The sequence below is a fragment of the Podarcis tiliguerta genome (assembly GCF_965153285.1).
Source record: "Podarcis tiliguerta genome assembly, chromosome: 1".
Lineage (NCBI taxonomy): Eukaryota > Metazoa > Chordata > Lepidosauria > Squamata > Lacertidae > Podarcis > Podarcis tiliguerta.
In genome coordinates, this window is record NC_139534.1 from 97,682,181 (window position 1) to 97,754,269 (window position 72,089).

A 72,089-nucleotide genomic window follows, 5' to 3' on the forward strand; every position below is an offset into this window, starting at 1 on the left:
TGCATCCCTTGCCCCATTCCATCCTGACTCGTCAGCTGTGTGTTCTTGGGTCAAGGTGAGGGATTATCAGCTTGCTTGCTGTAGCAAAAGTGACACATTCTCTTTCCCCAACACTCATTCCCATGCCAACACTTGATCACAGAGGTTCATGAAACTGCTGACAAAAGAAGACACAAAAATGCCATGCTTCCCTTTATCCATTCCCAATATTTAAGAACCTTTTTTTTGGGGGGGGGGGATAAGTAAATTAAAAACAATAATAAAATATTTGTTGTTGTTTAGTCGTGTCTGACTCTTTATGACCCCATGGACCAGAGCACGCCAGGCACTCCTGTCTTCCACTGCCTCCCACAGTTTGGTCAAACTCATGCTGGTAGCTTCGAGAACACTGTCCAACCATCTCGTCCTCTGTCATCCCCTTCTCCTTGTGCCCTCCATCTTTCCCAGCATCAGGGTCTTTTCCAGGGAGTCTTCTCTTCTCATGAGGTATTGGAGCCTCAGCTTCACGATCTGTACTTCCAGTGAGCACTCAGGGCTGATTTCCTTCAGAATGGATAGGTCTGATCTTCTTGCAGTCCATGAGACTCTCAGGAGTCTCCTCCAGCACCATAATTCAAAAGCATCAATTCTTCAGCAATCAGCCTTCTTTACGGTCCAGCTCTCACTTTAATAAAATATAGAAACTGCATAAAAACAGAGACAAAATAGATGGCAATACACGTTGAAATGATATTAAGAATGGCATCGTGCAAGCCTGTCTGCTGAAGGCATTCCACAGCCTTGATCCCACTTATTTCCCCCCCCCCCAACATTTTATTCATTTTCCAACAATAACAAAAAATAAAGCAAACAACAGTAATAAAAACAAAAACAAAGTAAAACAGATTGACTTCCCCTATCCCTTCCTTGGTTCCAGTGTATATCAATGTGCTACATGTCCATTATAAAGTTTTAACCATTTAAATTACTTATTGTCCATTCATAATAAAATTACAAGTAGTCTTAAAACCCTGCCAATGTATTGACCTGTGTACATTGCTTCTGTATATATGCAATAAAGTCCTTCCATTCTTCCTTAAATTTGTTGTCGCCTCTTCCTCTTAATTTCATTGTCAATTTTGCTATTTCAGCATATTCCGTTAGTTTTACTTGCCAATCTTCTTTAGCTGGGACACATTCTTCTTTCCAATGTTATGCTAATAATGTTCATGCAGCCGTAGTTGCATATATAAACAAGTTCTTTTGTGATCTTGGTAAATTCATTCCTGTCTGGTTTTTTAACAAAAGTTATTTTAAACAACTTCTTCATTTCATTGTAAATCATTTCCCAATATTTCTTAACAATTTTGCAATCCCACCCCATATGAAAAAAATGTTCCTTCTGTTGTTTTACATTTCTAGCACTTACTTTTTTTTGATTCATACATTTTTGCTAATTTTACAGGACACAATATTTAGATGGAAGAATGGGAAACACTGCAAGAAAGAGATAAAATTTACAGCATATGTAGCAACATATACAATAGCTATATTGTAATAACCTGCAGTTTTATAAGAGTATATATTTAAAGATGAATAAATGAGCGAATTAAGTTAATTTGGATATGCAGAAGATATTAAAAACTAATTTAAGGAACTGCAGAAAGTGGGGGAAGGAAGTAAAGTTCTGAAACGTTAAAATACATTAGTGCAATGTATAAACCTAAAAAGCTTTTTTTTTTTTTTTTAAAAAAGACATGCATTTAGAAGATATATTATTATGTTGGTTTGGAGTCTTCACTAGAAGCCATCCCACCCCAATTACACACTTGGAGTGCCAACCTAACATTTTGGGTTTGTAGCACAAAAAAGCCCAAAACTTTGGTGTTGTTTTTTAGTGGATACAAAAACATTAAGTTTGAGGTAGTCGCTAGAGCTCCCTCTGCCTGTGATGTTCAAGGCATGGCACAAAACACCACAAAACTAGCACACAGCTTTGACCCAGATTTGGAAGGAATATAAAAATGTTTGGGGTTGTGGAGGGGCACTTAACTAGGAAACCTGTCAGTATACGCTTCTGAGTGGCAGCACAAAACTTTAAGTTTAGGGCACAGAGCAAATTTTTTGGGTGTAGATTTTGAAGGCATATCAGATTAGGGGGCTCATAGTTAACATAGCTATGGCCCCAAGCCCTGAAGAGCTTTAAAGGTAAAAAATAAGTATTTTGGAGTGGGCCCAGAAAATTATAGTCGTGACCTGCAGCATTCCCTAAATATCTATTATATTCTTTTTCTAGTCTGTCACTGAATTGAGCGGTATGTTTGCAAAGCTAACCAAGGCAGCACAATTCAGTGGCTGCCTTTTCTATTCTGTTCCATGCATGCAAAGACCTATACGCTGTGATTAGAGAGAAAAATAATCTCTAGAGCCAATTAAACAAGCAATTTGCCAAATAAACTCATGTATTTTCTTGTTCTGATACTGCACCAGTGGCCCTGATGATTAAATATTAATCGAGAATTATATTTGTTGCTTGGCTATGCTTTTTAAATTTAGCACATAATGGATGAAACCTTCTGGTTTTTCCACACTAAATAGCTGGAAGCATTAAAAAAAAAGAGATTTTATCAATATTTTTTCCACAGGCCGTGCTGCTCTAAGCTTCAAATATTTAATACCCTCTTTCACATGCAAAGTATTGTTTAAATCATTTTGATTTAAATTTTCCAGATACCAATTTCATTTCTCACTGCAGGAATATCTGTGTGAATTCACATATCAACCATTTACTTCTGAAATATTGACAATGCCAATGCTTTATCTGTTGACCCTTTAATGAATGGAAATCTATTCCTAGGCAATAAATATTCTTAGATTATTTTAAGGCTGAGCCCAAAATGTGCAGACAGTCATTAGCTGACAATTTTTTGAAAATGTTTTTCAAGCTCCTGCTAAACTGTTGGACAATTGTAGTATTCCCCTGGAGAAAATTTGGAAAAATGGCCTCCCCAGATTTATCCATTCATAAATTTTGAGTGCAGCTGTGGATCCAGTCTGCTGGCCCTGATGTTTCTCCTCTTTGCTGTTGCTGCTGGTTCACACTTGCCTTCTCCAAGTAAGCCAGGAGGGAGCAAGGAGGTGAAACACACCTTGCCCTCATTCTTTGAGGGGAGGTAGGAAATGGAGGAGGGGGAGGAGGACACAAGGAGAAGGGGACGACAGAGGATGAGATGGTTGGACAGTGTTCTCAAAGCTACCAGCATGAGTTTGACCAGACTGCGGGAGGCAGTGGAAGACAGGAGTGCCTGGCGTGCTCTGGTCCATGGGGTCACGAAGAGTTGGACACGACTAACGACTAAACAACAACAGGAAATGGGGCTGGAGGGAGAGGCAACAGTGGCAACGAGGTAGGGTTATCATATTTCTAAAAGTGAAAAGTGTTGAGCCCTTCTTCTTCTTCTTCTTCTTCTTCTTCTTCTTCTTCTTCTTCTGTTTTCTAGATTTTTGGGGGTCCAATGTTGTTGAGCTATTTTTAAGGGAGTCTGCCAGAATGTTGACTTCCAACACTGGTTGCCAAATGTCGGGATTTTCCCAGTCATTTCACCAGTTTCTGCTCAGATACTGCTTCCGACTACAGCCTTCTGGGAAATTCTGGACGTATGGCAACCCTAAATGAGGAGGAGATGAGCCTACTCAGGGAGGGAAAGCCAGTGAAAGTACGTTTTTGGTTGTTCTGCCAAAATCAGGAACCAGCACTGATTTTACCCCCACCCCCCTTTTTAATGTTTACCAAAGTAGCAATTCACAATCATGAGCCTAAGCAGCAATGAGGGATGTGGCACATTAGCTAATTGTCACATGAGCTTTCGTAGGCCAACACACAGTTTGTCAGACAAATGAAGTGTTATGTTTAATTGGTATTCATCTATCTATTATACACAGCTCACACAGAGATGGGGCACGAGGAGGGTGGCGGAGAGATGTCATTATGAAGTGATGCCAGAAAGCCTTGCAATGCAATAAGTACAACCCATTAATTTTCAGATTCAAATGCAAACCCACCCCAGTGGAAAAAGTTAAAGATCAAACCAGGATGAGTGTGATCCACTCTCAACTGGTGACAACACAATTGGCAACACAAAATGGATAGTCAACATGTGCAGATGGACAATTATTTTCTGTTATCACTTCCAGGTTGCCTATATTTTACAAATTCTGTATCACTCAAACCAGAAAATGTATGACAACTGACCTAGTGGTCAAAGAATCCATCTTAATGTATATTGGGTAGGTTCATAGCAACCTTGACTGCCTTTGTGGTTTCTTTTATTGAAGTGGGAGATTGGAACCATATTACAACTTTCTTAATGTGTCCTTATGTGAACTGAGTGGAGCCAGCTCCTCACAGATCTTGGCTGCATTTAGAGTATATAGATTTTAATACATAATTACATTACATAATTACATTCTGCTTTGTGGTATAGCAGCACATCCAATAGATAAACCAAAAATAACTGCAGATAATTTGTTCATTTATTAGATTTTTTTTTTTAAAATGGACAGCCTGATTTTTCACATATATCTATATTTTCACTTTTGACTCCTATCATAATTACAATGAATGGCTTAACAGCAACTCTTGCTGGTGCTTTGGGGAAAAGGGACACTCTTGTAACTAATAATGGTGAAATAATGACTTCAATGAGAAAAATTCAAAAACGAGTAATTACAAATCACCCCTTTCCAAATAGCTTTATAGTGGGAATTTCACATTTATTGTTGATTAGTCGTTCAGTCGTGTCCGACTCTTCGTGACCCCATGGACCAGACCACGCCAGGCCCTCCTGTCTTCCACTGCCACCCGCAGTTTGGTCAGATTCATGTTTGTAGCTTCGAGAACACTGTCTAACCATCTCGTCCTCTGTCGTCCCCTTCTCCTTGTGCCCTCCATCTTTCCCAACATCAGGGTCTTTTCCAGTGAGTCTTCTCTTCTCATGAGGTGGCCAAAGTATTGGAGCCTCAGCTTCACGATCTGTCCTTCCAGTGAGCACTCAGGGCTGATTTCCTTAAGAATGGATGTGTTTGATCTTCTTGCAGTCCATGGGACTCTCAAGAGTCTCCTCCAGCACCATAATTCAAAAGCGTCAATTCTTCGGCGATCAGCCTTCTTTATGGTCCAGCTCTCACTTCCATACATCACTACTTCACATTTATTAGGAAATGTAAATAAGGAATTAACCATATTTGATGCCATGGCAAAGCAATATAAGAGGACAAAAGAGTATATCCCTAAATATTGATATTCTTGGGTATAGAAAATGGAGCATTCATTTTGGATCAAACCAGGATGAGTGTGATCCACTTTTTGTGGGTGTATTTTTACTTCTTGAAATATGGCAACCCTAATTTTTGATTGGATTATGTTTGCAACCCACCCTGAGACCTTCTGAGGAATGGCGGGCTCTAAGTGCGAATAACCAACCAACCAACCAACCAACCAATAAAAGGGTTTAAACAGACAGGGTTGAATCCAGCAGAAGTTGCAACCATTGAAAGAGGAGGGAATTGGGGACAGCTCTCTGTTCCCCCTGCAGTCCTGCAAATATGCTGCTGAGGGCAAGGCCCCCCTCAGATCAGCACAGAAGGTGCCGTGGTGGTGGTGGTGTTGGGGCTACAGAGAGATGGGGCAATTGGCAAAATTTGCCTCCTTCTCTCTCTCTCTCTCTCTCCCTTTCTCTCTCTCTCTCTTTTGCAGATGTGATACAACTTTTTACTTTGAAGTTGTCCCAGTGAAAAGCTGTTGGCTAGGGGTAAGAGATTCTGATATATCTATTCTGCTTCCCTTCTCCATGAAATATTTATACAAGCACTGTGAGCATTAAATAGCTCTTTGTGAAGTATTTTAATTTTAAAGTCAAATGCAACAAAGCTTTCTGTGTTGTTTTAATGAGCTAGATAAATCTATAAAAGGAATGCAATCTTTAAATTCCACAAGGAACATCTAGGCTACAGCCACTTCATCATTCCCCAGCAGATGTGACACCTGTTTTGCACTGGCCTAGTACCAGTCTATTATATCACCCACCTGTCAGCAACTTACTACAGAAAAACTGAGAAGAAAATTCTGCCCACAGATCCCAATGCCTGAGACCACCAGCCTTTATTTAAGCATGCAGCTCAGTAAAATGAGACTAATGTATAGCGACCCTTTTTCCTAATTAGCATTTTTAGTGCACTAAAATGCTAAAATGTTTTGCCCATTGGAGCATGGCAAAACTGCTGGAGCGAGACAAAATACAAATGAGTGCAGAATACAAGTGCAATTATTAAGTTAAAAGCACACACGCCCAGACCCACACACCAGCAATGGAGTGAATATCCATCACTTTAAAGATCAGTGGCTTCTGAAGTTGGGACAATAAAAATTATAAGGTAGAGATGCAGACATAATGTCATATGAATAACCATAAGCCTGCAACTTATGTGCATTTCACTTGTGCACATTCAGCCTCACATGCTTGGAAAATAAATAAATATTAAATAAATAAAAAGGGGATGGAAAGAGCGTGGGCGTCTGGGAAAAAAAGACTTTGGCAATCCCACCCACCATTGAACACAATGTGTTTTGACTATACACCATTTTGGCTTTAGACGTGATCCCTAGAATGTAACTCCTGGGTAAGTTGCTGGCTTACTGCATTACTTTTCCTATTAATTACTATACAATTATTTTTTAAAAAAATGATGTTTATAATTATTTCCAACTTTAGAGAGTGTTAGTCTAAATTTAATTGTTGCATGTCAAAAAGAGAACTAGAATATGTCTATCCAAATTAATAGTGCATTCCTTTACAGTGAAGTCAAGTCCCATTGAGTTCAATGGAGATTACTCCTAGGTAAATAGCTATAGGTTTACAGCCTTAATAGTGTAAGGTAGGCAGAATAATGCTTGTAGGTACTGACACAGTGACCCTGCTGTGGTATGAATTTCTCCTTGTGCACTTAATGGAAGATATCTGTGAAAATTATTTTCCAATTCCCAGGAAAGACATTTAGACAGGATGAGCAAATGAAAAAGAAAACGTTCTTCTGTTCCATTGATTTTATATGGAACCATTAAAACTTGCCTGAGAAAATGATAGGAAGCCGTTTTTCATTGCCAGGATTTTAAGCAGATTTGATAGTATTGATTTTTGGTGCCTCTACCTGGTCTGTATCACAAGGTTATCACAAAGCCCACTTTGCCTCAGAAAAGTCATTATTTGTCTGGTGTTGCATGTACTCATCTTTGAAGTTATTCCTGAAGATACTATGCCTTTCTTTTTTCGTTATTAGAATTATTAGTGGGATAGGCAGCCCAGGAATCTAGTGTCCATTATTTGGTTTTTTCCCCCTCCCAAACTTTGGACACCAAACTAACCAGCAGCAATCTCTAGAATGTGAAAAAAACATGGACCGGAATCATTAATCTATTAAAGCATTTTATTCCCCTATTCTGCCAAAAAGTCTCCCAAAGAGAGTGACTTACAAATTTCAGCATTCAGGTGGTCTCTGTCTTCAGACTTGTAAGGCACCATCCAACAGCCTTTGGGACTCCACTCTGCATTTGTGTAGGATTGACTCCTTATCCTCTTTTTCTCCTGAAGATATACCGCAAGGCAGCGGAGGTTTAGGATCAGAGGTTAACTCCTAGTTGGGCTACCTTCCCAGGTAGATGAGCCCCATTTGCTCCTCACTTCCCTCTACAGCAGATGTAGAAACCGCTTTCTTGACCCACTATTGGCCTCGTCTTTTCAATTTGCCAAAACCTGTCTCCACATGCTGGGGAAGTCCCCAACTCACCAAGGGTTTGAGACCCATCGGCTACCCTCACCTGGTTTAGTCGGCCAGTCAAAGCTGTTCCAGGGATGTGGCCACTGCCAGATGCTGGCAGCTTTTAGGAGCCACAGGTGAGAGCTGAGTGCCGGGTGGGGACCAAAGGTGGACCAACTACCCCAGAAGGAGCACAATGTGTCCCCCACCAGAAGTTCTACCCCTCCCTAAATAACTGTATGCTAGAATACTGTCTCAAGGTTTTTCACATGGTGTCATCCATGAAAGCCATGGGGAAATTATAGAACAAAGTTCCCACCATTTTCTGAGCCAACAGGATTGCAAACAGATTCCCCCCCCCCTGGAAGTAATGGAGCTTACTTCTGAGTAGCTCCAGTGGTAGGAAAGCAGTAGAGATGAAAAACTCATTGTGTTACAGGCAACTGTAGACTGGGAGATGCACAAGTTTCCCACCCAACCCCACCCATTCAATCACCTGTTCTACACTCCAAGAGCATCTTACTCTAAAGTATACACTCTTACCCCCACCTCTAGTAGGGTGAATTTTACAGACTCATAGACAGCCAGTCTTCTGACTTTTGATCACCAGTCAAGTGGGCAGTAGTTTGTACAGTGAAGATTTTAATAAACATGGCTGAACAACATCCACGGAGAAAGGGAAGCACCCAAAAGTTCTGAACGGTTGGCTGAAGGTGCATGCATAGGAAGGAATCATGTGACTTCAACCCTGTTGCCACTGAAACTGTTCCTTGAATGCTTCAAAGGCATGTGCCACGGAGACTACTCTGGCAGTGGTCCTGCGCTGTTCACCTTTCAAAAGCCGCATCTCTCTGCGCATGACCCGCAGTTCTCTCATGATGCCGTCCTCTGCCAAGAAGACAGGGCATTGCACAGTCAGTTATATTCCTTCAGCAAATAAGCCTGTGATTCGATCAAATAGCCAAGCCCAGTAGAAGCAGAAATGGTGCACCAAACTCCTTAAACTCATCCCTCCCACAGCAAGGTACGAAGGAGATCCACTAGTTAGATCCCCCCCCCCCCAGTAAGGTATGAAGGTTAGCTGCCCCACCAGATAACACAGGCTTCTTGGTATTACATATGTAACCCCTTTTTGTGTTTCAAATGACCATGTGTGAGAATGGACTATATTAATAGTCTAACAGGCTAACAGATTGAGGTTGAATCCTGACAAGGCAGAAGTACTATTTTTACGGGACAGGAGGTGGGCAGGTGTGGAGGACTCCCTGGTCCTGAATGGGGTAACTGTGCCCCTGAAGGAGCAGGTGCACAGCATGGGAGTCATTTTGGACTTGCAGCTGTCCATGGAGGCACAGGTCAATTCTGTGTCCAGTGCAGCTGTCTACCAGCTCCATTTGGTACGCAGGCTGAGACCCTATCTGCCTGCGGACTGCCTCGCCAAAGTGATGCATGCTTTGGTTATCTCCCGCTTAGGACTTCTGCAATGTGCTCTACAAAGAGCTACCTTTGAAGGTGACCTGGAAACTACAACTAATCCAGAATGCAGCAGCTAGACTGGTGACTGGGAGCGGCTACCGAGACCACATAACACCAGTCTTGAAAGACCTACATTGGCTCCCAGTATGTTTCCGAGCACAATTCAAAGTGTTGGTGCTGACCTTTAAAACCCTAAATGGCCTCCGTCCTGTATACTTGAAGAAGCGTCTCCAACCCCATCATTCTGCCTGGACTGAGGTTCAACACCGAGGGCCTTCTGGTGGTTCCCTCACTGAGAGAAGCAAAGTTACAGCGAACCAGGCAGAGGGCCTTCTCGGTAGTGGCACCCACCCTGTGGAACGCCCTCCCACTAGACGTCAAAGAGAAAAACAACTACCAAACTTTCAGAAGACATATGAAGGCAGCCCTGTTTAGGGAAGCCCTGTTTAGGGAAGCTTTTAATATCTGAAGGACTATTGTATTTTAATATTTTGCTGGAAGCCGCCCAGAGTGGCTGGGGAAACCCAGCCAGATGGGCGGAGTATAAATAATAAATTGTTGTTGTTGTTGTTGTTGTTATTTAAGACCCTGATGCACTTTGTGAAATCCAGAGGAACCTCTTAAGGAGCATCAATGGAAACTGGCAGAATGTTCTAGAACTTTTCCAGGGCTATGTGAGATGTGTCTCTGATTGAAACCAGACCAAAAGCCCCTTTGGATTTGGAGGAGGCAAGCAAATGAAATGCTGTTGTATCTAAACAAAGCACTTCGTACTCACGCTGATCAGTGATTTGTCCAAGGAGACCAACAATGTGCTGACATGTTGCCAGTGTCGAATCCTGAATGGGTGGGGGAAGATGTATAGCTGGTTCTCCTCTCGCAGAGCATTGCGCTCGCTCCCCAGTAAGATTCTCGCCTACAGGAACCTGGGGTAGCAATGGGGAATCCATGGCTGGGTGTTCGGCAGCAGTTCTCCGGCTGCCAGAAGGATGAGTAGACTGCCCTTCCTGTGTTGTTACTATGTGTACATTCTGGATAGTTTGGGGCTGCTCAACTGAGTTTCTAGCGCCGTCACCCTCTTCCATTTGCCGACTGTAGATTCCTTATCTGTGGATCATCCTGTATACTCCTTCAAGTAAGCAAAAGTGTTACAAGTAGTGGAAGCCACATGGAAGCAGGATGAACATGGTAGTAAGGAATTTACCCAATTTAATTCTGGTTTTGAAGAATCTACCTGATGTGCTGTTAGCTGGGCATTGTTGCATGGTACAGTATTTATGGTCTAGTTTGTTTGGTTTTTTTACTTTATATTAAGACACATCAAGGCATTTTGCTGAACATGATGAATTTTCATATGCTTATGCAGAGAACTCAGACTGGTTTCCACAAGACTTTTGTATCCTTTTTTTAAAAAACATGTATTTAAAAACAGATGTTTTTAAGGAGGTATGTGCTTTAAGGAGGTATGGCAACCATAATACATGGGCAACATCTGTCTTGCTGTTTTTGCATTTTGTAGTTCAATGAGCCTTGCAGCAAGCGGTTTAATAATAATAATAATAATAATAATAATAATAATAATAATAATACAGTTGTACTTTGGAAGTCAAACAGCCTAGTTTTCCAACATTTTGGCTTCTGAACAATCAAACCCCATAAGTGACTGTCCCCATAAGTGACTGTTTTTTAACATTCTTTTGGAAGCTGAGCATCTGACGGAGCTTCTGTGGCTTCCGATTGGCTGCAGGAGCTTCCTGCAGCCAATCAGAAGCTGTGCTTTGATTTTTGAACGTTTTGGAAGTTTAACGGATTTCCGGAATGGATTCCATTCGACTTCCAAGGTACGACTGTAATAAATTTGTATCCTGCCCATCTAGCTGGGCTGCCCCTGCCACTCTGGGTGGCTTCCAACATATATAAAATAATAATAAAATAGTTAACAGTTTCTGTGCTGTTGAGCAACCCAGCACACACACACACAGGCTGTCACCCAGACCAGCTATTCCATCAGGCTGAAGTACAGATGGGAAGGAGGGATCTTCCATTGATTCTGCAAAGAGAGCCCTTCCATGTGGCTCCTTCTTCAACATCCCATCCGGCTGCAGCAGAGGGAAGAGATGGGGCTATAGAGCTCTGCTGAGACACCATCTCTATTTATTTGGCTCCTCCTCTCCCTGAACTGTTTTCATGAGTAACATAGGAAGCTGCGTTATATTGAGACAGACCCTTGGTCCATGCAGCTCAGAACTGTCTACACTGACTGGCAGCAGCTCTCAAGAGTTTTGGGCAGGGGGCAATTCCAACCCCACCTGGACGTGCTGGTTATCAAAACTTCTGCATGCAAAGGAGATGCTCTAACACTGAGCCATAGCCCTTTGCTACTGGTCAATGTATAAAACTGTACATTGGTAATTAGGAGAGCTTTTCTTTCTTTTTGTGTTGTGTCTTCTACATTATAGTTCAGGGGCTGTCTGAGGTCAGGGATGCTCTTTCTTTAATTCATCTGGTGCTCTGGGAGCCTTTCCAGCTGAAGATCATGGTAGGAATGCTTTAAAAAAATAAAAATAAAAATATGCATTGTTGCTAGCACTTTCTGAAAACCTCTAAAACAATTCCCTGCCTGAAGTGCTTAACAGCAGAACCTAGAATAGAGTGGACTGAATGTTGATAGATGTAGTTTTTAGAGAGAGAGAGGCAAGACAATTAGAGAAAAACCACCTTAAAGCCCTTTCCTAATAAAGTGTATCCCCTCAAGCTCTGGCTGAACACCATTATTTTACTCGTCTTAAAAAGAAGACAGTCTGGGAAGACAGCTCTGCCTGAACTGACATCTTGTTTTTCACTCAGGATAATTCATTTCAGGAGAAAAACAAACCTGTAAGACTTTTAAGGTTTTGTGGTGGTGGTGTTCTTTTTTAAAAAATCTAGGCCTTAAGTTTCCTTTGTGGTGGAAACTTTACAAGGCTGCTGTGATGATTACAAGTTAGGAACCTAAGAAGCTACCATATAACAGATCAGACCATTGGCCCACCGGACTCAGTTTGGTCTGCACATTGACTGACAGCAAGGCTCCTGGGCAGAAGTAGTCAATGTGGTGGTGACTTTTGGATGCTATTTGACTCCAACTCCCATGAGCTCCAGCAAGCATGGCAATGGTGTGGGGTGATGGAAGCTGTAGTCTGGCAACATTAGGAGAGCATCATATGGGCTACCCTTGCTGCAGGGTTTCAGAGTAGAGTCTTTCCCACCCTTGCCTGGAGATGACAGATAAGAAACCCGAGACTTTCTGAATCCTAACCAGAAGTGCTACCAATGAGGCAAGGGCCTTTCTGAATTACAATGTAATGTATGTGAAACACTTTGAATATTCGAAACACAGGTATCATAATAAAAAGCTCACACACTGTCCCATTACCACTTTGTGAATGTACAATATGTTAGGATATTTCCGTTCCACCTTAAAAGGGAGCAGGATGTTTGTGTCACAGCCTGCGCATTTCCTGTTTCACAGGATGTTTCTGTTGTGTCTTTGCTTTCATTCTCTCTCTCGCTGCTGGAAACACTGAAGCAGGCAGTCATGTTTTTCTTTGTTCTGAGCAACGCTGAATAAACTTGTAAATAATGGTCTCCTGGCTGCATCTTTCGCTGTGCATTATCTGCTGATAGAGCGTGCACGGCTCTGGAATGTGGCAAGCTATTTCTGGAGCTCGTGTCGCTAATTGCTGATACTGCGTGTCTACGGGAGATCGATGGACGTCCGGAGACGATGTGGAGTCATGATGGACTTTCTCTCCCTGGCAGTATCCCAACACAATATATCCACTCCACCAAGAGCAGCTTCTTCCCATGCCAACAACTTGGGAGCGAGTGTGGTGTAGTGGTTAGAGTGTTGGACTAGGACCTGGCAGACCCAGGTTCAAATCCCCCCTCAGCCGTGAAGCTTACTGGGTGATTGTGGGCCAGTCACTGACTCTCAGTCTAATCTACCTCATGGGGTTGTTGTGGGAACTAAATGAGGAAGGGGAAGGAAAAGAGAATATATGCATTATTATTATTATTATTTCATCAGGACTGTGGCCTGGGGTTAAGGTCTCTCCTTGCACGCTGCAGACCCTATGCTGATCATCTGCATAGACCCCCCCCCGCCGCCCCGCCTGCTATTACAAGCTTTAAATAGATTGATCATGCACCATCAAATGACACATAACGTTACCTCTGATGTGGGATTCACATTTTGTGGTGACTGCAGAACCCCCACTTCCTCTCAGCTTGGGCCATGGGCTGACAACATTATCTAGTAAATGAGTTGTGTCAGTATACTGGGTTGCTCAGTTAGAACTGGGGTGCTTTGTGACATCAGCAGTATCTCCACCAATCACATCTTCCTGTTTCTTCCACCTGCTTTGCATATCTGTAGTGTTTGGGCTGGAAGTATTCTATGTGCTTGATCAAATGGAAAACAATATTTTGCTTTCTTTGAAAAAGAAACTTGACGTAGCCCGTTAGTTATTTATTAGAAGGACTGAATAACCCAATATTCAGTCCAAAGGCTCCCAGAGCAGCTCAAACAATTTAAAACAACAATAGCAATAAAACTGAGAATTATTAAAAGCCAAAGGACAGCAGACTCAGCATAAAAACAGAGCAGAGAGGCTAAAAGATCTACAAGGTAGGTTCTAAATGATATAGATGTGATAGGCCATTTAAAATAAGACTTTAAGTTTTATGCTTTGTGCAGAAAGTCAATAAGGAATGGAGAGCACATAAAAAGGCTTTTTGAATCAGGTTAATAAATGAAAATAGCTCCCTAACTAATACCTCTCATTCTTTCCCAAATGATATATCCCATTGCTCATGGTAAACTGATTCTCACATTTAAAACAAACCAAGAAAGCTGAAAAGCATGAGAGAACCTTTCTTTGAGTCCTCTGGTGTCTGTCAGATGTATGTAGTGCCCATCATTCTCAAAAGTAAGCTTGGCAAACAGGAGGATTGCAGTACTACACATTCTGTACTCAGACGTAAGTCCCATTATTTGTAAGGGGGTGCATTACCCTAATGGAAAACTGACCCTAAAGTGGGAAAGACCAGGCATGCACACAATTGCACACCCTTAACATAAACACACACATACACACCCTTAACACATACAGACACAAAGGGCCCTTCCGACAACCTTTTTATGGTGCACTGGTGATCATAGAATCATAGAATCATAGAATTAGAAAGTTGGAAGGGACCCCAAGGGTAATGTAGTCCACCCCTCTGCAAAGTTGGAATCTCAGCTAAAGCATCCGTGACAAATGGCCATCCAACCTCTGCTTAAAAACCTCCAAGGAAGGAGAGTCCACCACCTCCTGAGGGATTCCATTCCACTAACAGCTCTTACCATCAGAAAGTTCTTCCTGATGGTTAGTTGGAATCTTCTTTCTTGTGGCTTGAATGCATTTGTTCAGGACTTACCTTCCAGAGCAGGAGAAAACAATCTTGTTCTCTCTTCCCTGTATGTGACAGTCCTTGAGATATTTGAAGGTGGCTATCATATCTCCTCTCAGTCCTCTCTCTTTTCCAGGCTAAACATACCCAGTTCCTTCAACTGTTCCTCATAAGGCTTTGTTTCCAGACCCTTGATCATCTTGGTTGCCCTCCTCAGCACACATTCCAGCATTCCAGCCTCAGGAAGGAGCTCACCCCATCGCCGGGATTTGAACCGCCAACCTTCCAATCGGCAAGCCCTAGGCTCAGTGGTTTAGACCACAGCTTAAATTTCTCTTGATTAGTGTGTGAAGATCTGTTTGATGTAGTCACTCAACTGATGCTCAGTGCAGTCAGTCCTGACAATATAGATCATTTGTTGGAGGCAGCAAAAAAGAAACCATCACAGTTTCCTCACCTGCCCCCAGTTCATCAGCATTTGAAATCTACGGCTCTGGCAATCTGATCAGAACTACATATCAATCCAGTCTCGTAACAATGTGTATATTGCAAGGCTGGGGGAGAATATGGGAAATCAGGCTCTGGAAGAACAGGTGACCACCAGTATGTAGCTCCTGGTCCACAAGCTGAGATCTGAACGAGAGTGTGCTTCTTTCTGTCTGTGGATTGTTTATGTATGAAGAAATAGAATGCTGTATTGAACCAAGTTGCTTCCATCTGATAAATACTCATACTCTGGTGAACAATGGATGCCATGGAAAAATGCAAATACAAGTCAGCATGAAATCTGATGACCACAAGATGCAACAGTATAGCAGATCTTAAATGGAGACGATTTCACAAGATGCTTGATTTAAATTCAAATTTGCTGCCAAGGAGTGTAGTGGAGTCTCCTTCTTTGGAGGTCTTTAAGCAGAGGCTTGACAACCATATGTCAGGAGTGCTCTGATGGTGTTTCCTGCTTGGCAGGGGGTTGGACTCGGTGGCCCTTGTGGTCTCTTCCAACTCTATGATTCTATGATTCTATAAATGAATACCAGTTAGCCAGAGCACAGGGAAAGACCACGGCAACCTATTAATCTCAACGTCCAGGTTCACAATTCTATCTTGAAGAACACCCTGTTCCAGATTATTAAGTGGAATTATCAGGCCTTTGACTAAAATTAATGAGCACAATGTGGGATGTAGCGTGGAAAAAAGAGATTATCACAGCCCTTCATTAGCCGTCTCATTGTTATGACCTTGATCTGAGCTGGATTTGATTATATCACTGTCGTAAAAGGTCTGTCACCATTTAAAATAGAAAATTTCAGGATAAGGATAGAAATGTATCACTATTTTAGCAGAAACTAGCTGAGACATGGAAAGAAATGAGTATACTGCATAAAATTATATTTAATGACTATGTAAAAAAAGAAAGAAGAAAGAAAAATCCCAGAGGAGAACGCCTATGATTCAAATCTTGGTTAGGCAGTATAATTCAAATGCAGTGGGTGCCACAAATCTCCTCCTCCCTCATTTATTTAAATATATTAGCTGGAGATTTTAATGTCATCCAGTAACAATACTAAATGTTAGGCTATAAAATCAACAAATTGCAAAAATATAGAGAAGGCAATAAATATCTATACTAAATAATAAAAGCAACAATTAAAGATGATGGATTCAAGATGTTTGCAAGGTAATAAAATTGATGCGAGGAATAAATCTTCTAAGTTCATCTAAAAATGAATGTTTTGTAATCATAAAAAGATCATGCACACAAGTACAGGCATTAATATGTGAAAAAAATAATGATTGGGTATTTAAATTCACTGTATGCAATGAGTGGCAATGTTTTCAAAATCTCAGTAGAAAATAGATGTGTGCACCATGAAGCATACAGCAGCTCATAAAAAGGCAACATCTCTCAACTCCTCAAAACCATTTCTCAAAATATGAGCTCAGAAACATAAGTTGCACTGATATTAACACTAAAATATGCTTTCCAGCAATTTTACTGTAGAATTTACCGGTGAATTGCAAGAAACTGCCAATGAGTGTTAAATATAATGGTTTAATTGTACATGGAAATGGAAAATGGCTCTTCATGTGTATTGCAAAAGGGAACATGAAAAATCCCACTGAAGCTAAGAGAGGCTCTCTGAGTGCCTGACAGGTTGAAAATTAACTAAGAATGTGCCTCTGCTAGCTCTCATGTGGTATTTACAGTAACCTTAGATAACATGAGTAAGATATTCAGTTGCAAAGCGCCATTTTGTGTGAGCTAGTCTTTGTTCTCAAGCCACTTGAGAGAAAGTGTGCTAATGATCTCTCTCCTGGAAAGAACACAGCCTCAGGAAGGTAATGGTGTCTGTGTGGAGAGAAAGAGTTTTGATTTCAGTTCTCTTTGAAGTAATTTCATTTTTTAAAGATGCTGAACCTGTGCTTGGACAAGCACACAGTATTTTATGTAACTATCTGCATGTATCATTATTGTTGTAAGTCTATTTTGCAACAAGTTCTGTTAGTAAAGCTTTGGAACCTTATTTTTGGTCTGGACAATTTTTATTACAAGAAGAATCAGTTTTTTTATTCATCCCATTGCTTCTGAAAGCAGAATATTAATAACCACAATAATTAGAAACTGCCAAAGAGAGAAACTCAGCTACAGCATCAAACAAAACTGGGAACTTTCCTCGAAGATTTTCTTAACATGGAAATACAAACTTCTAAAAAAATTAAATCACAGCTTGCTTCACACTCAGAGTATGCATCTGCAATAAATTGCTTTTAGAATAGCAACCCTAGCTGAACTGTGTTGTCATCTGAGAAATAGCAGCATCCTCCCAAAAAATGGGGGCTGGGGAAGGAAGGGAATAAAAGCGTAAGCAGCAGGAACGGGATGTAAATACTGTGATAGAGTTTTACACCGTCAGTTTCTTGTATCTAATGTTCCATAACAGGGAAAAAGATTTCATTAGTATTGCATTGTCGAATAAGCACAGCAGGAAGAAGATACAGAAAATCCTTACAACTGCAAGGTTGTCATAATTAACAGAGAATGATGTATGATGATAACTGGAGACTTTACAAAAGACAGTTCCATTCTCATTAATCCCAGTATAGCAATAAACTTTGTAGACAAGAGACCTAGTCCTGATCTGGAGCAGTAAATGAAGATTTACCAATTCACTTCAACAACAACAACAACAATTTCTGAAGCATCTTGATCAGCAAATGAGGTCAGTTTCAGAGTTAACTTAGTGCATAGCTATTCACTCTGGGACTATAAATTAAACAAATCTCTAGGAACTGATAACATTTCCTCACTGGCTAGTTGAAAGTCTACCTTACCCTGTACCAGCCTTCCTGCGCTGTAAAATCAGCTGTCCATGTATACCTGCCAGTAGATTGGTGGGCATGGGAGGGAGGGAGAGATTTTCAACAATGGTCCCATTACTATGTGTGCAAGTGGCTCCTACTTTGCAGGCTGTTAAGTAGGCACTAGGGACGCGGGTGGCGCTGTGGGTTAAAGCCTCAGCGCCTAGGGCTTGCCGATCGCAAGGTCGGCGGTTCGAATCCCCGCGGCGGGGTGCGCTCCCGCTGTTCGGTCCCAGCGCCTGCCAACCTAGCAGTTCGAAAGCACCCCCGGGTGCAAGTAGATAAATAGGGACCGCTTACTAGCGGGAAGGTAAACGGCGTTCCGTGTGCTGCACTGGCTCACCAGATGCAGCTTGTCATGCTGGCCACATGACCCGGAAGTGTCTCCGGACAGCGCTGGCTCCCGACCTTTAGAGTGAGATGAGCGCACAACCCTAGAGTCTGGCAAGACTGGCCCGTACGGCCAGGGGTACCTTTACCTTTACCTTAAGTGGGCACTAATGACTTACCTATTCCAGATGGCTTTTCTGTAAAATATGCCAAGATGCCATAATATTTCAATCGGCTATAAGGACTTTAAGATGTAGTTCTTTTTATTTATCTATTTTTTTAATTTTGTACAATGGTTTTTAATAAACTTTGCTGTTCCTTGTTCTTTTTCTAACTTTCAATATTGTAAGGATAATTAGCCCCCCAAACAGCTTATAAATCTGTGTGTGTGTGTGTGCGCACACCATTCCTGGAGGCATTGCAATACTAGGTTGATGCATGGAGTGGATGGAGCAAGCCCCTATTCCATCTCCCAGCTCCAACAAATCCATTTAATATATAGTCCTCAACAGAAGACATACTACACTTGATCTTAGCCAAAAGGCTGAGAAGTGATGGGGCAGCTTATAAATCCTATAAAACATAAGCAACAAGAAAACAAAAACTCAAATAATTCCAACTCCAAATAACTTTGGATTTCTTGACAACACCCAGTTATCCATCACTAGTTGCTTAGTGTTCTGGCCTTAGGAAATGTCGCCTGAGTCAAGAAGACACAGCTCATGCACATTGGTGGTCAACGGAGACACATTGCTTCCTTGTTTATTAATTGGGCTGTTTTAATAATTGCTATATTTTTTTGCATTATGGTATTTTGTGCATTGTTGGAAACTGCCTTGGGAGCAAATTGGCCTGATGAAAGATAGTCTTACAAACTGTAGCAATAAATAATTATTCTGACCTTCCTGTCAGCTTCCTGTCAGCACGTCCATCCAACAATTCAACTCCAACTGACTTGTGCTTAGATCCACATGCTTACATAACTCTACCTTTTCATGCATATCTACTTATTTATCTTTTTTTCTGCTTACATATCAACTGCTGTGAACATATTATCTTTTAAGCCGAACAGTTTTTTCTCTGCTCTCGTGGAGGATATTTCCAAAATCTCATTAATTCCAGTAATGACATCAAGAATCCATACAGCTATCTGCTCATCTATTTGATATATTTAATCTCAAGTATGAAGTTAGAGGCCATATGGGTATTTGATGAAAATAATCTGAAATGTATGAAATCTCTGGCAGTTAAGCTTTTAATAGATGTGGAAGAATGCCAAGTGGTGTAACATGTGGGAGGTGAAGGGTGATAGAAATTTAGAAAATGCTTACACTAAGGGTGATGATATACGATAGCAGACATGATAGGAATGTCACCCCACCCAGCTTGATTCTCAGAGTCTCCATAAATTACGTCATTCATGAGATAACTGCAGCTATTTCTTGATAAGCTAAATATGCCAAACTATTGCTGTTACGATCTGTCACCATTGTCTCTTATAGAGTAAGACAATCACCGAGAAAAAGGAGCCAAGCTGGAAATAATGTGCCCTCTGCATGCTGATGACACAACAGAGTGCCATTGTTAGTCAATTGCCTTTTGTGATTAAGAGACAAAAACATGCCTTGGTAACTGAGAATGACTTCAGATGCTATGCAGAGGCACAGACAGGCACTCAGTCTGCTGATAGGAGTCACATGCTCGGTATATAATTTAATATTTGCGATTATTCCATGGAAAACATTGTATGTGAACTTCCTCTATGAACATCTGTAAACAATTGGCTGCCTGTTGTGGAGTTACACAGTATAGTGCAAGTCAAATGCATGTGCCTTAGATTACTATTGATGTGCAAAACCTGCATCGTATTGGCTCAGGTCACATGTCCAATGCCTCACCAGATCCTAAGGAGCGATTATTCTCAGCCCTACAGCTTGAGATTATTTAACTGGAGAACCAAGACTGAGCCTGGAGCCTTTTGCATACAGTCTGCCACTGAGTGATGCAGTGCTGAACAGAGAAAATGGGGCTTTGCGAGCAATTTGCAGCTGTCTGATCTTGCCTGTGGGTGAAGAGATCGCTTACCCTTCCCATATGTTACAAATGCTACCACTGCGATTCAGCTTCCATGTTTTTCTATTCTGTATTTTTGTGAGGAATGACGATGGTCAAGATTTCAAGGAAATATGCAATACTCTATAGATGCCACATTCATTGTTATGCTCAGAAGGGTTTAGCAACTTGATGGTTATTAAGCACACCATTGTTGCATTACAGAACCCAACCCTAACGAAAGGCCATTGTCCAAGGCTGGCTAGTCTCAAAGTTGGGAAAGACAACAGTGATAGCAGTAGACAAGAAATGAGAAATATATTTCTTCACATTATATATACGGTGGTACCTCGGGTTAAGTACTTAATTCGTTCCGGAGGTCTGTTCTTAACCTGAAACTGTTCTTAACCTGAAGCACCACTTTAGCTAAAGGGGCCTCCTGCTGCTGCCTTGTCGCCGCTGCACGATTTCTGTTCTCATCCTGAAGCAAGGTTCTTAACCCGAGGTACTATTTCTGGGTTAGCGGAGTCTTTCACCTGAAGCGTATGTAACCTGAAGCGTACGTAACCTGAGGTACCACTGTATGTATTCTGTCAGTCCCCTGCTAAACTGTTATTCATTGCCTTTCAGTTAATGTAAGAGGACTGTAGAGGTCTTTCCAAAAGATCAGAGATTTCTGTCAAAATAATATCCTACTATAATAGTGCACTGCAAACTTTGTTCAGTTAATGTGCTGAAAATAGGGTGGTGAACCTGTGGTTTTTGAGATGTTGTGGGACTATGACTCCCATCATCCCTGACATTTTTTGTGAGAGCTAAGGCTGATGGGAGTTGGAGTCCAGAACATCTGGAGGGACACAGGTCTCCCATCCATGGGATAATGGATCACAAAGAGTAAAATAGCTTTTATAGGACTTTATAAATCTATCCTCTGAAACCTTGACTAAGTCTTAATATAGATTATCTCCAGCGCATCACAGGAGCCTCTCTGATTTTCCCCACCGCCCACTACTGTATACAAAATGACATTGACTTCCACATTTTTATCTTAATCTGACAAAATGTGTGCATGTGTATCTGTCTGTCTGTCAAAATTAATTCTTCCTGGAAACATCCAGAGGATTCGACTACAAAATTGAGCTCTGGGGTCTACATAAAGTAGACAGAACAATATGTAATGGACCCAGGGATTGATCTACTGACATATTTATATACTTCTCAGCTATATAAGCTCATTGCTTTATTTGAAAATGGAGTGGTATAAAAGGCTTCCTTAGGCAGTTGGGTGCTAAATCTTCATTCAAATCTATGGTTTTAATTGCACACTGCACTTACTATAATTGTTATATTCTTGCGACCCACCCTGGGGCCATTTGGTGAAGGGTTGAATAAGTTCAAATAATAATTAGATGAAAGTAATAACTTCAGAAGGGTCCTGATGGATTGTACCAAATATATCTATAGTTCAGCAAGATTGCTTTCCACAGTGCCTGCCATTGGCTTCACTTACTGTTGGTCTCTATGCCTTCCACCCTATCATCTCCAATGAGCACCAGCCACCTTTGCTTATAGCCATCATTGCTAATGATAAAAAAACCCTCCCCAAATATGTCTGATCTCATTTGCAGTTGGTCCTACAGCCAAACAATCAAAAGCATCCCCTGATCGGCAAACCAGTCTTCGTATACAAAATTTTGACAAGAATGAATCATTCTTTATCTATGTTAGCATTTACTTCAACATTTAAACCAAAGTCAAACACATTAAAATGAATTCTACAAGGCCCAACAGCTGGCTCGCTATGACATATTGCCTTGCTTTACTGAAAATAATATCTTCATTTAACAGCTCTGAAGGCAGGCTTGACACTGCTCTGCACTTTTTCAGTTACAGAAATGCCACCCCCCTCCCTTGAAAATCCCATTTTCTGAATGCTCTGTAGAACTGGCACAAAAGTTCAGGTGGTCTTGATTGTTGAGTTTTTAATTTGCAGCATCTCTTTATCCTTCTTTACTTCAGATATGACTCACCCACTTTTTAAAATCACTGGTGGAGGGGGAAAAAGCTATTTCTAGAAATTCTTGCTTTATATTAGGGAAGAGGGCAAAGCAAAAACCTTTCAAAAATGAGATTGAAATATATATTTGGGTAGCTTTTGTATGGGTGAAGACAGGGTGTTATCCTGTGATGGCACATTGGCGCCATAAAATTGATTTCCATTTGCAGAAGAGAGTCCATGCGTTGCAGTTGTGATGTGGGGGCTTGCGTGTATTGGGTGTGCATGGTGTCACAAGTAAACCTGTCATTTTTAGTGTCTTAACTCAAGATTGCTTTCAGATCAATATGCTTAAATTAGATTCCTGTCTCATTACATATGCTAACCATCTGCATACTATCCCTTGCTTTTTCCTGTAGGACTAATTGCAGTCATTTACAGTCATCAACAGGTTTACCATACCCATTGAGTCAATCACCCATCTCCTACTACCCTCCTGAGAAAAAAAACCCCCACCCCACCCTCCCACTATATATAAGGGTCTGGTGACTTCTGTTTCAGTGTATCTGAAGAAGTGTGCATGCACACGAAAGCTTATACAGTGGTACCTCGGGTTACATACGCTTCAGGTTACAGACTCCGCTAACCCAGAAATATTACCTCGGGTTAAGAACTTTGCTTCAGGATGAGAACAGAAATCGTGCAGTGGCGGTGCAGTGGCAGCAGGAGGCCCCATTAGCTAAAGTGGTGCTTCAGGTTAAGAACAGTTTCAGGTTAAGAACGGACCTCCAGAATGAATTAAGTTCTTAACCCAAGGTACCACTGTACCAAGAACAAACTTAGTTGGTCTCTAAGGTGCTACTGGACATTTTTTAATTTTTTTTATATATTTCGAATGCTTAAATTAGGATATTGAAGAGTTTGCAAAAGATATAGAATATATCGATAGTGTCATATGAAGCAGAGCAGGTGCTTAGAAGAAGCTGGAAAGAGGCTAGAATATTAAAACCAGGGGCAAAGCCCTAGAGCAACAACACTGGGCATAATACACAGGAAGACGTAGGAAAGAAATCTGCCCCCAACCAGGTAAAACAAGATTCTTTCAGATAACTGAAGGTTTAGCACCTGTATTGCATGTATATTTTACTGTACAATATGAAAAACAACAGTGAAAAACTGAGAATCCTTGTTTGCCTGAGTTAGCAGTTGTAGATGGCAGTGAACAGGGCCAGTGCTATCATTAGGCAGAGTGAAGCAGTCACCTCAGGCATCAAATGCTGAGGGGCTTGAGGCAGATGGAATTGTGTGTGTCACATGGCCTATCCTTTGTTTCCTCAGCTGCACTCCCTATAATCTGCATTGAGGTAATGTTTAACCTCAGCCTTGTTGGCTTCTGTACATGGGATCGAGCATCATCTTGTCCTTTGCCTCAGGCAGCATATTGTCTTGGGCTCACCCTTGTGGTGAAAATCAATGGGGGAAAAATAGATTCTTTCAGGTACAATCAATAAAAAGATAAGCTGAAATGAAGACTATGAGCACAGTCCGTGCCAATTTGCATGTTGCACGAAGTGCATAATTTTACTTTCACTATATAAAAAAAGATTATTATGCCATCTGAAATTTAAAAAGTTGATCTATACTGGCATGAGAGCAGGTCTGTCTGATAGTCATTGTAATAAAACTAGTGAGCTATCCAACAACTGAAGTGAATGTCCATGGAGACATGCCATAGGTCTGTGAGCACCGGTGACCCTTCTCACAGCCAAATTTGCCCCACATTTATTTCCCTTTTGCTCTGCTTTCCCTTCTTTCTTTCTTTTAGCTCCTTTGCACCCATCTGTTGTGTCAAGCACCCACCTCCCCTCTTAGGCACCCTTGCCTCTAATGTCCCTCTTGCTTGGGCTTCCTTTTCTTAAGGCTTTTCATACTTGGTCCTGCTCTACGTTCTCCATATTTCCTCATTCCCTCTTTCTTCCCTTAGCTCCCTGTTTCTACCTGCCACTCTTTTGGCTCTCTTCCACTTATGCTCTGCATGCAGAAGGTCTAGCTACAGATAGTTAAAAACAGACAAAAACAGGACAGATGCTGCCAGGTGGTACAGACAATACTGGGCTAGATGGACTAACGGTCTGACTCCGCATCAGGCAGCTTCTTTTTCCTGGTTAAATGTCTACATGCCATCCTTCCCCCAACTCAGTGCCCTCTAGATGCTCTGGACTACAACTCCCATCATCCCTGATCATTTTCTGTGCTGCAGGTCTGATGGTAACTGTAGTCCTGGGAGGGCCATGTTGAGGAAGGCTGCTATACACATTTCTACTGGTGTAGCATAGGAGATTCCTTGCAGAATGAGCATTTTTGGTGTTCTGAAGAAGAAGAAGAGGAGGAGAAGGAGGAGCAGTTTGGACTTGATATCCCGTCTTTTCACTCCCCTTAAGGAGTCTCTAAGCGGCTAACATTTTCCTTTCCCTTCCTCCCCCACAACAGACACCCTGTGAGGTGGGTGGGGCTGAGAGACTTCAGAGAAACAGCTGCATGTGGAGGAGAGGGGAAGCGAACCCGGTTCACCAGATTACGAGTCCACTGCTCTTAACCACTACATCATGCTGGTATATGTGTGTGTGTGTGTGTGTGTGTGTGTGTGAGAGAGAGAGAGAGAGAGAGAGAGAGAGAGAGAGAGAGAGAGAGAGTTTTGCTTGTTTCTAAGCCCTGCCATTATTCCTTCCTCCCATATCTGGCAAGCTTGGCCATCATTACTTGCTGCCCAGGTCATCCAGACATGTTTGTTGTTCTTCTACGACTGGTCGTGACTGGTGGGTGTGACCTTGTCACCAGAAAGCTTCAGGTGGAAGTCTGGATTTACATCCCCTTTATCTTTCCATTTCAGACAACTCTCAAATGCCTCTTCAACCTCATATTGGTGAATAGACTCTGCTGGTTGCTAAGCAACCTCTTGATTTGGCAGTTTTGGAATATTTACCATTGCTGGAAGATAGAATGATAAAAATAGCCGTGAAAAGAGGGGTGGGATTGCCTGAGGATGTCACAAAGGCGCAGAAGCACAAACATCCTCCCAGTCATTTTTTAAAAAACTAAAACTAGTATTGTAAGTCTCATGAGGAGAGATCATGGGGAGGGATTTCATGGATGGACCAAGCCTAGCCTTTTATTGCCCCCTTCCTCTGAGCTTTCTAAAAGTATCTCCCCCAATCGGGAGAACAAAATAGCTCAGGAGAAAATGATGAATAGACTTGATGTCACTAAGCATGCAGAACAAAATGTAGTTAGAATGATTTTCTCCTTCTTCCTGCCAAAAGATGCTCCCGCCTACACGAAAGCATCATAATGTAAGACATCTGCTTGCATAGATCTAAAAACCATTTCTGGGTAAATTTGGAAGGTAATTTATTAAATATCCTGCTTGATGGAGCTATCCTTATTTCCTCAAAAGAAAATGTAACCCAGATATGCACATCATAACTGCAGCATTTCCCCTACATGTTCAAAGTACTTGGCATAAGTCATCTTAACGGCAATCTTGTAAAATAAGCCAGTATTATTATTCCTGGGAAAGATGTATTTTTAATCTTTTGTTGGAAGCTGCCCAGAGTCGCTGGGGAAACCCAGCCAGATGGGCGGGGTATAAATAATAATAATAATAATAATAATAATAATAATAATAATAATAATAATTTATTATTCTTAGGTCCAGGGGTTGGAGGTGGGAATATCAGCTGCTGGAAACTGCAAGTGGGGAGAATGTTCTGGTGCTCAAGTCCTGCCTCCAGGTTCCTCACAGGCATCTGCTTGTCCACTGTGTGAACAGGATGCTGAACAAGATGGACCATTGGCCTGATCCAGCAGACTCCATGCACCTTAATAATTTTGCTAACGTTGAATTTCTGTTAAAGTCATTTAATAATTTTGTTGTTGTTGTTGTTTAGTCGTTCAGTCGTGTCCGACTCTTCGTGACCCCATGGACCAGAGCATGCCAGGCACTCCTGTCTTCCACTGCCTCCCGCAGCTTGGTCAAACTCATGCTGGTAGCTTCGAGAACACTCTCTAACCATCTCGTCCTCTGTCCTCCCCTTCTCCTTGTGCCTTCCATCTTTCCCAACATCAGGGTCTTTTCCAGTGAGTCTTCTCTTCTCGTGAGGTGGCCAAAGTATTGGAGCCTCAGCTTCACGATCTGCCCTTCCAGTGAGCACTCAGGGCTGATTTCCTTAAGAATGGATGTGTTTGATCTTCTTGCAGTCCATGGGACTCTCAAGAGTTTCCTCCAGCACCAGAATTCAAAAGCGTCAATTCTTCGGCGATCACCCTTCTTTATGGTCCAGCTCTCACTTCCATACATCACTACAGGGAAAACCATAGCTTTTACTATACGGACCTTTGTTGGCAAGGTGATGTCTCTACTAATAATTTTATATGGAGTAGGAAAACATGCTACTAATGCTTGACAACATACTCCCCAAGTGTCCCTAATTTCCAGGGACAGTCCCAGAATTACAGAATGTCCTTGTTTTCCTGGTATTCCCTTCTTCCTCCACATCTTGCAGAACAATTAAAAGTGTTTTGCAGGCGCATGTGTGTAGGTGCAAAAACAGAGTCCTTTTTATGCTGAAAATGAAATTTCTGCACCAAATGAAGGAAATGCCGAAGCTGGCGTACAAAGCCCTTCCTATAATTTAGAAGGAAAATGTTACCAATCCACTTTGAATTCTTTAAATGCAATGCTTCAGCAGGCAGCCATTTTTATTTTATTTTTGAAACACGTGGAGCATTCATTTCTTAATTGTAAATGGAACCTAACACTGTCTGTTGAGAAGTCCCACTGTATTCAATGGAGCTTACTCCCAGGTAACTGGGCAAAGGCTGTGCAGCCTTACACTGAAATCCTAAGCATTTTTACTCAGAGCTATCGTATTTTTCTGTGTATAACAAGTCCCCATGTATAAGATGCCTCCTATTTTGGGGGATTACAAATGAAGAAAATGGGGAGAGATTGCCCAGGGTTGTTGAGCCTTTTCTTTTGGAGAGGATTGCACAGAGTTGTTGAGCTTTTTTTAGGGGGAATAGCAGAAAATTGCTATTGCCACTTACTGTCTGTCCCCTCTCTGGGAGAAGACACCAACCGCCTGCCCAATTGACGCAGCAACAGCCAATCAACAGCAGCCCTTACCGCAGCCACCAATAGCACACCCAATATCCACTGACAATCTCCGACTTGCAGCAGCGGCCAATCACCCCCCCCATGCACTATCCGTGAATAGGATGACCCCAAAATTTTAACCTGATTTTTTAGTAAAAAAACAACCCTCCTCTAATATAAGGAAAAGTACAGAAAGTCCCACAGAGTTCCATAGAATTTACTCTCTGGTATGTTCCTGATCATTCTCAAAGACAATTTTGCAGGGTATGTGACAGTTCTTATAAACCCTTATTGGGTAGCACCCAAGCTCTGTCTTCAAAGAGCTCAGAATGGCTTAGGCATGGCAGGTTCAGCAGCAAGCTAGCACCATATATCTCCAACCCCTTCTCAGATCTACTTGTGTACACAGTACAGTGGTACCTCGGTTTCAAATGTCTCCGTTGACTAATGTTTCAAAACGCCAAAAACCTGGAAGTAAATGCTTCCGTTTTCAAATGTGCCTCAGAAATCAAACGGCTTCTGCTGAGGTACCGCTGTATTAAATTTGCAGACCGCCCTTTAAGCCTCGGTTTTCGAATGTTTTGGAACTCGAACGGTCTTCTGGTCTTCCGGTTTGAAAACTGATGTACTGCTGTAATTCTATTTCCCTCATGGGTCACTCCATTTTCTCCCACATATTCTGCAGCACAAGTAACGTTTGAACCATGTTTGCAGGTTTTTTTTGGGGGGGGGGGGTAAAAAGTGGTATATAATTTATTAAACAAATTACCATTTTAACTTGCTTTATTAACAATAATCACAGCAATCTGCAAATAAAAAATGGTGTCTCTTTTTGTTAACACAGTACAGACTGGATTAAATGAACTGTGGTGACTTGCATAGCTGGGGACTTTTTATTAGCTTTTAAAATGGACTTGCCAGCCACATTTCTATGCTTTTTGTGCCATTTCCCCTTCCCCCTCAAAAAACAAAAAAGAGGGGGAAGGAAAAAGGAAGCAGGCGCAGCTGAGGCTATTTTTAGAACTGGTGTAGGCCTCGTTTTAAGTGATAATACACTAAAGCACCACAGACTGTCACCTACTGAAGAATAATTACAATCAACCTCATGAAACTTTAACACAGAAACTGCTGCATTATTTAGAACATTAATGCGGTTTCAGGAAAAGTAATTACTGGTTATCTATTGCCAGAGACATCGGTTGCTGTCTAACTGCAGGGGTGCTGTCTGAGCAGGGATCAAGGCAGAATGTACTGAATATCTGAAGCAGGGCTACAATCAATGCCTTTCTGGGGCTGTTTCCTTGCTGTATAATGAACCTAATCTATGCTTTAAAAGAAGGGAAACAGGGTTGAGGGAAGCTAGGGCAACCACAAAAACCAGCTGCTCGCACAGTGTTCCTTGACCTTGCATAGAGGGGAGAAAGGTAGCAGAAGGGGGGGGGGGGAATCACTGCAATGTCACTTTCCTTCTATACAACGCATGAACCTTTTATTTTGGTCACATAGTCTGGCAGACATTACTGGATCTGCCTCATTATCCAAAGTTCCTTGACAGCCGTGTGTGTGAGCTGTTCGGGCAGTTCAAAATGATTGTCAGTTCGATCACGAGCTAAACTGGCTCAGTCCGGATTCACACACAATGCTTCCTCCTTTAGGAAGCTCCATTGCATAGAGTCAAGGCAATGGTCCAGCAGCTGCATCTGAAGTCTACGTACCTCAGAGGTAGTCAATGTGGGGATTTCTGAACATTTTGGACTACAACCCCGTCATCCCTGGCTATTGATTAACCATGATGACTAAGGTGGGTGGGAGTTGTGGTCCATAATTCTGGATGGCACCATGCTGGCTATTCCTGATCTACTTTGTACATAATACACTTAGGCTGACAATTGCTCATGAATAACATAGCATCTTGGGACGCGGGTGGCACTGTGGGTTAAACCACAGAGCCTAGGACTTGCCGATCAGAATTAGTGGTTCGAATCCCCGCAATGGGGTGAGCTCCCGTTGCTCGGTCCCTGCTCCTGCCAACCTAGCAGTTTGAAAGCGCATCAAAGTGCAAGTAGATAAATAAGTACCACTCTGGCGGGAAGGTAAACGGCGTTTTCGTGTGCTGCTCTGGTTTGCCAAAGCGGCTTGGTCATGCTGGCCACATGACCCGGAAGCTGTACGCCGGCTCCCTTGGCCAATAAAGCGAGATGAGCGCCGCAACCTCAGAGTCGGTCACGACTAGACCTAATGGTCAGGGCTCCCTTTACCTTTACCTTTAACATAGCACCTTAGAGGGTCAGTTAGAGGGGAAGAAAGGACAAAGGAATGTTCATGACATTCCATTTTTAAGAGTTATTGACTTAAGTGGGCTCTGATTGACAGGTGGGCTTGCACAGCGAATATTGGGAGTTGCATGCAGCCTGGAATGTAAGTGTCACATCTTTTATACCCTGTTGTTATTGTTTTTGAAAATAAATTCCATTCACTTTCACTGCTGGGGAATGTCTAAAGATATCTGCATCATGAGTGTGTGATTTCACATGAAAGATGCCTGCAATTTGCCTCTTCCATGGGAGTAAGTGTCATAAAACCAGTAGAGCTAACTGTTGGAGAAAGTGTATCTGTTTTTGATGTGCAAATAAAAGGGCAATTAATAATTGACATTTGTATAGTGCTTCCATGAATGACCTCATTGCAAACCTTCTTCTTATTTACACTAAATCCCCTTTGGAAGATTAGGAACAGGTTGGCTTCTTATTATAATTTACATTCTGGAAGCATCTAAATGGGTAGACGTTTTCTGTCCTGCTGTCTGCTTTCTGTGTATAATGGCGTTATGCAACTTCATTGTGATGTAAAAAGCTGCATAATTCCTCATTTAAATGGAAACCTTGCTGCATAAAATGAGCTGTAAGCTTTTGTTTAGGAAAGTAATAAATCAACCCTTGTGGGTAAAAATAAATTTCAATGTGTGAACCAGATGTAATTAAAGCTATATTGTCTTATCTGAGTCTGCTGGTGAACAAACGAATACTGTAAAACTTGTAGTTAACTAATGGCTGTGATGGCTATAATGATGCATTTCACTGTTTTATCTTTTGGGCAGGAAGTTAGCGGAGTGAGTATGAAATGTATGTTATTCCTACAGTGCTGGAAAGAAGGGGAGAAATGGCTTGGTATACTGGGAGATCAATTCACTTACCTTGACTGTAAACCTAAGTACACTCTCCTGGGAAGAAGATTGATTCAGTGATTTAGTGAAGCTTACATCTCAGCAGAGATGACTCTCCAGCATTCTGAAGCATGCAGTGAACTTCCACAAACACAGGAGACACCCTGCTTCAAGCTGACACCCTTCCACTTGTCCTTCATTGCAATCTGCAAATGAAAGAGAGTCCCATTTCAGTAACAAGATTTGAGAACCTTGTGCTTGATTGAAGTGTTGCTGGCGGATCTCAGAGGGAAAATGGAGGTGTGGCATTTGCCCATTCTTTTTAAAATGTCTGTACAGGGGGAGAGAAAGGGTTAAGAGGTAGACCAATAGAAAAGCCCAGAGGCGGAGCCTATCTGGTTTTAAAAAGGCTTAGCCAGAGGTTTAGACAGTTGGGAAAAAGCAGTTGGAAGACAGATGGAAATAGAGAGACAGTTAGTGCAGTTGGTTCTTGTGTGAGGGGAGGTAGGAGAGTTAGAGACAGGATAAAATAAAGGGTAACAGCTTTTTGAATGCATTTAAAGTTTATTTGTGTTTGCAATAAACTACAATCTTCATTGTTAACTTGAGAACCCAACTGAGACTAAGTGTTTTACCTGGGAGAACCTGGTTGGTGGCAGCAGATTAGTGGTGTACGGGTCAATAGTCCATGAAACGACCGGGGGCTCCGTACGAATGCCACAGGAGGTGATGCAAACAAGAAGGGTTGACTTCACTTTATGTTGGGTGGGTGGGCAGGATACTCTTGGAAGTTCTCTCTCCCTGAATGCCTTCCCACCTGCCATCCTCCTCACTGCTGCCTCACTGCTTGCTCTGTAGGCCCGATCTGTATCATTACCAAGAAGGAGAGGGCAAGGCCAAGGGAGGATGTGGCTCCTTCTCTTTGCCCTGCTTACTTGGAGAGGTAAAGGAGGACCAGGACCAGGGAGATGTCGGGGTCCCCTCCTAGGACACGGGCTAAAGTCAGAGGTGGATTTAGGGCAGTGTGACTGGTTATGCCGCACTGGGTGCCAAGCCTAGGAGGCACCATAGGGTGTCACAATGATGACATAATGAATTTAGAAGAACAGAAGGCAAGAGGTGGGGGTGGATGCTGAATTTTGGCTTTGCACAGGGCACCACTGAAATTTGAAAGATCCAAGTCTGCCCTGGCTGCAGCAGGTGCCCAATGGGGCTGATCCCTAATGCCATCCTGGCCACTGAAGGTTAGCAATGCCTTCTTTCTTTGATGCTCCTTCTGAAGCACCTGGTTGTGTAAGCTTTGGCTGGAGAACACAGGGCAGGTGCAGCTCTAAAATCTGTTCCAAGGCTCTGTGAAAGGCCACGGCAGCAACTGAAATACAAACACACAACATAACTATAGTCCGATAACTTGGCCAGCTTCTTTACTCTGTGAGCACTGGAGATTTAAAAATAAACGAAACCAGTGGGGGGAGTGGGTGTAAATCTTGGTGGTCTGAATGAAGGTGGTGTTTAAACAGAAAATGCAAATGTACAACATTGAGCTAAACTCAGCTTTATTCATGGCTTCCAACCAAGAACATCGATGAGAACATAAACCTCTGACACTGCCATTCATCAGCATAGTCTGGTGCTAATGTGTGCAATTGTAAATAAATGTATAGAAAAGATGGAGAAGCTGTGGCCCTCCAGGAGCTATTTGATTGCAAATTTCACCACCCCAGACCACTGGCTATGTTGGCTGGGGCAGATGGGAGCTGGAGACCAGTAACATATTGAGGGCCACAGGTTCCTCATCTCCACATTATAGACACTAGCTGCAGCACATTAGGTAAGGCAATAGCATTAGACTTCATGTTGAATCCAATCATTCCTTCCACCCATAAAACATGAACTGGCTTTTTGAATACTTTGAGTGGAGTAATAAATAGCAACTGCTACAGAAAGGATGTTTCAGGAGGTCTAAGCATTTCAAAATATATTTGCACATTGTGCAGTTTATTTTTAAAAATACTTCTGAAACCTGAAGTTGATACATGTTCTCTGTATGCCCTTTAACCACTTGCCAGAAGGGAATTATATTTGCGGAGGAGAAAATTTTGTCAGCACTTGAAGAATGGATCTTTCAACATCACACTCAGATCTCTCGTATTCCCGACGGAAGAATGTTTCCTTCATCCATCCATTTTGCTATATGAAAGGTTGCTTCTCGTGACCCAGATGGGTCATTATGTTTTACTTTCCTGGCACATGAAAGAGGAGAATTGAAACAAGAAAGTCTCCCAGGAAGGATGACAGGTCCTTTTCTACTGTTACTTTGAAAATGTGCCTTTAATTAAGACATGTCCGGGACCTAATTCCTATATCAGTTTCTGGTACTGCAAGGGTTGTCTGCTGTGAGGCCAGACAAGTGGGAAATGGTTAAGGAAATATTCTCTGGCTCAGATTGTAACCCCAGCTGGAGAAGAATTCTAGAGAGTGCATTTGTGACACACCCAGGCATTATAAGCTGGGCAAATTTGTATCCTGAGCCATGCCCCCACCCAGCGCAAATTAAGCAGCATCGCTAGTGGCTTCAGACTTGAAGAGGAACAGAGGAAGTTGCTTTATAGTGGGTCCATTGGTGCCAACTTTTGCTGTGGGAGACCGGCCTCCACCCGCCACCTGCTGCCTTACCTCCCGTTCTCTGGCATCACGGCGACTACTGGACCAAGGCCTCCGCCTCCATCATGGGGCCTCTGTTGGAGCCCACTGTGGACATGCACCCATGCTCTGCTGCTCCACCCCCACTGCCTCCACGGAAGCATGGAAGTGGCACCTCTGAATGGGTCAGACCATTGGTAGTCTTAGTTCAGTGTTCTCTACTCTCCAGGGATGCCATGAATTATCCTCAGGACCTTCTGTACACAAAGCTGATGCTCTACCACTGAGCTACAGTCCTTCCTCAAAGGGAAAGGAAGGGCAAGAGTCTCCATATGCCCCACTGCAAATGATGTGGTACTTTTATTTCAGACAAGGTGCATTCTTGCTCCCTTTACTGGACAACTTACTCAAAGCTAGCTTCCCTCTTTCTCACACACACTATGCCTTCCACTGATCTCTTACCAAACATGTGCCCTCACCCCACAGAGTTGCAGCAGGGTAAGTATTTGTTTTGAACTGCCACACACATATTGCTTAGGATCAAAATGTCAAGGTGGTACTTCAACATTTTAGGAGCATTTATATGCAGGTTTCATTCTCAGAACGGTGAGTTGATAATTACAGCTACTCTAAATGTAAATCCTCATTAACGGCAGTTTCAAGGTTTTGTTTTCCGCAAATTAAAATTAATAAACGACATTTTCTATAGCTAGAGAAAGCACAGGCTTTATACAATTATGTGATTATGATATGATGACATATATTCCATCAACATATTCTGATTCGCCCATCCCTTTTGTGCACTGGATCCCAAATTAAAGAAGGATTACTATATAACAATGCAGCAAAGTACTCGTGTTTTCTCTTTCATGCCTTCAGGTTTTTTTATCTCCATCTTTCAGGTCCTCTTCAGGGCTGTGCAGACAGTAAATGTGTAGACACTGAAGCATTGAAAGAAAGTAGGATCAGGTCTGCTGCCCTAAATGCATTCAGCACAACTTATGAGAGAGTCTGTGTGCATACAAACTGTATATGGGACTGGGAACCCTGGCAGAAAAAATAAAAAAAAGGATTGCTGATTGCATACTCATGGTATGCAACATACATACAAGTGAAGGTAAAGTAAGGTATGATGTGTTAGATATGTTAGGTGTTATTTATATGCCATTTTAAACGTTTAATAACACAATACATATAAAGTTGGGGTGTGTGTGTGTAAGTGGGTGTGCATTGGCTCTGTATGTACCCAAATAACAAAGTGAATTTGGGTGAGATGGGTCAGGATATTATTTATTTCTTGCTTTTACAGTCCCCCCTTTCTCTAAGGAGCTCAAAGTGTCATACATGGTACTCCCCCTCCTCATTTCATCCACACAACAACCCTGTGAGGTGGGTTAGATGGAGAGGCAGTGACTGTTCCAAGGTCACTCAGTGAGCTTCATGGCTGAGTGGGTATTTGAACCCTGGTCTCCCATATCCTAATCTGACACTCTAACCACCATGTCACACTATACCACTGTACTACACTGGCTCACATTCTTGAGTCAGGTCAGGCCCTTAAGAAGGCAGATCAGGGACTCCCTAAGTTTCCCTAGGTTTTTCTAAAAAGTTAAATGCATGTCCTTTTTACCACCACAGTTTCTTTTCTGAGAAAAATGTTTAAAAGTACTTTCCCAAAATAACCAGAGTCCTTTCTGTTGTGGATAATTCAGAATGAAATCCCCAGGTGTCACAAAAGGTTATTTGTGTGTGCAACAACTGTGACCCATGTTTTGAAAGCCCCAAAATGGAAAACGAGTGAGGTCCCAACCAAAGAACAATGCTTTGAAAGAATATGCACAACTTGCAGACTTAACATATAGAATAAGAGAACAAGAAGAGCGTACGTTTAAAGCAGATTGGAAAACGTTTACTGAATATATGGAAAATAATTGTGTACAGCTGAAAACGCTGGCAGCATTAAGATATATTTAACAGTGTAAATAAGTTTTGATGGATGGAATAACGGAATACTGATTGGTATAGTTTTGTAAACTATGCAGGGATTTAAGATATGTAAAATGAACTATGGAAAAGGGAGAAGGGAAGTCACTGATATCGTAAGGAGGTAAAATTAGTATTTGAAATTTTAAAACAGAAAAATAAATAAAAATGAGAGAGAGAGAGAGAATGAATATTGAAGCTTTGGGGTTTTTTTGCCAAAGCAGATTCGAATTCAGATGCAGAACCAAACGCTGAATGATGCTCTCTCCTGCTTAGCAAAGGAGCAATTGTAATCGTACACTGTGGATCACACACATTCTCTCAAGAAAATCAATTTTGGCCTGTTTTTTAAAAATCTGTCATAAACAGCGGGAAGAACTTTCGGACAGTAAGAGCTGTTCTACAGTGGAATGGACTTCCTTGGGAGGGTGTGGACTCTCCTTCCTTGGAGGTTTTTAAGCAGCGATTGGATGACCATCTATCATGGGTGCTTTAGTTGAGATTCCTGCATTGCAGGGGCTGAACTAGATAATCCTTGCAATCCCTTCCAACTCTACAATTCTCTGATTCTAAACTTTAAAAAAATGCAAGCCCCCATCCACCTTTGCAGGATAATAAAGCACAGCCACTTTAAATGAAGTAAGCATGACAATTGTTGTTTAGATTCACAGTCCATCTTTCAATGATCAGTTCTGTTTTGACCATTAATATGCCAACATCTGCTTAACAGTGCAATTCCATACTTGTCCAATCAGAAGTAAGTCCTATTGACTTCAGTGGGACCTATTCCCTGGAAACTGGGCAAAGGATTGCAAGCTTAATATCTCTTTCAGGATTTAATGGTGTTTAATTTTCGTCGGACCAATATCCAAGATTAAGGTTCTTCATAGCTTAAAACTGAATGGATGGAATGAGTCCTGCACTCTGATTCTAGGCAGTGCTTGACCACCTGAACTCATAAACTTATGGCATTAGGAAAATAGGTTCTGTTGATGTCTGTACACCTTGCATCCCTGTAGACATGCATAAGTTTGGGCAGTGAATGAGAATGATCATGCAAAGGCAATTAGAAGCACCTCCAGCAGGTGTATACAGAAAATACTGATCTAGAAATTCAGTCACTTTCAACACTCATAAAACTTTTTTTATGAACTGTGAATCTCCAATTTTATTAAATGAAAAATAATGATCCTGCAAGGGCTTCTCGGGAATTATTTTCAAATCCTGTGTTGATCCTGGGTGTAGAAAGTTGGGTCTTTTTGCAGTTTTAGCAAATTGCACTAGCAGAGAATTGTTACAGAGCTTTCAAGCAAGAGTCAGCCCTTAAATTGTTCAAGAAAGTGCTGCAAGCAAAATTGCCACGGAGTAGACTTCTTTTGCTATGCATTACTTCAGCCACAATTCAGATGCATTTTATTATAGTTTCCTGCAGAGTCTGAAAGCACAAAATGAACTCTTTTAAAACTGATATTGTAATACAGCTCAGTTTTTCATTTCACTGAACAGGATGTCAACTTTGCAAGGTTATTGAGAGCTTCCTGAAATCAACATCTCCTGGCTCTGCAAATTTGTATGGGGGAAAATATATATGCAATATCACATCCACCTTTCCTTGCAGTAAAGAAAATTTATTCCTGCACAAGAGTCCAGATTTGAGATTTCCATTGTCTGACTGTGTTGCATGTTGCCTGGTTCAGTTCCTGGCATCTCCAGGTAAGGCTAGAACAGACCCCTCTGTAAACCATGGAGAACCACGACCATTCATTGCTGACAGTGCAGATGGTCTATATTGGTCTGACTTAGTGTAGGGGTTAAGCTTCCTGTGTTCCCAGCATACTGTATTGGCCCCTCTGGCTTCCCATAGTAGGAAATGATTTTGATGTGCCTGGGAATTGTAGATGACACCTCTTGTACCTCCCCTGGGTGAACAAAGGGACATGGCTGTCTGCCATATTCCCAGCACAACAGTATAAACATGTAGAGACTGGAGCACTGTTATAGGTAGAATAAGGTCCATGGGGTCACGAAGAGTTGGACACGACTAAACACAACAACAACAAAGGTCCCATCAGAGACGGATGGTTCTAACCCAGGGGTCAGCAACCTTTTTCAGCCGTGGGCCAGTCCACTGTCCCTCAGACCATGTGGTGGGCCGGACTATATTTTGGAAAAAAATAATGAATGAATTCCTATGCCCCACAAATAAACAGAGATGCATTTTAAATAAAAGCACACATTCTACTCATGTAAAAACACCACCAGGCCCCACAAATAACCCAGAGATGTATTTTAAATAAAAGGACACATTCTACTCATGTAAAAACATGCTGATTTGATTCCCGGACCGTCCACAGGCCGGATTGAGAAGGCGATTAGGCCGCATCCGGCTCACGGGTCTTAGGTTGCCTACCCCTATTCTAACCCCTACCTTGAGATCGAGAAAGCCAGCTCCAGGGGTGATTGTTCCCTGTTGTGTCTGATCTGTTATGGGAGTGGGAATCCTTGTGTTAGACACAGGGGTCAGCAAACCTTTTCAGCAGGGGGCCAGTCCACTGTCCCTCAGACCTTGTGGGGGAGTTGGACTATTATTTTTTTTTTGGGGGGGGAAACAAATTCCTATGCCCCACAAATAAACCAGAGATGCATTTTAAATAAAAGGACACATTCTACTCATGTAAAAACACCAGGCAGGTCCCACAAATAACCCAGAGATGCATTTTAAATAAAAATACACATTCTACTCATGTAAAAACACGACTGTCCATGAGCCAGATTTAGAAGGCAATTGGGCCGGATCCGGCCCCCGGGCCTTATTTTGCCTACCCATGTGTTAGACTGTATGCAACCAGCTGTTCTTCCAGCGGGCATTTGGGGTTTTTTGGATTCAGAGGCAATAAGCGTGCTTTTGGGTGAAGTTCGGCTCTGGATCCATTCCAGTCCGGCTTCCGCGCTGGTCATGGGACCGAGACGGCTCTGGTCGCCCTAACAGATGATCTCCGCAGGCAGCTGGATCAAGGCGGGTCGGGGCTGCTGATTCTTCTAGACCTGTCAGCGGCCTTCGACATGGTCGATCACGAACTCCTGGACCACCGCCTTGCCGACGTGGGGATCCAGGGCACAGTCCTTCAATGGCTGCGCTCGTTTCTCTCCGGTCGGGGACAGAGGGTGGCGCTTGGGGGGGAATTGTCATCCCGCCACTCCTTGGTGTGTGGAGTGCCCCAGGGTGCGATACTCTCCCCGATGCTTTTTAACATCTTTATGCGCCCCCTCGCCCAGCTTGTCCGGAGTTTTGGGCTGGGCTGCCATCAGTATGCTGATGACACCCAACTCTATCTGTTGATGGATGGCCACCCTGACTCGGCCCCAGACACACTGACCAGATGCTTGGAAGCTGTGGCTGGATGGTTACGTGGGAGCCGGTTGAAGTTAAATCCTTCGAAGACAGAGGTCCTCTGGCTGGGACGGGACGATATGGGATTGAGGGGGCAACTCCCATCTCTAGCGGGGGTGCAATTAGTGCCAGCACCGTCCGTTAAGAGTTTGGGTGTAATCTTCGACACCTCCCTCTCCATGGAGGCGCAGATTGCAGCTATAACAAAGGCGGCATTTTTTCATCTCCGCCAAGCTAAGCAGTTGGCTCCTTACCTCTCTCGCCCTGACCTAGCCACTGTGATCCATGCGACGGTCACCTCCAGACTGGATTATTGTAACTCGCTCTACGTGGGGCTGCCCTTGAGACTGACCCAGAAACTCCAGAGGGTGCAGAATGCCGCAGCGAGACTCCTTACTGGGTCTTCACTGCGAGATCACATTCATCCGGTGCTATACCAGCTGCACTGGCTCCCGGTGGAGTACAGGATCAGGTTTAAGGTGCTGGTTTTAACCTTTAAAGCCCTATACGGCCTAGGACCCTCGTACCTACGGGACCGCCTCTCCTGGTATGCCCCACAGAGAAACCTACGCTCGTCAAATAAAAACATCCTGAAGGTCCCAGGCCTCAGAGAGGTTAGGCTGGCCTCAACTAGAGCCAGGGCTTTCTCGGCTGCGGCTCCAATCTGGTGGAACGCTCTGTCACAAGAGACTAGGGCCCTGCGGGACCTGACATCTTTCCGCAGAGCCTGCAAGACAGAGTTGTTCCACCAGGCCTTTGGTCAGGTCCCAGCCTGACTCCCTCCTCTGGCAACCTGCACAGAATTTTGCTCAACGGTTGCCATTAATTTGACTTTAATTAATTTTTATAATGGAATGTTTTTAGAATGTTTGATTATTTGATTGTTTGATTATTTAATTGTTGTTAGCCGCCCTGAGCCCGGCTTCGGCTGGGGAGGGCGGGATATAAATAAAATTTATTATTATTATTATTTATTAAGTTCACAAGTTTTAATAGCTACATGACAAGTATAAAATGGACAGACTGAGGCAGACTAAGGAGCATTTGAGCCCTCTTCTAGGCTAATCCTTCTCAGCCTGCTTCTTTCTTGCATTCTGTCTGTTGCAATTCCTCTAACACAAGGTGTGACCCTCCAGATGTTGTTGGATTCCAACTCCCATCAGCCCCACCCAGCATGGAAGTTGTAGTCTAACAACATCTGGAGGGCCATAGATTTTCCAGCCTCACTAAAAGGATGACAACTTTTCATAAGAATTCTTTTTAAAAATGCAAATTGCTGCAGAAATGTGAAGAACTGAATTGAGGATAGGAAAAATAAGAATCAGAAAAATGGAACTTGGCAGATTCATCCACCCTTAAGCTTGAGAACACTAATAACTTTACTAAACAAATTCTGCAGTCCTTTATTGTAATTTACAACTTCCTGTTTGCTTTTCTACCAGTCTTGACTTCCTGTGTCAATTTCCAAAGACCATCTCTTTGTCATGTCATTAGGTAAATGACTAATCACATAGCAAATTACCAAGTGCTGTTGAGTAAATGGAAAAACTCCTCTTGGCTGAATTTGGAATCGGCTCAAGCTGGCTATGTGGTTCAAAGCAACCCCTGAGATTTAGAGATTCACATTAGATACCTTCTGCGCATGCAGCCTAGGTTGTGGTTCAGTAAGAGTGTCATAGAAGGAAAAGGGATAAGATTAAAGACCTGCACATGTACATTGCACAAAGCAGCTGCTGGTTTGGGGTTCCTAGTCTGCGCAGAATTGTGTTTAAATTTCCAAGAAATTTGGTGCCCAATAAATAAATGGTGCCCAATTTATAATTCAGCTGAACTTTACAAGAGTGAGAATATACTGGGCGAGCTAATGATGGATTTTGGCAAAGAGCTACTGCTATCCAGAGCAAGCATCTGACTGGCCTGACAGCTTGATTGACAGCTGTCTGATAAAAATATAAGTTTGTCACTGTTACAAATGCTACATTCCTCCATGCAGTTTAAAAATGGGGAACTGAGATCTGCAAGTGGATGCTCTTTGCAATGACTTAAATAAGTAAACAAAGCAGAGCTGGTGCCTGGTGCTGATCCAGAAAGTCAAAGCAGGAGATCTTTAGACAGAGGCATTCATTAATATGCTAAATGTATCTGCATCAAGGAGGCTGAACGCTCTGATACACAAAAAGGAGGTGGGGACCCTTTGAAAGGCTCAGCAGGGCAAAATCTTCTGGGCTACTTAATTAGATTTTAGATGAAAAGGCTGCACATTTTCCCCTAAATGAGTCACACAGGCAGGTTGAAAGGCTTCTTTGGAAAGGAGTGAAATGAACCAATACACACCTATGCAAATCAGAGGAAATTAAAACATTGTTTATCTGGAGACAAGGAAAAGGCAATCTAATTAAACGTTGTTTTTGAAATCCAATTATGTATTTGCATAGATGTCTGAATGAAGGGATGGAGTAATATAAAATTAGCAGAAAGTTTTGTGTTTGTGTTTCTAAATCAGGCCTCCTAAATCTGGATAATAAAAAGCGGGTGAGAGGGGAAAAAATAATTTTTATGCTAAAAGGTAAAGTGTGTGTGTATGTATGTGTGTGATATTAAGGGTGTGCCGCTCTTCACTCTGCTCACCAACCTCCTGCCATTGCCCCCCACATTAACCTCCTAGAGCTCCAACTTCCCACCCCAATGCAACCGCTACCTTGCTGTTCAACTTCCTACCCCCATTTCTGAAGCCACTCTTTCCCCCTATTCTGCGGCCCCACTTTGCACCCGTTTTCACCTTCACCCACATATCCATGCCTCCTCCTTCCCCTCCTTTCGTGTACTCCCCGTGCACACAAACCACCATAGTAACCTCCGGCATCTTTCTCTTTCAACACACTGCAACTACTAAGCAGCCTTTTGCGTGTTCAGACCCAGAAACCTCCCCCCTAAATAAATTCACACTTGACTCACACTTGGTTTTTGGCAGAATTTAGGCCACAACTTTATTGATTACAGAAAGTGAGTGGTTGCATAGGCTCTGGTTCAACTAGCTCCCTGCCATGCAGGTAGTGCTGACTCAGGGCACCAGCATAGGTCAGCCGAGGGTGAACACCTGGATAAGCGTAAAGCCGGGAACAGGCTATCTCTGCCACCCAAATGTCCCCCTGGACTCAGGCACGGGCACAACCCCTCTCAGGGGTTGACCAAACCATCGAGTCCCTGGATTCTTTTAATGGAATACCCTTCCCTTAGAGATGGCGAGAGCATTCTCCCATCCTTATCACATGAACCAGAGCCTATCCGCGACCTTACAAGTTGTGATGATTTGCTACGCGGCAGGCAAAACCCAAATGGCAACAGCCAATCAGCCAAGTGGGTGAAATTCCTGCCGTACCCCTGTCCCAACGACAGACAACACATGACGGCATAGCAAGGTCAAGAGCAAAGCCCTAAAAGTAGGGAGAGGTGGGCGGGTGTTCCGAATGCACACACTGAAAGAGGAAGCTCTGGGTCACGTGCATGGGCATAAATAGGTCCCTCGAACCGTTTGGACTGCATCCCATTGGCCAGATTTCACCCAGCTACAAGGGACCTACCAATCGAGTGTTGTGGCTGACCAATCGTACCCACCCACAACACAGGGTGTCGGTTTCCAGGTCTCACCGCAATACGTGCCCTCTTTAAGGGAGGACCCAATTTCACCTTCTGCCTAGCCCTTTCTATTCTGCAGACCCTTTCATGCCCCTGTTTTCATCTTCAACCCCATTCCCATGCCATGCCTCCTACACCCTCCTTTTTAATAACCCCCTTTACACCTTCCTCCCTCCCCCCTCCTTTTCTCAACTCTCCCTTGCACATGGGCCATCCCATTTCCTCACCCTCACTTGGCATGGTTTTGGAGTCCCTCTTCTGCACATTACCGGGTGCCTTAGTAGAGGTCATTGAGCCCAGGTTTCCACAGCCGCCACCCACCATGAACCACCACTGGCAGCAACAGCGGCAAGTACGTTCTATGTTTAAGATAATATTTTATTCTCTTGCTACTTAAGCTGTTTTAAATGTGTATTCTATATTTGACCTCCTTTAGTAATGTTTTGTTTTAAAATCTTTAAGACAACATATTTTCTTGTTAATTATCTTGCTTTGAGTGCATTTCTTCTGTAATGTTTGGAATGTTTTATTTGATCTTTTAATGTAGGTTGCAAACTGATTTGGCATTCCCTCCAAGTGGTATAGAAATTAAATGAATAATAATAATAATAGTAACAATATCTGGATATGCTGAGATGCTTTGCAAGCACAACCTGTGCTGTTCCAATGAGTGACAACCCTGCCCCAATAAACAGTTTTATTTTACTACTTGACATGTATTTAAGAACAGATAAAAGGCTTGCATTTGCCGAAAGGAGAAGTTGCATGGTTTTTCTCAGACGGTGATTTATTTAACCCCCAGTTAGAGTTTGTTTCACTTTCCTTGGCAACTTGTTAGTCTGTTAGGATAGACATTTGCTAAGTTGCAGAGAAAATAATGAGACACAATAACAAATATTGGCAGACTGCATAAGAGATCCCATAGCAGAGCTGATAAGCAGCTCTGCATCTTTTGATACAGGAGCTTTGAAGTCTTCACTCATCCCTGGCCTAGAGCTTTTAAATGTCAAAACAGAAGCAATTGGTATATGTGCAGAGGAAAGGGGTGAGCACTAATTTCTTAGAAAACAGAAAGAAAAAGAAGGAATTTGGCATATGACAGTTTAGAGAAATTGTGTCTACTAGAGGGGGAAAGAGTTACCCAACTACAGTACTGGCTGAAACAGAATGCTACAGTTAGGCAGTAATATATAGTTACACTTTCCTGGGAGAAAGTCCCATTCAACTCATGGGGCTCACTTCTTGAGTAGGCATGTATAGATAGGACTTTGCTGGTAGCCTAAAATATTCAGGCATATGTATATATTCTCTGTCTATTCCCTATCTATTTGACCATGGCCAGGTTCAATTTCAAAAGTTTTCTATTTATCTAGATTTTTGGGATGGAACTGATGACTTTATTGACTCTATTGTATTGCTGTTTATTCTGTTTTTTATTTAGGGATGATGAGGATGTTTTATTGGAATTTGGTATGGTGCTCCCATTGGTAGGATGGATGGGATGGCTGGATAAATATACAAACACATGGAGGGTAATGAGGGGTGTGGGGAGAAATTCCATAGCACATTTCAAGTATAAGCTGCAGGGAAATGGAATGTGCAGTCATGGGTTTCCAACTTTGCAAAGAGTTCCTTGTAATCTTGCTGACCAAGTGCAGAACCAGTCCAATGCATTTTGCTACCTTGAATGAAGGCTCAGATGACCACGCCCCTCAATTCCACTTACAGAAGCCCACCAGACTGGCAGCTGCCGCTTCCATCTCATGCTTAGCCTCAATATATGAACAAATAAGCATGGTCTGTGTTGGCTGTTATGGCTGTGTTGATCAGTACTGTGCAAGAAGCTGGATAGCTCAGTTTGTAGAGCATGAGACTCTTAATCCCAAGATTGTGGGTTTGAGCCCCACATTAGGTGAAAGATTTCTGCAGTGCAGGGGTTGGACTAGATGATCCTTGTGGACCCTTCCAACTCTACAGTTCTATGATTTTATGATTCTGTGAAGAGTTTAGTGGGAGACCTACTTCCTATGAATGTTTTCCATTCTTGGGCTTCATTTCCATGGACCTTACAGCTCATCGAGACACCTTATGAACCAATTCCTCCCCCTTTTGCACATCATGTTATATAAAGGCCCATTCTAGTTTGTCTCTTTAGTTGTCTCTTTCTTCCTGAAGAATCCAGTCCTACAGCAATAAAATCATGTGACTAGAAGGAGTCCCACAAAAATCCATTTAGTCTCATTACAATATTACATCACAATATTGTACTGAGTTTTTGGGTGCCAGACACTCTAAATCCCTGGGTTGAGTTGGTGCTAGAATTTAATTAAGGCTTGGGGTGTCAAAAACTAACTAAGCTAGGCTAGTCTCCCGTGTGAGGTGATAGCTAGACCATGTGTATTGCGCTGTATGCTAAACAATGCTAATCCTCCAGAATCAGCATGTGTTAAAGGCAAATTAAGCCAAGGTGACCTCTTTTCTGGGATGATAGCCTGGGAAAGGGACATTAAGAAGAACACAAAGGGAAATTTGCATGAGGTGGCAAAGAGTTGGGGCCCCTTTCACTCTACAGATGAAGCCAAAGCTTAGGGAAGCTTAGAGACAGGAGTGATGTAACTAGGTAGTGAGCTGGAGAGACAGTTAGAGAGCACAGTGGCTGACGTGTGTCTGAATCAAGGGCTGCAGCTATGGGAGAAACAATACCCTCTCAGAGTGCAATGCTTGGGAACCCCTCTGTCGTAGGCTAAGGTCGTATATATGTATAAATAAACTGTTTAACATAAAGACACCACAGTCTCTGCTGTGCCTCATTTTCCAAAAGGAAATGGACCCTGGGTAGGCATGCCTGGAAACCTGGAAAATCTTGCACTGCTCGAAGATTGGGGTGGTGCGTAATAATACATAATTCCTAGCTAACACCATATCTTCCTCTTACACAGCCTCATATTTCCAACAAACAAGGATATTTAAGTGCAGTGGATCGAGTATTTTACTGATGCCTCGTTACTTGCTTCCCAGTGGTCTCTGTAGATCGGGCCAGCCAAGCAATGTTGTCTCCCCGCCATACCGACAACCTCACCAGTTTTGACAGCCTTAATGGGGATTCCAGTTTTCAGACTGGCAATGTCTCTCCTCATTGAATCAGTTCAGGAGTTGGGGTGGGGACTCGAGGCGTATGTCAGGGTGTGATGTGGTCACATGCCATGTTGGCCCACAGCCCTGTGAGGGTCAACCAGTGATAATATGTGAGAGGCAGCAAGGCCAACAAAGTTTAGCTATCTCTCCTTACACCAAATTTCTTCCCAACATCTTGGTGTTTTGAGCAGATTCTCAGCATTACCATTTTGATGTATGGCGACTGTTTTTCAAGGCCCAGAGAGTTTCCAGACTTCAGCCAGTGGGCCTGGGGAAGGAATTTTAATCCTTCCTTTCTACCTGTGTCAAAACTGATACCATGGATCAGACCGATACCCAGTTGCTATTCCTTCCAATGCTTTAATACCTTTGCTTAGGAAGTTTAGATTTGCCTCCAGCATTGTATGATTCTGATGTCAATAGCATAAATATTTTATGACTCCAATCACTTCTGTTAGAAGACCGTACTCTGAAGTAACCTAATTAACCTTTATAATATTAGGCACTGTGGGCTAACTTGTTTGAACTGTACCTAGTTGAAAATTGATAGGCACTTCCATGCCACCATAAAGAAATATGACTACAACTGATTTCACAGAACGAATTATTTTACGGTGTGATCTGGAGGGTAAGAGGGATTACATGGACAATTTATATTTATATGTGATGGAAATAGCTAGCTAAATGCAAAATTTACTGCCACTATAAAGCTCTTGGCTTGGAAGATGGCTACATTCAATTATGCTCAGCGCATTCTTTCCCATCAGATGTCAATTATGTTAACTAATGTCCATGTTTTGAATTTATATATGACTCAAAGCTCCACAAGGGCAGGCCTGACAACCCTATTCTCAGGCAGGGTCAGGGTCAATGAGCTTCCAGATCTCTAATTTGAGGATACAACTGTTCTAGGGTGAGGTATGCAGAGAGCCAAGTGCTGCTCAAAATAAGTAGCCAGAGGGAATCTACTGAGAAAGGGAAGGCTGGAAGACCAAGGCTCCTATAGCCAACCTGCTTATTGAACATTCTTCCTAATTGGCTGACACACAGCTTACATGGTAGCTAGACTAAGGGCTTGTCTACACTTCCACTTGTCCCACCAATTTCCCCTGGGAAAATCTTCTCTTTAGCACAGGTTTTCTGCGGATTGACGTTTGCTCTCACTCTGTGGTAAAAAGCGGGTTTTCCTGAGGGAAGTGCTGAGGCAAATGGAGGACCAGTCTGACCCATGGTCTTTAGGTGTGGGACAAGTGTGGCGAGCCCTATGTATTTATTGAACATTCATTCTGATGTGTTTACCAGGCAGTAACACAACAATGTGCCTTTATCCTGATTTGCTTGTCAGACATTTACATGTCTTTCCCTCATTCATTCATTCATTCATTCATCCCACACTTTTCATTTCATTTCTCCATCACTTTCCTAATGGATTTATTGTGCTTCAGTGACAGGGCACTTCATTCCGCCTTAATTGCACACACCTTAAATTCCCGCTCTGTGAATCTTTGCCATGAGATAGTGATTGCCTGGAGGCACCCAAAAGCCAAAGGAACGCATGAGGAAAGGAAGAACAACAAAATATGGGATGGGAAAGTGCCATGAATGAGCATGGTGCTTTTGCTCAGACTGAATGAAGCTGATGACAGACCTCCTCATTCCTGGACTGAATGAGTAAGAAGTACATTCCCAACATTAAGATCCAGATCAAATCCCTCAGTTAAACCAACACCCATCTGAGAGTTCACAGGCATCTCATATTCCAAGGTATACTTCCACTATACATGGAAGTTCCATTTAGTTCATGTGACGATGAGCTACTGATAGACCTACCCTCCATAATTTTGTCTAATCTAGCCTTTCCTGTATGGTGTTGGATTACAGTTCCCATCATCCCTATCGCTTGGCCATGCTGGATGTGGCTTTGAATGGGGATTAGACAAATTAAAGGAAGAAAATGCTATCAGTGGCCACTAGTCCTGATAGCTACATTATCATCAGTGTCAGAGGTGACCCTGAATACTTGTTGTTGCAGATCACAAGCAGCAGAGTGCTGTTGTGCTCACGTCCTGCTTGTGGATTTTCCATGGGTAGCTGGTCTTAAAAAGCAGAGACATCACCTTGCCAACAAAGGTCCGTATAGTTAAAGCCATGGTTTTCCCAGTAGTGGTGTATGGAAGTGAGAGCTGGACCATCAAGAAGGCTGATCGCTGAAGAATTGATGCTTTTGAATTATGGTGCTGGAGGAGACTCTTGAGAGTCCCATGGACTGCAAGAAGATCAAACGTATCCATTCTTAAGGAAATCAGCCCTGAGTGCTCACTGGAAGGACAGATCGTGAAGTTGAGGCTCCAATACTTTGGCCACCTCATGAGAAGACTCCCTGGAAAAGACCCTGATGTTGGGAAAGATGGAGGGCACAAGGAGAAGAGGACGACAGAGGACGAGATGGTTGGACAGTGTTCTCGAAGCTACCAGCATGAGTTTGACCAAACTGCAGTGGAAGACAGGAGTGCCTGGCGCGCTCTGGTCCATGGGGTCATGAAGAGTCAGACATGGCTAAACGACTAAACTACAACAACAGCTGGTTGGCCACTTTGAAAACAAAACGTTGGATTAAGTAGGCCTTTTCTCTGATGTAGCTGGACTTTTCTTATGTTCTTAAAGTGGGAACAAAGCCTCCTAATCATTATTCATATGAGCAAAGGGTTTATTAACATATACTGCAATGCCAGGAAGCAATTGTCATGGAACGTTCTGACGAACCAATGGCAATATATTTTTGGAACCTTGGTTTCTTTAACGAAAGTTTGACTCATTCCCCTTGTTCAAGTTAATTGCCGCAACGTCCTGAACAATGAAGGCATTTTAAATAGATGATACTGATGGGCAATTTAAAAACACAGGTTTGGCCACAAAGGGAAAACCCTCATTGAAAGACCTCTTTGCTTTATGTTCCTTGCAATGAAAAGAGTTCAAAAAATCACTCTTCTTAGTGATTTCTTTTTGCAAAAGTCCAGTGAAGGCTCACACAATGTAATGGCTTTGTTGAAATGAAGTCAGAGACGGTGAACCTGTGGCTCTCCACTTGCTGTTGAACCACAACTCCCATCTTCTTGGACCCCTGGCCATGCTGACTGGGGCTGAGGGAAAGGGAACACAACCCACTGCTAGCTTACTTGCCTTTCTGAAGCAGGAGCAACAGAAGAAGATGAAGAAGAAGAGTTTGGATTTGTTATCCCGCTTTATCACTACCCTAAGGAGTCTCAAAGTGGCTAACAATCTCCTTTCCTTTCCCCCCAACAAACACTCTGTGAGGTGAGTGAGGCTGAGAGACTTCAGAGAAGTGTGACTTGCCCAAGGTCACCCAGCAGCTGCATGTGGAGGAGCGGGGAAGCGAACCCGGTTCACCAGATTACAAGTCTACCGCTCTTAACCACTACACCACACTGGCTCTATGCCTGCCCACGTTTGAATGACTTCTGATTCCTACCCTCTTAGTTAAATCCACTGTGTAAGGGTGGGGGATCTGTTGCTCACCCCCCTCCTTTGTTGCTGGACTGCAACACTACCATCAGCCCCACTCGGCACATTCAATAGTTGGGGATCTATCAACAAACCTTCTAAAACCTTTCACCTAGTTGGTGGCTGTCTTAGAAATGAATTGATCATATGTAATTGTAGTTGTTTTAAGCTGTTTTTATATTTAACTTTTTAAATATATATGCCATTGTTTTAATTGTCTTCACAGATGTAATTGCCTTTATATACAGAATCATAGACTCATAGAATTGTAGAGATGGAAGGGACTCCAAGGGTCATCATGTCCAACCATCTGTGATGCAGACATCTCAACTAGATCATCCATGACAGATGGCCATCCAACCTTTGCTTTAAAACCTCCAAGGAAGGAGAGTCCATCACTTTCCAAGGGAGACTGTTCCACTGTTGAACAGCTCTTACTGCCAGAAAGTTCTTCCTGATGTTTAGTTGGAATCTCTTTTCTTGTAAATTGAATTTATTGGGTCTGGTCCTACCCTCCGGAGCAGGAGAAAGCAAGCTTGCTCCATCCTCCATGTGACAGCCATTTAGATATTTCTTATTATATTCTAAATGATTCATAAATGAAATATATAAATATAATTAAAATAGCATATGGAGGGCTGTAGCTTACCTATTGCTTCACTGCTGGATATTTTGCATAGTATCAACCAACTCTGACTGGTCACCTAAACATGACAACCTGGTCTTAAAGTGAAGTGGGGAACCTTTTTCATCCCAGGGACCACATAACCCGCTTTGTGACCTCTGAAGGGCTGCATACAAGCAGTGGGCAGGACCAGTGGCAAAAATAGGGGGAGCAATGGATTTAAATTTTACCATGTAAACGGACTAGTTTCTACACATGCCCCTCTTCATTCTCCAGCCAGACAAGCAAGAGTTCAGAGATCAGAGACATATTCCAGCTTGTCAAACACGTTCAGGATGCATTCTGGGGAAATCTCTGAAGGCCAGTGTTATGTACTGAGTTGAATAGGATCCAAAATGCAGCAGTCTGATTGATCCTAGAACAATAGGATCCAAAATGCAGCAGTCTGATTGGTCCTAGAACAATAGGATTCAGAATGCAGCAGTCTGATTGGTTCTAGAACAATGCAGCAGTATGATTGGCCCGTAGGAGCCACCCAATCCAGCTCCAGGTGGAAGTGAATCCGCAACTTGATTGGCCTACAGGAGAATTCCGGAATTAGCCAATCATGTGCAGCCCATTGTGTAAATAATGTATATAAAGCAGATATTGTGAGGGAACTTCCATTCCTCCTCACCACTATGAGCTGAATAAAGAGCATGAAATCCACTCTCGACTCCGAGTATATTTCAGCCAGATTGTGAGGGCTAGAGGACTGGATTTGGCCCCTAGTCCTGAGTTTCACAGCTGTACTTGGAATCACCTAGTTCTGTTTTCAGCTGCGCTTACTTTAAAATATGTATTAAAATTAGTCTTACCACCAGCTCTGCAGAAATGAGGGCTTGCACTGCAATGTAATGTTTTCTCCCCAAATGTTATTTACTGAAGACAAAGAGCAGTTCTGCAGCCCCTGCTGTTACAGCAACCTGTGAATATTTCTTCCTTGTTAAAGTGAAATATGGCCAGTAAGCTTTTCAGGGGCACCCCTTTTTAATGCAACTGCCTTTTGGAGAGCGCCATTTACAATCCAGAGGTGAATCTTTCTCAGCATTTTCACCAGAACTCCCAGCATAAAACCGTTTACAACTGACCATAAAAATTCACATCAGGTTTAATGTTTACAACAGGTCAAAGAGGAGGTGAATGTTTTTGATCTGGAGAAGAAACATTTAAGAGACTTGGTTTTCTAACAGAAAGCCAAAACACTGAATGTTTAATCTGGATAGAAAGCTTTTCTATCTGGTCATTCACTTGCTCCGTCGTTGTTTGATTTGTCCCTGGCAACATTTAGGAAATTGAGGAGCAATTTTCTTTAAAGGTTAAACCATTTATGTGTGTATTCCTGTTGAAGGTGAAACCTATTTTTATCATGATTGCAATCTTGAGGTACCTGGTGAGTTTTCTTAATCAAAATTTCCCTGGATGCTTTAGTTATGTTTTGTATTCCTGGAATGGATTAATATTTCTGGAATTCTGTTGAAAATTTGAGTTGTGCCTTTTCTTTGGGCTTCGCTTAGACTTTAATTGTGTAGATTTGATGCACAACCAAGAGGCATGCACACTGCAATAAATACAAGAGTTGCACATAACCCCTGCCCTGATCTGATTTGGGAGTCTGATCCACACTTTGGAGCAGCCATGATCTGACCTGGGACATTCCAGGCTCTGAACCAATTTAAGGGCCTTGCACTGGTTTTAATTAGGGTGCAATTCCCTGTTTGCAATTCCCCGACTGATTCAGAGTCCCCAGCCTCGTTCCCTGAAGAGGAATCTGACCCCAGAGCCACAACAGATTAGCTACTGAGAAGAAACTGTTTTGAAAAATGCAAGCTCTTGCCACAATGTTGTTTCATGTATACTCTTCTGGGTGTGGCTGACTTTCTGATCAATGAAATTTCACTGGGTGAGCTAATGGGCATCATTAACTAAACTTGCTCTTACTTGCTGCAATGTTAAAGTTCAATTAAAAAAGCACATACAATTTTTCATTATATTTTAAAGCTTTCCTATGATGCAAACCACCCTAGAATCTGTTATGATATAGAAGCAATGCAGCTGCGAGCTGCTAGATTGAAAACATCACATGATGGAATGTTGGGACTGTTCCGTGGGAAACAGAGGGACAGTCAATTCACAGTGCGAAGCACTGGAATTAGCTCAGAGTGTAATATGAGCTCTTCCTATTGTTCCTGTACAGGAAGTACAGGAAGTGTTTCTCACTCGATTGCTGGAGCTTGAAGAGAGCAGTCATGTTTTCTGTAATGCTGCAAAGACAGAAATAAAGGCATTTAAATACGTTTCTGTCTATCTCTTTCCCCTGCCGGGGGGGGGGGGCAACAAAGAGGGTGTGTGTTCTTCTCACACTGAGAAGAATCGCCTATCATGACCTAGCCTGAATCTTGCTGGGGAATGCAGACAGGGAGGTCAACAGGAGATCAAGCCGGGTGCCTGGAGAGTTGCCAGTTACTACTGATATAGGCTTGAATTCCGACATCTGGTAGCAGAGGATGGTTCCAATCCATCGATCAAGGATGTTATGAAAACTGTTTAAATAAATTCTGGATTTTGGTTTTTATCAGGTGATCTACCTCAATGACAGCACACCAGATGTTGTGGCCTACAACTCTGACCAACGCTGCCATGCAGCAAGCCCCGGAAAGGACCACATTGGCTACGTCTGACCTAACCATTTCCTGTCATAAGCACAGTAGCTCCTCCATTGCATTGGTCTGGAGAAAAATCATACTAAGATTTGCTGCCAGAGCTGTGAAAATGATCACGGACAATAGCAGGTTTATAAAGAACATGAGGTCTTTAAAAGCTTCTTGGTGGAACGCTTTTACACATAATGGATGAGGTTATTGATAAAGATATTTGTACTAGAATAATAAGACTATAGACATCTGCATACTAATGTACGCAATTGGAATTGAGTGTCTTTCTTATATTTCTGTTTTCATTCACTTTTTTCGTCACTCTTTCTTTTTATAAATGAATTTCTTCTAATAAAATGTTAACATTAAAAAAATAAAGAAGAAAAAGGCTTTTCAGTGGAACTTTAAAGCACCTAGACTAGAGCGTGCTCATCACAACCTTCTTGGTACACACATGCGCACACACACCCCTTCCCTGCGCTTATGCACTTTTCTTTTGACCTCTCCTTTTGTCTCGTTCACCTCCTCCAGACTTCAAGCTCCTGCTAATGCTACTCTGTATGCGCAGAAGTGCCTTCTAATCAATAACCATCTCCTGACCTCTTTTATTAAAACACACACACTATCAAAACCTCAGGTGCTTTGTAGAATCTTGCCCTACTTCCAGCTTTAGGTTGGTTCTGCACTTCACTGGGTGATTTATTCCCCCAGCGCACCTTTACCTTATGCAGTCTTTGAAACAAAGGCCGGAATGAGTTCTTACATTTGCAGGACAGAAAAGTGACATGGCTTCTTAAAAGAAATTTGTGAAGCCTGCCACCCAATGGGAAGGAATAATCTCGTATGTATTATTGAGGTGGTTGAAATCAATCCCTGACTCTGTTGGGGGAGCAATACTATTTTTACTTCATTAAAAATAATGATCTGGACAGAAAACTGGGCTAATGGTGTGGTTTTTAAAGGTCACAAATGGACCCCATTCTTCACACGGCAGTTCATTTGATTAACAGCAGCATGCTGTCTTCTCAAATGGGAGACAGTGTGACCTTTGTATGTTGGGAACAAGGAATGGTTGCTGAGCAAGCACAAAGGTTCATATGGACCTTTTGGAACTGATGACACACCTCAAAAATGCAGGTGGGCTTATTTGTATGCTCTTGCAACATACATACCACTCAGATGCATGGTGATAGGCCTGTGTGCCTGTCTATCAGGCCCAGCCCAAGGCGTTTTGGCACCTGAGGTGAATCACAAAATGGTGCTTCAACAACAGGGAAGAAGGTGGGAGTGAAGAGCTACCTCAGGAACAAGAGTCGATAAAGATTTACATCAGGATTTGCTGCCTCTGTGGATTCTGCCACCTGAGGCAGTTGCCTCACCTTGCCTCATGGGTGGGCTTCCTACTGCCTACTGTCCCACTACTGTATATATAGGGCTTCTACTTCGAGGATAGTATGAACTGGCTCAAGGAGAACAAGGTCAGGTCTTTTACAGCAAGGGTAGACAGCCTGCAACCCTAGGGCCACATGTGACCTTTGAGCGTAGAGACATAGGAAGCTGCCTTATATTGTGCTAGACCATTGGTCCATTTTGCTCAGTACTGTCAGCACTAATTGGCAGCACCTCTCCAGGATCACAAATTCCAACCCTACCCAGAAGATGCTGGGCACTGAACCTGGGATGTTCTGCATGCAAAATGTACACTCTATCACTGAGTGTAATTCCAACTGGCCCAATTTCTAAACTGTCCTGATTTCAGAAGTCCTCTGCAAACAATCCTGCCCCTCTCGTAGCAGCCTGTTTGGTGGGGAGGGAGAGAGGGAAGGGGTGGCAGAAGGAAAGACAGTGAATGATCAGGGTGGCAAAAACAGAGAGATGGGTTGGCCCCACACCTGTCTGGCTCCTAGCCCACCCACCTCAGCCTTTAGACCCACCCACGTGCAGCCCCCCAAAGATTTCTCCAGAGGTAATATAGCCCTTGACATAAAAAAAGGTTTCCCACGCCCCAATTTAAAAGAACTTTAAAATCCAGAAAATGTGGCAAAATGGCATGTTTGCAAACTGCCTATTTGGCTGACCCCCCCCCCCCCCGCCACACTTCCAGTATTGCCTGAATCCACGCCAGTGTGAAAAGTTGCTCTGCTGATGTCAGAAAAGCAGACTCTGCTGATGCAGAGATTCCAAAGGGCATGAAAAAGTTATGGGCTCATGTGGGGAGGGTTTGTACTTTTTTCTAAGCACCCCCACCCCCTGTAGAGAAGCTTGCATGAGTACCAAGGGAAAGCTTAATGCCACCAGACCATGACTGAAGGCATGCAGATTTTGTGATGATGCTCCAGGTGCCTCTGCCGTTCAGGAGGTGAGGATGAGATCTGCTAAGATGCCCTAAGGCGGCCTCAAAGCAACTCTCATTTTAATACTGGTGGAAGGGGCATCTGAACAGGAGAACAGTCCCTTATATTCATTTCCTTCTACTGCATTTGCTTATTTACAATAATATTTACATGCCCTGTTCCCAAATTCCAAAAATGTTCCCTTTATTATGAAAATGCACAAGTGAATTCTGCAAGAGCTTTGGCGCTGATGCTCTGCTAAATCAAGCTCCCCGCAGACAAAAACCTCCTGTCTTTTTAATAGGTCCCTGTTCCTTCCTGTCTGCCACAAAGAGCTAAAGGTGAAACTGAGAAACCAGAAAATAACCTTAGCAGTCAAGCCTTACAATAGCTTTGAGGTCTGGATAAAACAAAACGCACACATATACTTTCCCCACTTTTTTATTAGCAAGAGCTAAAATGCTGCGGAAAGGAAGAGTTTCAGCTCCCTCTTCTGGACAAAGTTCTTCATTTCACAACCATCTTCCTTTAACAAAAAAGGAGTAAAATACAAAGCTGAAGTTGATGTCAGGGTCAAAATGACCCTCTCCTTTGCCATCTCTCTCTGAATAAAGTCAAAAGGCTGTTGGGAGGATTATGTTCTGAGCAACGGGTCAAAAAGGCAACAATCTACTAAGAGTATACGAAAAACATTGCAGAGTGCCAATGGTTCTAGGGTGTTTCTGTTCCTGGAGGGGAGATGGTGTGCTGATCCCGAGGGTTAACCGTGGGATGAGGTCCAAGTCCAGTCCGAGGTTGAGGGTGTGGTATGGAGGCTGTCCGTCAAAGCTGAAGCTGGGTCCAAGGCAGGGAGTCAGGTGAGGTCAGGAACTCTGGCAGAAGAGCAGAACAGGGTGCAGGCAGGAACAGGCTACCAACAATGTTGCTCCCGCAATCTGGGACTGGGCTGGCTGGCTTTTATCTGCCCCAAGGCATAGAGCGGTCCCGGTCCACAGGTGACTCGCCTCTCCTGGCCTGGAGGCGAGCACTCCTCCTGCGGGAACTTAGTTCCCTCCACCTCTCTGCCCTGAGCCTCTGTAGCTCAGGAGAGGCTGGAGGGTTACCGGACCCAGAGGCAACCTCAGCTTCCCCTGACAGGGCTGAGTGGAGCACCTGCAGGCAATGGGTCCTCCATCACCTCAGATGCCAGAGCAGACTCAGCTGGTGCCTGCACCTGAGGATCCAGCACAGGTGTGGACCCTCAGCCCCGGCTCAGCTGGTTCTGGAGGCGGGGGACTCCTGTGCAGGCTGGGATTCCTCAGGTTCAGCCTCCGAGTCCGAATCCCAGGCCATCACAGATAGCTTGAGCAAGATGTCCCCAGTGGATGGCAACTACTATGGCACATTCATTGCTCCTTCCTCAGGGCCCTGCCAGCATCATCTTGGAGAGAGGGAGAGGACTCCGAATGCTGGATGCCACATTTTAAGAAGGATGTTGACAAACTGGAGCATGTCCAGAAGTGGGCAACTGGAATGATGAAAGGTCTGGAAGCCAAGTCTTCTGAAAAGCAGTTGCAAGATCTGAGTATGTTCAGCCCAAAGGAGAGATGTTTAAGGGGAGACACACTAGTGGTCCTCAAATAACCACAAGCAACTGGTTGGCCACCGTGAGAACAGGATGCTGGACTAGGTGGGCCATTGGCCTGATCCAGTAGACTCTTCTTATGATTTCTCAAGCAGAAGATGGAACAGACCTGTTGCTTGAAATTTCAAGGAAGCAGATTGTGCCTAAGAATGAAGAGGAAGCTCCTCAAGGTATGAGCTTCCTGATGGTCAGAGAGATGAAGAAACCCACCTCGGGAACTGGTGGGTTCTCCTTCGCTGGAGGCATTGACATTGTCCCAACCAAAGAAGAATGGCAACTTAAGCTGACAGAATATGCACAACTTGCAGACTTAACATATAGAATAAGGGAACAAGAAGAATATACATTTAAAGAAGATTGGAAAATGTTTATTGAATATATGGAAAATAATTGTGTACAGCTGAAAATGCTGGCAGCATTAAGATAAATTCAGCAGTATAAATAAGTTTTGATGGATATAATAATGGAATTCTGAATGGTTGGTTTATATGAAATGTGCAGGGATTTATGTTATGCAAAATGAACCATGGAAAGAAAAGAAGGGAAGTCATTGGTATTTTAAGGTTGTTTAAATGAATATTCTGAAATGTAAAACGGAAAATTTAATAAAAATTATAGGAAAAGTAATGAAGTTGAGGCCGGCCAGGGATGCTGAAGTTGTGAAATTTCTGCACTGGGCAGCAGGATTGGATTAGAAGATCTCAAATATCCCTTCCAAGTCTACAAGTTGAAGATCCTCACTGCTCATTCATTCAGAGAGGGCAAGTGGACATGGGAAGCAGCAGCCAAGAGGGACATAAGGGCCATCGCTTATACAGATGTATTTATAGGGTGCAATTCAACTTGGTTCTATGATTTGTCTGTATAAGCATTGCAGCTTGCAAAGTGTACTGCTCTCTCCTCTCCAACCCCCAGGTGCGGTTCTGGGAATTCTCACAACACTTCCAGAGCTAATTTCAGGGACTGTGGGATGAGGAGATGGGAGGAGTCTTGACCCATTGCACAGGTGGCAGTTATTGCATGGACTTTCCACTCTCATTGGGTGAATCTCACCCTCTGTCTTGAAAAACTGTGTGCATGCCTATGAGTCTTACACTTGACATCCCATACTATCTCATGGGTAGGGCAGCTTAAGATGTCGCTGGGCCAAAAGGGGGTTTGCAAGACCACCTACTATGCGCAGCGCTTTGCAAGCCCCGACAACCAACAGATTGCCAATGTTTGTAAAGCAGAGACCTGCCTCTTTGCCTGTGAGGTTTGATTTCAAACTGTGTGCAGGCAGAAACAGGTTAGAAGAATAGAATTGGAAGGGACCACAAGCATCATATAGTCCAACCCCCTGCAATGCAGGAATCTTTTGCCCAACATGGGGCTTGAAACCACAACCCTGAGATTAAGAGTCTTATGCTCTACCAACTGAGCTATCAGGATTTGCCTGATGTCATTGTAGCATCAAGGGATTGACGGTGGTGGTGGGGTGCCCTTCCTGCTGTCCAATGGGGACCAAGATTTGATCCACTTCTCCACCCCTGATCTAGAACCTAGAGGGAGCCTGCAGCCAGCACCACTTCTGCTTGGGGACAATAATAATAATAATAATAATTTATTATTTATACCCCGGCCATCTGGCTGGGTTTCACCAGCCACTCTGGGCGGCTTCCAACAAAATATTAAAATACAGTAATGCATCAGACATGAAAAGCTTCCCTAAACAGACCCTAAATGGAGGTTGGCTCAGGGAGCAATGGCAATGAGGACCCATTCCAATGCGTGCTGGTGATTCAGGGTCCCTCCCCTTTTTGGTGATGAGGGAGTATTAGCACCACTGTGCTGAGGACCCACTCATCTTGGGACCAGCTCCAAATACAGTAAACGCAATTTTTAAAACTCACGTTTTAAAGAAACAAGCGTACGGTAGAAACAAGCGTACGGTACTACATTTCAAGCCAGGATGTTGCAGCATATATATATTTTTAAATGCGCAACTGCCCTCTGGTGGACAAATGCTAGCTTTACGCAAGAGCTATATACATTTTTGATGTCATTTAGTGCTGTTTAATGTCATTTGGCTCTGTAGATGCAGTTTGGGGTGTTTTCTTCTTTGAAGCATTCAAAGAAGTGCACATGCAAAGCATTTATACTGGTATGCTTTTGCAGTACATACCAGCAAAGTGTTTTCTCAGCAGCTGAATAAATGTGAGTCTGTTAACCCCCCCCCCCAACATCATGCAATATTCTCCTTTGTGTACAGGGGAGATCTGTACAGAGAGCACTGCAATATTAGCGTACTAATATGGAGGTTAAACATTTGAAAAATGTTTGCACCACACTTCTAGAACAAGTGCAGAGCTGGAGAAAGAACCTCAGTTTAAAAAAGAAGCTAAAATGAGAACTTTCTAAGGGATATGAGCTTTGATGAGTGAAATATAGTTTGAACAAATGTGTGCAAAGCCTTTAGATGAATTGTTGCAACTCAAGGGGGCTGGATGTTCTTATGTGCTAATAGTGGACTTGGTTGGAAAAAATAGTTTGTGGGCTAGCAAGTACTTTTTATTGGATTTACTTGCAAGACTGAAATTCATATTCTTCCTCATCTGAGGTCACATCCATTCAAAGCATTCCTATTCCACTTTAACAGTCATGGATCCTGGGAACTGCCGTTTGTTGAGGGCGCTGAACTCACATACCTGCAGTTCTCAGCACCTTCAACAAATTAAATTCCCCAGGATTCTTCATGTCTGTTAAAGTGGCATAAGTGCGCTTTACATGTATGGTGTGGATGTGACCTATAACATTTATTTAGCTTCACCAGTGGTGTGTTGTTGTTTAGTCGTTTAGTCGTGTCCGACTCTTTGTGACCCCATGGACCAGAGCACGCCAGGCACTCCTGTCTTCTACTGCCTCCCACAGTTTAGTCAAACTCATGCTGGTGGCTTCGAGAACACTGTCCAACCATCTCGTCCTCCGTCATCCCCTTCTCCTTGTGCCCTCCATCTTTCCCAAAATCAGGGTCTTTTCCAGGGAATCTTCTCTTCTCATGAGGTGGCCAACGTATTGGAGTCTCAGCTTCAGGATCTGTCCTTCCAGTGAGCACCCAGGGCTGATTTCCTTCAGAATGGATAGGTTTGATCTTCTTGCAGTCCATGGGACTCTCAAGAGTCTCCTCCAGCACCATAATTCAAAAGCATCAATTCTTCGGCGATCAGCCTTCTTGATGGTCCAGCTCTCACTTCCATACATCACTACTGGAAAACCATAGCTTTTACTATACGGACCTTTGTTGGCACACTATCAGTGGTGTAGTGTGTACTAAATGCAGGAGGAAACTGGTACTTGCAGATACAGATTCAGGAAATGTTTTGCCGCTGAAGTGGGCTTGAATGTAGATTAAGAGGGGTGAGGACCATAGCTCAGTGATAGAGCCCAGTCATTTGCACACAGAAAGGCCCAGGTAAAATTTCTGTCACCTCAATTTAAAGGGATGTCAGGTAGCAAGCAAAATGAAAGGCCTCTCTGCTGCCTGAGACCCTGGAGAGCCACTGCCAGACAATACTGGACTAGATGGAGAAAATGTCTGATGCACAACAAGGAGCTTCCTGCATTCCACTTCCCATGCGAATGCCTTCCTTCTGCACAGATGCTGCTGTCGTCAGTGGCCTGTACTTGAGTCTAGACCAGGGATGGGGAACTTTTTCCCTTAAGGGGTAATCTATTGGAGGCCCTATCCAGGGGCTAGCAACCTTTTCCAGCTGGGAGCCGGTCCACCGTCCCTCAGACCATGTGGTAGGCCGGACTATATTTTGAAAAAAAAAATGAACGAATTCCTATGCCCCACAAATAACCCAGAGATGCATTTTAAATCAAAGCACACATTCTGCTCAAGTAAAAACACCAGGCTGACCCCACAAATAACCCAGAGATGCATTTTAAATCAAAGCACACATTCTGCTCAAGTAAAAACACCAGGCTGACCCCACAAATAACCCAGAGATGCATTTTAAATCAAAGCACAGGTTCTACTCATGTAAAAAGACACTGATTCCTGGACCGTCTGCAGGCCAGATTTAGAAGGTGATTGAGCCGGATTCGGCCCCCAGGCCTTAGGTTGCCTACCCCTGCCCTATGCAGTGGGCACAGCCCCCCCCTCTCTCTGCCAATCCCTCTCTCTGTCATCCCTCCCTTCTCCCTCTTCTGCCAGTCTCTCCCTCTCAGCCACTCTCTCTCTCTCTCTCTCTTTCTCTCAGCCACCTTTTCCACCCCCCTCTCTCCCCCTCATCACTTTTCGCAAGAACAATATAAACACAAATATCAGTGGAGGGTAACTGTGCCCACTAAGGACTCCAGTGAAGCTTTTTCCTCCCTTCTCAGCATGGGGACATAGCAGATTGCTGGATGGGAGGAATATGGCTGTCTCCTCTGCTCCACCTACCTCCATTGTCTAGGGACAAATGCCAGCTCCCTTGGTCTGAAAGTGGAGATGAGAGCTGCACCTCATAGTCAAATTTGAATGAACCATCCAGGGCTCCATATTGACCTTACAGTCAATATGGGGTGGATGAAAGTACCAAGGGGCAGGGCTAAGGAGGGGAATTTGCAGAGCAAGCCAGTTCTAGCTTATAGGCCAGTGTTTCTCCATACCTGGTCTAGACCAGTGTTGGGCTCATTGGCTAGGATAAACTGTCATGGAACTTCAGAGCATACTTGCTCCTTGTGATTGGAGCCTCATTTGATGGGCCCCTTTTTGGGAATGACATCGCCTCGAAATGAAGGCCACTGATGACGGTGATGGCTTTAGGGTATTTGGTTTTATTTACAAATATATATGACCTGAAGACAAGATGGAAGGGCACACCGTAGCAACACTCCAACAGATCTTGCTTCCCCATTAGATTTCTAGGAGGAGTCCCCAAAAGCCACAGTTTGAGATTCAGCACAGAACAAGACAAGCTTCTAAGTCTCTTTTCCAGCTCCCAGCTTCAGCCCAGACTAAAACTAAGACTAGATCTTTGACCTATTGTTCTCCAGCCAGGTATTAGGAGCAGAGCAAGCTTACCCTCTCCTGGAAGAGCACCACGAGGCCATTGTCTGGCCATGGTAGCATGGCCACTCTTTAGTCATGCAGTTTAGTCTTTAGTCATGCAGCTAGGTAAGGTAAAGGTAAAGGACCCCTGGATGGTTAAGTCCAGTCAAAGGCGACTATGGGGTTGCGGTGTTCATCTCGCTTTCAGGCCGAGGGAGCTGGCATTTGTCCACAGACAGCTTTCTGGGTCATGTGGCCAGCATGACTAAACTGCTTCTGGCACAACGGAACACCGTGACGGAAACCAGAACACAGGTTCCCTAGTCCTGCTTCAAAGTCCCAACCACTCTGTCTCCTTTTGCCTTCTTCCTGTTTCTTTTCCTGTTTTATTCCCTCAGCTGTCCTTCCACTTCTCCCAGGCCTTGCATTTTACAGTTTGCCCATCATCTTGGGATAATGGGATGGAACAAGGAAGACCCTGGAGCAGGTAACCAGCTGGAATGGCAGTCTGCCACAAACCCATACAGTGACATGGTTCCATTGTGTGGATTTGCAAATCCACTGTGCTTCTGGGCAATGACATTTCAATGTTGCAATCAGGGTGCATGGAATATGAGCTGAATGGATTGTCCTTTGCTAGAGTTACCTACAGCAATAGACAACCACAAGCCTCTCAGATGTGGCTTGAGTGGTGGGTATACCCAGTATCATGTACGTAACAGTGTAGCCTGACCACAAAATTGGAAGGGACCAGTTTTGGGGGGAACCTAATGGGCTGCTAGAGTGAAAAACAGCTTCAGATAAGGTGCAAGGAGGGTTCTGCATGCACAGCAAAAAAATTGAGTTGAATAAGTGTTTTCAAGGACTATGGTTGGATGAAGATATGGTGAGGTGCTGGGGTGGTTGGCTGGAGGATGAAGCGGCTAGGATGATGTATTTTTTCTGTATAAAAAAGGTAAAGGACCCCTGGACAGTTAAGTCCAGTCAAAGGCGACTATGGGGTTGTGGCGCTCATCTTGATTTCAGGTTGAGGGAGCTGGTGTTTGTCCACAGACATCTTTCCAGGTCTTGTGGCCAGCATGACTAAACCACTTCTGGCACAATGGGACATTGTGACGAAACCAGAGTGCACGGAAATGCTGTTTACCTTCCTGCTGCAGTGGTACCTATTTATCTACTTGCACTGGCATGCTTTTGAACTGCTAGGTTGGCAGGAGCAGGGACAGAGCAATGGGAGTTTACCCCATCATGGGGATTCAAACCACCAACCTTCTATCGGCAAGCCCAAGAGGCTCAGTGGTTTAGACCACAGGGCCACCCTTGTCCCATTTTTCCTATATAGGGTGTATGTTAATGGATATGCTCTCACAGACTGTTTTGGACTCTGTGCTGTAGTGCGTTCCTGAATGAAAGCCTGACTAATTGGGAATCTGGTTTGAGCCTCTGTACTAAACCCACAAAGGGAATTTTCTCCCACACACTGCATACATGGATCACCAGAAAGAAGCAATGGCTGGCTGTGGGCACTGTGATCCGCAGAATTGGTCCTTGCATGTAGCATTTTCGAGTTGTCGTACTGCCTGCAACCCTGTGTGCTAATGAGCACATTATATTCTAAACAGCACCTATTGATAAATCCTGTGGTGCTTTTTGCATGACCGGAGACAAAATATTCCGCTTTCATCGTTAGATTAATCCTCCGGTAAAAAGCAGCACTTCAGATGTACTGTATCTTGAAGAAGAATTAAAGTACCCAGAACGCCCATTCCTGCCTGGGGAAGTGGGACATCTTTCAGGGAATAAAGAATACTAGATAAACAAAACAAATCATTATAATAGCTCTGTACCCAAAAAAATTATAACCTTTGAACAATTATCCCAAGTGCTCCTACATGCAGCCATTGTTATGAGTTATCTGATTTGACAGGAGCAGTATGGAGCGGCAATAAAATCTTCACACATATGGATAATTTGTGTCTATCAGTAGGTATGGTGTTTGCTCGCATTGTATTGCTGAGCGCAGCCCATGTGATTGCGCATTATGATTCCTCCACTTTTCATAGCTATCAGACAGCGCAGAATTAATGCAGTTTAGCAGAAGCTCCCACTTTCTGGCTTCCTGCCTGTCGTGCTTCCCACTGCCTTCTTCCCCTCCCTCCTCTACCCCCTACAGCACAACACACAAACAAAAACGGCAAACGAAGCCAAACAAATATGTTGTTTAAATTTCTCGGCTTTTCTTTCTTTCCTTGTCTTTTTGGCAGCTGTTCCCGAATTATAAATCAATGCAATCAAAAGAATAAAGGAGACGTCAAAAGCAGAACCGTCCTCTTTATGAGCAAGGAAGAGAATGAAACCAAAGTGTTTGGAAACTCGGTAATTACAAGGTTTTTAGGGTGACGGTTTCTCATTTTCCACCTGTGGGTTTCTCATTTCTGATGGCTCCCTCTGCTTCATCTTGCTTTTGAAGGGTGTCCAACCTCATTCTACTCTGTAGAGGTGGAGCTGGGGGTCCCTCATCTAGAATGTGCTTCTGGCTGTCTTCCATTCCCATGTACCTCAGCTTATACTAATGCCCCTCAGCATTTCTTTCCTGCATTTATAATATTCAAAAGTCTCTGTCTTCCCGAATTTCTACCCTGCTAATCTATACATTTTACAGGATGTTGCTTATAAGGAATGGGCAACTCTGTCAATTTTGGGTTGTCCCAGCTTCTCCAATCTTAAGTTCAATTCTCCACAGTAAGAGTCAAAAAATTGTAGAGTTGGAAGTGACCCCGAGGCTCATCAAGTCCAATCCTCTGCAATGAAGGATTCTCAACTAGACCAACCATGACAGATGACCAGTGGCATAGCGTGGGGGGTGCAGGGGGGGCCGGCCGCACCGGGCGCAACATGGGGGGGGGCGCTTGCACTCGCAGCTCTCTGCCCCTACTAAAATCCACGGGTTAGGGGGCGCAAATTACTTGCCTTGCCCCGGGTGCTGACAACCCACACTACGCCACTGCAGATGACCATCCAACCTCTACTTAAAAACCTCCAAGGAAGGAGAATCCACAATCTCCCAAGGGGGAACATTCCACTGTTGAACAGCTCTTACTGTCAGAAAGTTCTTGTAACTTGGAGCCATCAGTTTGGGTCCTACCCTCCACAGCTGGAGAAAACAAGTTTGCTCCCTCCTCCATGTGACAGTCCTTTAGAAATTTGAAGCTGGCTATCGTATCTCCTCTTTTCCAGGCTAAACATACCTAGCTTCTTCAAGCGCTCCGCATAAGGCTTGGTTTCCAAACCCTTGATCATCTTGGCTGCCCTCATCTGCACATGTTCCAGCTTGTCAATATCCTTTTTAAAGCAGAGCTGGACACAGTATTCTAGGTGTGGTCTGACCAAGGCAGAATAGAGTGGTTTTATTACTTCCCTTTATCCGCACACTATAATTCTGTTAATGCAGCCTAGAATAGCATTAGCTTTTTTTGCTACTGTATCACACTGTTGATTCATGTTAAGCTTGTGGTCTAAGAATAGAGTGGGACTATGACTTCCACATCAAAAAGTCCACATGAAAGTTCCTAAGTGTTTCAGTATGCATGATGGTGTGCAATTTTGCCAAATATGCAATAGAATGCAGTTTTGTTCATTATTTTCACCAATACATACCTTTTCGTGCTCACTTTTCCCCAGCATATTTCTTAAAGTACATGTTGGCTAGTGAGTAGTGCAAATTTTGAGGAATGGATATTTGCGTCTTGTTTTGGGAAGTACAAATTAGGTAGGTTTGCCTTTAAACTGAATTGCATTTCTCCATCCTTACGTACGGGCCATGGATTGGCCTTGCTTTAAATGAACAGCTATTTTCAGCATTGTTTCTTTTTTGTGTGGCCTGTGTTTTATATTGCATTTGTATTGGCTTTATTGTTTTATTTTTTAAAATATAAAATGTCACATTGAGTGATTTATTGTAGAAATGTAACTCAGGCACTTGTCTAAAAATAACCTTGCAATAGGCCTGTAAAGCAGACAAGTATGATTATCCTCCATATTGCTATGGCAAAAAGCTCAAGAGCTGGAAATAGCTTTCATGTTCCATCCCTCCTGCCGGCTCTCTAATGGTATGAAGAGTGGCTTATTGTTGTCTTGAAAGCTGGAAGATTGGCTACTTTTGGGGACTGTTGTTAAAGACACATTTCTTAATGGGAGCTCCTGGTTACAGTGCTGGAGGGATCTTGGTTCTAACTCCCTGCTTAGGCTTGCAACTCATTGGGTGATTCTATGGGCTGGTCACTATGGCTGGATCTATATGCCTAAAAAAACCCAACAATGCTGCGGAAAAACACTGCGAAACAAAACAACAACTCTTAAAAAAAGCTCTTAATGGAAAATTCCATTGGCTACATGTCAGGGAACTGCCATCGGAGCTGGAGGCGGAGAGAAGGCTCCAGAGGGATGCCGGAGAGGGTCCCAGCAGGGAGAGAAGCAGCCCATCAGCTGGGGAAGGAAATCAGCGTAACACCAGTGGAGAAGGGGGGCAGATGGGGGAATCGGAGAGGTGGCTCCAGGACTCCTCGCCGGAGACCAGCGGAGAGAGTACGGGTACTCCGCTGCCCACACCCACCCTGCGCAGAAGACTTCCACGCAGGGAGAGTAGGAGAAGACTGGGCGTTAAACAGCTTTTATGCTGGAAGAGGTTCAAGAAACGCCCACTGACAGATTCTGCAAGCGACTGAGGCAGCCACGAAACTTGAGGCGGTCCAGACAGAAAGGGTTCAACCAGGTAACCTAGCCAGGAATGGCGGCAACTTACGCACGAGCAACCCCTAGAATCATTACACTACATATCACAGTTCTACAGTGCCATGTTTATAATGCCAGTTCTACAGTCACATGTTTATAATGCAGTTATAATGATATAATTGACTAGTGAAGCTGAGTCCTATGCCTCAACCAACCTCACAGGGTTGCTGTGAAGATAAATTAGGTAAATGGGGAGGGATCATGATTACTGCCTCGAGCTCCTTAGAACAAGGGTTGGAGTTGCAATGTAATAAATCAGTTGTACAACACATTACATCTCAAGGCTAGTTTTGGGGAACATGATAACCTCAGGCTATTTTAAATAAGCAACAGTAGTCTGTTTCTAGCTCTCTTGGTTGCATCGCACATCTCTCAGTCCTCATGTTTTATTCACCAGTACTATTATTCAATGATGAGAGGGGAATAAATATATTATTGCATCTGTTGCACGAAATGACTGTGTTCTAATAATGTCATGCTGTTGGTTCATCGGGAAAGTGCTGTTGGTTTAGGTGGTCAAGAGGTCAAAAATTTGAACAGATATGAATTCATAAGAACTCTGTACTGCTTAGCTACACTATACTGAGTCACACCATTTAAATCAGTATTTATACTGGCTGGTAGTGGCTGTCCAGGGTTTCAGGCAGGCGAAATTCCCAATCTTACCTATAGATGCCAAGGAATGTACTTGGGGCTGTCTGCATGGAAAGTATGTGCTCTACCACAGAACTGTGATTCTTTCCCACCACTGGAACTGTCTTGGAAGACCATGACACCTCTATTTCACACATTATGCAGAAAAAGGAGGATTTTTCACTGAGTGTACACTCAGTAGGGAGTTCCAGCCCATCCTGGCTCTATGACCAGTGTATGTGTATTATATTTGGTGGTGCTTGTTAAGCATTGGAAGAGAGGCTCTAAGACTGCAATCTTAACTAAGAAATAACCCACATTAGCTGAGTCAAGATGCATGGATTGTGTGGGGAAACTCTCCATACAAAAGGAGGGCTGTGACGGACAGCAGAGACAGGCCAGAGTCTGGTGATGCAGTTTCTCTGAAACTTCACCAGAGTGCTGGAGCCTCTCTCTGATTGGCTACAGAGTCAGCTAGCCACAAAAGAGGGAGGAACAACACTGGTTTTTTTTTGGGGGGGGGAATAAAAGGAGCAGCTTTCTGAGGGAGAGAATTAGATAGGGCTGGATTTGAGAAGAGGGATAAGATTCAATTTGAGATGTTAGACAGGTTTCAGGTTGGGTGATAGGGAGTGAGATAGAACTAATTATGAGTTAAGTGAAAGATATGGAGATTATCCATAGCGAGATGACAGAGCCTCACAGCTTGGATAGGGAAACTGCGTTTGCTTTGCTTCATAAACTTTGTTTTGTTTAATAAAACTTTTCTTGTTTGTTTGATCAGCTCCTGCCTGCGACTCTAAATCATTAAGATTCCCCTCACACAAGCCCCCCACTAGATAATCTGTGGTAAATTGTAGAAATTCGTGTAATTGGCGGGTGCACTATGTAGGGGGCAGTTAGTGGAAGTGGATCCACCACATTATTATTCGGGTCGATTCGCTACAAGGACAAATCTGGTTCAGTTCAAATTGTAATGTGAACCTACTTAATCACACTTTCTGAAACAATATGCAAAGCCAAACACAGTTATCCTTTGAAATCTGCACTTCTCTGACTTTTGTGATGCCAGTGTATATATTAGGGGGAAATATGCATTTAAAAAAATCATATTTTAGTGAAAAATGCCATATACAAAAACTGGTTACAAAAGTGTGGATTATCAGGCAAAATTGCACTGGTTTCAATAATATGTATATGAATAAAAATTTGCACTAAAATTATTACAATTTAAAAAATTGCAGTCTGATATAGAAATGTGGAGAACTGAATTTAAGACTGGAAAAATGAAAACTAAGAGAAATTGAAATCAACTGATTTTTCCTTCCCTACATGTCCACTCCCCCATTTTCCATTTTTCAGGACTATCTTTTCTCCGTGAGTCATTTGAGTGACACATTACTCCCGAGACTTCCCCCCACCAGCTCTCAAAACAGAGTTTTCAAGACCTTCCTTCCTTCCTTCCTTCCTTCCTTCCTTCCTTCCTTCCTTCTGTAAAAAACTCAGTTTCCTCTTCTTCAAGTTCTGCTATGTTCCATTCTTGCTCATATGAAACTTCCCCTTAAAATAAAAAAAGTCAGCCAATTCTATCTATCTATATTTCTTCTCCACCTCTTCAAAACTGCTCAAAGCTTTCTCTTCTAATCCCACTCCTAATCCTTTCATAATTTAAAAAGAAAATGAAAGCGATCTCACTACTTCCTTTTGTTCACGCTTGCTCAGTCTCCATCCCTCACCCAGTACCATCATTTTTAATTGCATTGAAAGCTTTTTGAAGTGAAAATGGAACATTGTCTCAAACTTTATAGCTAAAAAAGCTTTGAAAATCCATGTTGCTGTGTACATTATAGCAGGAGGATTACAATGGCAGATCATTACAGGACTTCCAGTGGAGAAGCAGCAGCCTACAAAATAGAATAGATATGGTGGACATGGGAGCTTCGGAGTCTGATTTTGGAACTCCAAGAAAAGTTTTCTACTTCGGCATTCACTGGAGCCATCCTCATAACTCCCATTGTCTTGGCAAATTGTATGGAGGGGTGTGTTTGTCAGGCTTCACGACAGGGACTGAAGCTTCAAAGAATGGTCATGCGGTGATGATGTCATCACCGTGCACTACAGTTCATGGGCCTGATTCACTCTAGACTCAGCTTGAAGTTTATATTAAATTTGTGGGTACTGCCGTCCAGGAAATTAATCTTATTCCATATTATTATTCCATTATTCCACAATGGATTGGTGGCACTTCTTTATCAGCCCTGTTCCTGTGCCCTTTATCAGCCCTGTTCCTGTGCCCCTGTTCCTGTGCCCTTTCTAACTGCTATAGTAGGGTTGCTATATTTTAGAAAGTGAAAATGAGGAGAAAAATGTTGTCAGAGCAGGAGGCCCTCCAAAGATGTTGCTGATCTCCAGCTACCACCAACCCTGACCATGTGCCACATTGGCAGCACTTGATAGGAACTGTAGTACAACAACAACTTTGCAGCACCTGATAGGAACTGTAGGACAACAACTTTAGGGCCACAAACCTGCCATTCCTTCTTCAAAAAGAGTAGGGACTGGCCTTTTCTGTGTTGGCTCCACCATTTGCAGAATGCTCTCCCCAGGGAAGTTCACCTGGCACCTCCGTTGCGTATCTTTTGGCACCAGGCAAAAGTGTTTCTCTAGAACCAGGGCTTGGGCTGATTAACATTTCTATGGCCTTTTAAACTGTGAGTGGGTGGGGGATATTGTTTTTGTTTGTTATAATGGTAAGTATTTTGTGTTTTTATATTGTATACTGCCCTGTGGTATTTTGATAAAGGGTGGTATAGAAAATACATACATACATACATAATGCAGAGTCTTCTCTCCTTCGCCACTCTTACTCTGCAAAGAAATGCTTGAAAGTCTTACCTTGTTCAACTGCTCTAAGTGATGGATCAACGTATTTATTGTATTCTGATCTTTATTATTCAAGTAATGCAGTGGACTTTCTGTATAGAAAAAAGAAAAGTGGGGAAAACAGCAGTGCCCGCCACCTTTTGTCTCACATTCAGGCACACAAAATGGTGAACCTGGCTTTAAAAGGGCAATTTTAGCTCTCCTCCAAACCAGATATGGCACTAGGAGTGTGGGGTTCAGGATAGCATTTCTCTACTGCTAAGAATCAAATGACTTCTCCCTCCTATCTTACCTGGAACTTTTGTTTTGTCAAACTGAGGATGGGAACACCAGCTAGAGATACTTTTTAAACCAATTGTTTGCCATGGACATCTCCACTGCTCAAGTTGTTTTGAAAAAGGCGGCAGATTTCCATTTTATTTGAAAGCCTAATGAAAAGCGTACCATTTGCCATAAGTAGTTTAAGGCTATGAACTTTCCCTTTACAGCATGCTGAAGATAATGCATGGTCCTCCTTGCAATTACTTGGCAGTAATTAAATCTGTGGGTTTTGCTGACTTGTACCAACATGTTTTGCCTTCCCACTCGAGGTTTATTGCATCAGCTGAATGCTTCCATTGAATTGCAGGCCTTTTGCTAAGTGCTATCTGCTTTGATTCCTGCGAAGGACATTTTATGAAGCCTTTTGTGCATTAGAATAAGAGCCTCCATCCACACACATGGCAAAATGTAAGGCTGTATATGGATTATTGTTCCTGCAGAAAAATGAGAGTGACTTTCCCCTCAGTGTGAGCAGGGCATTAGCTGCCTCACCAAGCCCCAGTCAAGCAGATGAGTAGCTATGCAGGGCTGGTTTGTCCATGAGATGGACTGAAGCAGTTGGCAGTGGGGGGCCCTGCTATTTGAGAGGGGTGGGCTCCTCACAAAGTCACATCTGCAATGTTGTGTTGGGCCCCTCAATCATCTGAAGAAGCTGGAGCTTCTGCTGTGGGCAATGCCCTCACAACCCACAGAGAAGACTCATGAGGCAAAGCTTGGTAGAGTGGTTATATTTGTGAATGCAATCGAATTGGAGGAAACACAAGCCAGATTAGTCAAATTCAGAAAGTATGGGCAAGTGAGGATTTGCTTATTTTTTTTTAAAAAAATTGATTTATCATAAACACAAACTAACACATAGAAATGTATGAGCCCAGAATGTGTGTTATGTACATGCCTTCTATTTGTACCCTGCCCCAATCACTGGGGGGGGGGGGTGACTCCTTGAATATATCCTTGTATATATTTTGTGGTGCTGGTGAGTGGAAGGGATATAAATGGTTCGTAAAACACATTCACCATTTCCGGTATTCCTAGTTTCAAATCCTTCAAAACCGGTGGATTTTTGAGAAGTACATTTGCAGGAGGGGAAAAAAGAAAGCGAGAGAAAGATAAGGAATGAAATGACACATCACAATGAAATCTTTAAAACTGAATGATTTAATCCCCTGCATGAAAAGCATATGGAGAACAATTTACTATCCATTCAATTCCTCAAGAAGTCTGCCCATGAATGTTACAGTCCATTTTATATTATTACTATTGCTATTCTTATTAATTACCCTCCCCTTACCCTCAGGTCCCAGGGCAGGTTACAGCATTAAAACAATTGTTTTAAAAACAACTTGCAATGGTAAAAATAATATTGATATTACGAATACACTGCCATCTTGTGCACATAAGGGGAACTTCATCCAGCTTGAAAGCTCTCATTCATAAATGAAAACAACCAGAAAAATAAGGATTTTTATATTATATTTATCTTGCATTTTCCACAACAGAACAGATGGCTGGTCTATTCCATGGCTTCTGGTCCCCAGTTCCTGGCTCACCCTAGACTGCTGCCCGCAGCCTAGCTCTGCTTCTCTCTTCTCAAGAGAAGGAGATATTCACACGACCTGCAGCACTGTAGATGGCCTCTTTCCAAGCGGCTGTTGCAGGCAGCCACTTAAAGGAGATTATCTTTAACCATATGCAAAGCACGACCCTCCTCTTCTTTTCTCAGCTGCTATGCTCAGGGCGATCCTCCCAAAGGAGAGCAAACTTAAAAGCAACAATGGCGCGGCCATTTTTAACACAGGGAAAGGAAAGCAGCTCAGTGGTACAATAGTCTCTTTGCCTGCAGAAGGTCCTGGGTTCAGTCCTTGGCATCTCCAGGTAGGGCCGGGAGAGACCCCAGCCTGAAACCCTGGAGAGCTGCTTCCAGTCAGTGCAGACGACACTGAACTAGATGGACTGTTTGTCTCAGTTTAAGACAACTACCTATATTCCTTGCCCAGAGAGGGGGGTGAACTTTGCACATTGTCACTGCCTTTGAAGTGGGTGCAAAACCCACTTGCATGGAGAAGGTCTCAGGTTCAATCCTAGGTATCTCCA

At 43.1% G+C, this 72,089-nt stretch overlaps 1 long non-coding RNA gene across 1 annotated transcript; it reads right to left on the bottom strand.

The window, feature by feature from the left end:
• Positions 1 to 8,416: 8,416 nt before the first annotated feature.
• LOC310683624 lies at positions 8,417 to 13,624 on the bottom strand. The gene is made up of 3 exons (XR_014514452.1): positions 13,481 to 13,624; positions 10,046 to 10,396; positions 8,417 to 8,679 (listed from the first exon to the last, which is right to left on the bottom strand). It is a non-coding gene; the product is annotated as an uncharacterized lncRNA (long non-coding RNA).
• Between the last annotated feature and the right edge of the window lie 58,465 nt (positions 13,625 to 72,089).